This window comes from Monodelphis domestica, chromosome 5 (genome assembly GCF_027887165.1).
Source record: "Monodelphis domestica isolate mMonDom1 chromosome 5, mMonDom1.pri, whole genome shotgun sequence".
NCBI classification, from domain to species: domain Eukaryota; kingdom Metazoa; phylum Chordata; class Mammalia; order Didelphimorphia; family Didelphidae; genus Monodelphis; species Monodelphis domestica.
Window position 1 is genome coordinate 33,357,057 of NC_077231.1, and position 62,701 is coordinate 33,419,757.

Below are 62,701 nucleotides of genomic sequence, written 5' to 3' on the forward strand. Positions count from 1 at the left end.
ATGAAGATTGTTTCCCAATTTGTTGCTTTCCTTCTGATTTTAGTTACATTGGTTTTGTTTGTACAAAAGCTTTTTAATTTGATGTAGTCAAAATTATTGATTTTACATTTTGTGACTCTTTCTAAGTCTTGCTTGGTTTTAAAGTCTTTCCCTTCCCAAAGGTCTGACATGTATACTATTCTGTGTTTGCCTAATTTACTTATAGTTTCCTTCTTTATGTTCAAGTCATTCACCCATTTTGAATTTATCTTGGTGTAGGGTGTGAGGTGTTGATCCAAACCTAATCTCTCCCACACTTTCTTCCAATCCCAGCAGTTTTTATCAAATAGTGGATTTTTGTCCCAAAAGCTAGGGTCTTTGGGTTTGTCATAGAAGGTCTTGCTGAGGTCATTTACCCCAAGTCTATTCCACTGATCCTCCTTTCTGTTTCTTAGCCAATACCAAATTGTTTTGATGACCACTGCTTTGTAATATAGTTTGAGATCTGGGACTGCAAGGCCACCTTGCTTTGTATTTTTTTTTCATTATTTCCCTGGATGTCCTTGATCTTTTGTTCTTCCAAATGAACTTTGTTATGGTTTTCTCTAATTCAGTAAAAAAGTTTTTTGGAAGTTCAATGGGTATGGCACTAAATAGATAAGTTTGGGTAGGATGGTCATTTTTATTATGTTAGCTCGTCCCACCCATGAGCAATCAATGTTTTTCCAGTTGTTTAGATCTAGTTTTAACTGTGTGGAGAGTGTTTTGTAGTTGTGTTCATATAGTCCCTGTGTTTGTCTCAGCAGATAGATTCCTAAGTATTTTATATTGTCTCGGGTGACTTTAAATGGAATTTCTCTTTCTAATTCTTGCTGCTGAACTAGGTTGGAGATTTATAGAAATGCTGATGACTTATGCAGGTTTATTTTGTATTCTGCAACTTTGCAAAAGTTGTTGATTATTTCGACTAGCTTTTTGGTTGATTCTCTAGGATTCTTTAAGTAAATCATCATATCATCAGCAAAGAGTGACAGCTTGGTCTCCTCATTGCCAATTTTAATGCCTTCAATTTCTTTTTTTCTCTAATTGCTACTGCTAATGTTTCTAGTGCAATATTAAATAATAAAGGTGATAATGGGCATCCTTATTTTACTCCTGATCTTATTGGGAAGGCTTCGAGTTTATCCCCATTGCAGATGATGTATGCTGATGGTTTTAGATATATACTGTTTATTATTTTTAGGAAAGGCCCTTCTATTCCTATACTTTCTAGTGTTTTCAATAGGAATGGGTGTTGTATTTTATCAAAGGCCTTTTCTGCATCTATTGAGATAATCATGTGATTTTTGTCAGTTTGCTTGTTAATATGGTCAATTATGTGTTCCTAATATTGAACCATCCTTGCATTCCTGGTATGAATCCTACCTGATCATAGTGGATAACCCTTGTGATGACTTGCTGGAGTCTTTTTGCTAGTGTCCTATTTAAGATTTTTGCATCTATAGTCATTAGGGAGATTGGCCTATAGTTTTCTTTTTCTGTTTTTAATCTGCCTGGCTTTGGGATCAGTACCATGTTTGTGTAGTAAAAAGAATTTGGTAGAACCCTTTCTTGGCTTATTCTGTCAAATAGTTTGTATAACATTGGGATTAGTTGTTCTTTGAATGTTTGATAGAATTCATTTGTGAATCCATCTGGACCTGGGGATTTTTTCTTAGGGAGTTCTTTGATGGCTTGTTCAATTTCTTTTTCTAATATGGGGTTGTTTAGGTAAAGTATTTCTTCCTCTTTTAGTCTAGGCAATTTATATTTTTGTAAGTATTCATCCATATCACCTAGATTGCCATATTTGTTGCTTTATAATTGGGCATAGTAGTTTTTAATGATTGCCTTAATTTCCTCTTCATTAGAGGTGAGGTCTCCCTTTTCATCTTGGATACTGTCAATTTGGTTTTTTTCTTTACTTTTTTTAATTAGACTGATTAGTACTTTGTCTATTTTATTTGTTTTTTCAAAGTACCAGCTTCTTGTCTTATTTATTAAATCAATAGTTCTTTGACTTTCAATTTTATTGATTTTTCCTTTGATTTTTAGGATCTCTAATTTAGTCTTCATCTGAGGATTTTTAATTTGTTCATTTTCTAGTTTTTTAATTTGCATGCCCAATTCATTGACCTCTGCCCTTCTTAATTTGTTTATATATGAACTCAAGGATATAAATTTCCCCCTGAGTACTGCTTTGGCTGCATCCCATAGGTTTCGAAAGGATGTCTCACCATTGTCATTTTCTTCAATGAAGTTATTGATTGTTTCTACGATTTGTTTTTTAACTAGCCAGTTTTGGAGAATCATATTGTTTAATTTCCAATTAATTTTTGATTTAACTCTTCATGTACCCTTACTAATTATTATTTTTCATTGCATTGTGGTCCCATAAAGTTGCATTTATTATTTCTGCTCTTTTGCACTTGTTTGCAATGTTTTTGTGCCCTAATACATGGTCAATTTTTGTGAATGTACCATGTGCTGCTGAAAAGAAGGTATACTCCTTTTTGTCCCTATTTATTTTTCTCCACATGTCCACTAACTCTAATTTTTCTATGATTTCATTCGCTTCTCTCACCTCTTTCTTATTTATTTTTTGGTTTGATTTATCTAGTTTGGATAGAGGAAGGTTCAGATCTCCCACTAGTATAGTTTTTCTATCTATTTCATCCTTGAGCTCCCCTAGTTTCTCCTTTAGAAATATGGATGCTATGCCATTTGGTGCATACATATTGAGTACAGATGTTTCCTCATTGTCTATACTGCCTTTTATCAGGATGTAATTACCTTCCCTATCTACTTTAACTAGATTTATTTTTACTTTGGCTTTGTCAGATATCATGATTGAGACTCCTGCCTTCTTTTTATCAGTTGATGCCCAATAGATTTGGCTCCATCCTCTTACTTTCACCCTATGCATATCTACCTTCCTCATTTGTGTTTCTTGCAGTTAGCATATGGTAGGGTTTTAGATTCTAATACACTCTTATATTTGCTTGGGTTTTATGGGTGAATTCATTCCGTTCACATTCAGAGTTATGATTACTAGCTGTGTATTTCCCAGCATTTTGATTTCTACTCCTGGTCCTGCCTTTTCTTCTTTCACTATTTCCTTCTACACCAATGTTTGTTTATAATCAGTCCCCCTAGTTCCCACCCTTATTTTACTTCCCTTTCTACCCTGCTCCCTTTTTATTCCCCCCTTATTTTATCCCTGTAGTCTTTTTAAAATTGCCCCCCCACCCTCTCCCTCCCTTATATTGCTTCCTTCCCCACCAGTCCATTTTTTTTTACCCTTCTACTCCCCTATAGGACACAGATCTATTCTCTGCCCCAATGGATTGGATGGTTCTTCCCTCTTTGGGTCAGTTTCAAAGCACGTAAGGGTTGAGTGTATCCTATCTCCAACCTCTTTATCCTTCCAGTGTATCAATGTTCTCCCCCTTCCTGACATGAGCTTCTTTGTGACATATAAATTTACCCTTATTTGTTTCTTTTCCCATTTCTTTTAGTATTAACCTTTTTTTTTTTTAGCTCTGGTTGTATATATATATATATATATATACACACACACGTATATGTATTTATGCATGCATATATCAATATACCTATTTATGTTTTGTCCTTTCATCCTATACAGTTTTTCATTGTTCCCTCTAAGTGTAATTCTTCTAGCTGCCCAGGTGATAGCAACAGTTTTTAAGAGTTACCAATGACCTCTTTTCTTATAGGGATACATATCATTTTAACTTATTGAGTCTCTTAAAATTTTTTTTGTTGTTGTTTTGTTTTGTTTTTCTTTCCCCCCCCCCCCCTTTTTTAATTACCTTTTGGTGATTCTCTTGAGTTCTGTGCTTGGACATCAAATTTTCTGTTCAGGTCTGGTCTTTTCTTTACGAATGCTTGGAATTCTTCTATTGTGTTGAATGACCATACTTTCCCCTGTAAGAATATAGTCAGTTTTGCTGTGTAGTTGATTCTTGGTTGTAGACCTAGTTCCCTTACTTTCCGGAATATCATATTCCATGCCTTTCGGTCCTTCATTGTGGATGCAGCCAGGTCCTGCATTATCCTCACTGTGTTTCTGTGGTATCTGAATGGCTTCTTCTTGGCAGCTTGTAATATCTTTTCTTTGGTCTGATAGTTTTTGAATTTGGCTATAATATTCCTGGGTGTTGTCAGTTGGGGATTAAATACAGGAGGTGATTTGTGGATTCTTTCAATCTCCACTTTCCCCTCTTGTTCTAGGATATCGGGGCAGTTTTTCTGAATAATTTTCTGTAGTATTATGTCCAGGCTTTTTCTTTTGTCATGGTCTTCTGGTAGACCAATGATTCTTAAATTGTCTTTTCTCGAATGATTTTCTAAATCATCTGTTTTGTGAATGAGATGCTTCATATTTTTCTCAATTTTTTCATTCTTTTCATTTTGTTTTATAGTGTCCTGCTGCCTTGTGAGGTCACTTAATTCCAGTTGTCGTATTTTGGTTCTTAAAAACTTGATTTCATCCCTGGCTTTTTGGTCATCCTTTTCCTTCTGGTCTGATTTTCTTTGAAGGTCGTCTTTCATCCTCTTTACCTCGTCTTTCATCTCCTTTGCCTCATTTCCCAACTGGTTGATTTTGGCTTTCAAGATACTATTTTCTTGTTTTAGTTCAAGTGCCTCTGTTTCCAGATGACTTATCTTAATTTTTAAGTTCTTTTCCCAATTGTCTTCAGCCTCTCTTAATTGTGTTTTGAATTCTTCCACAGCCTGTATCCAATTTGCTGGGATTTCTGATTTATCGTTTGCTGATCTCAACCCCCTCTGTTCCGTTTACTGAGTAGAAGCTGTCTATTGTAGTTTCTTTTTCTTTTTCTGTTGTTTGCTCAAATACACCCCTTCTTTACTCCCCATATTTGGCTGTGCTCTTGCTCCTCTCATTTTTTTGGTTTTGAGGGCTTCTGTCAGTCTCCCCTCTTGGAGCTTTAAGAGGAGATCTCTCAGTGTAGTCTCTGGTTTAAGTTTGTTGGGGTTTGAGCTTCCCTGTCCTCTGGAGGCTTTTGATTGGATTAAAGTCCAGCAGTCAATGAGGATGGGTGTGGAGCCTGGGCTTCCCTAGGTTCTGGAGACTTTTGATGGGATTAAGTTCAGTTTAGTTGGGGCTGGGTGTGCTCTGAGTCCAAAACATCCTGGAAGGCTGGAGCAAATATGGAGGATCTTCAGGGCTCTGGCCAGGTTGCCAGGTCTGTGCTCCCTCTCTAGCTCCTTCCCCACCATCTGTGTTGGACACTCTGAACTTGGCACAGCCCTGCTCACAAGGTACACCCTCCAGACCAGCACCTTTGCCCACCCAGAAGTTCCTGCTGCCACTTGAGTCTCAGCACTCTGGGAGGGAGGGGGGATAGGTTAGGTCCTGGGACCTTTCTTCTGTCTTCCCCTTAAACCCGAGTTTTCTTGGATTCTGGCTTTTCAGGGGGGGGGGGGGCATACCTTTTGAATTAAGTCCAGCAGGAGGGTCCCTTGGCTCTGTCTTCTTGTTAAGTTTGTTTTTCAGTCCCCTAGGAGCATTCAGTTTATGATCGGTTAGGAAGGGTTTTCAGAGGTCTGAACTTCTGCTCCTTCTAGGCTTCCATCTTGACCACAGTCTCCCAATTTACTTATCTTTAAAGCTCCTGGTTGGACCTTGTCACATGAGAGTTCCTCCCCAAGGGAAAGTCCTATTTCACTGCCTCTCAGACTAACAATAGACAGTAGCAGAGGCTTCTGGAGACTAGAAGAGTCACTAAACATCTTAAAGTCTATGGTTAGAAATGACTTTTTTTTTTTAAGTTCAGAAAAAATCATCCCACTTTTGTCTCCTCATCATTGTGGAATAAAAAAAAAAACTTGCACACAGCATTTGCATACATGCAGCAGAACATGAGTATTATATAGATCATAAATCTCTTTCTTACTACTTGTTTTTGTTTAAGTATAAAATAACTTCCACTTTTGCCAACTGTGAAAAATTCATTCCTCAAATACAGAGAAGTCCTAGCTGAGTTTTTAACAAATTATTTATTAAGAGGGAAAATATTAGACCTGCATGCCAAAGGACATCCAGAATGGAGACCCCACAGCCCAAGACAGATAGGGATAATTTATATTGACACAGCACAAGAGGTGGTTTGGGGAGGAATTGAGGGTGGAGACTGGGCGCTCTCTTCTAGGGACAGAAAAACACAGAAGCAGGATGTTTCAGGATGTTTGCTGGCAACCGTTGATCACAAGGCTGGTTTAAGCCAGTTTAAGCAGCTTAGGCTACTTCAGTAGAGTTTGTGATGGACAGCTCAGCAAGGTCAGCCAGCAAACATCATGAAGGCATCTGGGAGAGAGCAAGACTTCTGACTCACTGCAGGCTCCTGATTGGCTCTTATTTTCAGCAGTATTTCGACATTTTTCAAAACTGTGCCTCTTTCTCTTTTATGCATTTTTTAAATGTAACAATGGCCCCTTTTGAGGAGTATCATCATTGCTAACCCTCCTCCTTGCCCCATGAGCTCATACTCAACACTGCAGGCTAAATTATTCCTGATGGTTACATTGTACATTTTGCCTTTTAGAATATTGTATTTCAAGATCTTCTCTTATTTAAAGGAAAAGATGCCAGGTCTTGTGTGATCATGAATGTGGTTCTAGTACATAAACTCCATTCTGGATGATTGTAATGTTTGGTTTTTTTCTTTGATGTGGAAGTCCTGGGCTTTGCCTGTGACATTCCTGAGACTTCTTATTTAAGGGACTGATTGACAAACTCTTTTTATCTTCACTTTGCCTTCTGGTTCTGATAGATCTGGGCAATTTCCACTTATGATTTCTTGAAATACAGTGTCTAGATCCTTTTTTAAAAAATCTAAATCCAATCATTCTTAAATTATGCCTTCTTGATCTTATTTTCTGGGACAACTTTTTTTTTTGAGTCATATTTTACATTTTCTATTTTTTTATTTTGTTCTAACATTTCTTGCTGTTTCTTTTTGAAATAATTGATTTCTGTTTAGTTTAATTTTTAGTCCTAGACTAGTTTTTAGAGAGTTTATTACTTAGGTAAAGTTGACTATTTTCTTTTCTAAACTGGTTATTATTCCAATTCCTTCCTCAATCATTTTATTTCATTTTTTTCAACTCAATACATTTCTTCTAGGTGTAGTCTCATGGAAAAATCCATTTTTTAAATCCTTACTGTTACTCTGTCCATATAAATACTCTGTCCTTATTTGGGGGGATTTGCAGATTCATAATTCATATTGATAGTGACCAATATCTTCTTTGATTTATTCACCTCTTCAATCTTCTTTCCCTTCTTTCTGCTGAGTTTTTAGGTGGGATAAGAAGTTATGAATCTAGTCCTATTTCTCTGTCTTTTGAGAAATGTTTATTCAATTGTGGCAAATGGAAGAAAATCTTATTATATTGTTTGAACCTAGACCTGGGTGTCTGAGAAGTTGGATCACCTCTCAAGGTTTAGAGATCCTTAAATAAGGGTCTAGGTTGTGTTGACCTGAAACCTAATCAAATCCCAAGATTGATACAAGGAGTTTTCTCACATCTCAAACATCTCATATGTCTTATCTAAAAACTGGCCTCATATATATCAATCATTTATTGTTTCTATGTTCCTTCAATTGAACTAGACATTTGGAATGAATGGGACACCTCTTTTCTGATTTCAGGGGATTGCACTCATTCATTCTCTTTCTCCCAACTTACAAATTCCTTAATCTTTCCTCCAATTAAAAATCAGATCACCTAATGTATTCTGGTTAATTGTTTCCTTTTAATTAATTGGCCTTATTAATTGTTTTTAATGTATAAAATATGTCTTCTCTTGAATTTGGGGTTCTAAGCTGCGGAAGATACCTGGTCCCAATTTGTCAGGCAATAGACAGGCAAATGCTTAATAATTCAAAATACTCAGAAGCTCAAACCTTGTTTCATCAGTCATTTCATCTTTAACTACCACACAGGACAGTGTTAGGAACCCATCAGATTCAGATAGGTACCTCATCTGAGTTGTTCCTATTAGTCACTTTAATATCAACGGTACCAGTGGATTTACAACTATCCTGGGGATTTCTCATGGGCCAAAGAGATCCAATACAGAGATCCACCTCCATGAAAAGTCCTAAAGGCTACATATGTAGCTGGTCCTTCTATGGACATGCTGGCAAACTATGGCCTTAGCTACCTGAACTGGACGTTCCTTGTTGTCTAGGAGTTCCTGGCTGACATTCTAGGAATGAAAGATGTCATTCTCTCATTGGATTCCTTGATCATCATTCATTTTGGTGAGAATTTCCGGTTTGGGCTGGAACAGGAGTGGTGAGCTGGCTAGAAGCCCATCTCTGTGGATTTAGTGAAACTGAACATGTCATAAGGCATTTAAGGTATTTTCTGCACTAGGGAAATTAACTATAAAAAAAGAGAAAAAGCATTTCCCAAGCTTGTTCTAAAAGTCATAAAATGGCCTTTGAAAAGTTTATTCAAACAAATTTTCCTTGATATGATTGAATTTTGAATAAAGGTCAGAGAAATTTCTTGGAACAGTCAATCTGTGAATTGAAATTTCACATCGCAGAAGGATTATAATAGTAATTCAAAATATCCACCTGGAACTAGTTTAAATCTTAGCAGTGCTCCAGATGAAGCCTGCTAACACCCTCCTCTTAAATAATAAGTTGCCGATTCATCTGCATAAACATCTTTTTCTGGTATCAGAATTAAATTATGAGCAATAGGTTAATAAAATGAGTACAGGTCACTTAATCACTCTAGCCACAATCTCTTACGGGTTAAGTGGTAGTTTTCTTATCCGTAAAAAAGGAAAGGGATAGATTCAAGAAATTCTAAGGTCTCTTTCATCTCTTACTCCAATTTTCTAAGGAAATAGATGGGATGGAGTCACTCATTTCCTGTAACAAGAAAGACTGTACAGTCCCCACTACATACAGATGAGGAAACTGAGGCCCACAGAGGGGAAATTTCCATATAATTGGCAACAATAAAATTTGAACACAGTTCTGCCATAAAAATCAATGTTTTTGTCACCATATCTTGGGTATAGTTGCTTCTGAGAGTAATACACAGCCTAGGCTACACGTAACATGAGATCTTTCATTTCTTGGAGCCCCAAACTGCAGAATTTCTGGGTTTCTTTATATCTTCCCCACCCCCAACGAAAAAAATTGCCTTTCCACAATTCTGAAAGGAAGGAAAGGCATCTGATAAGTGGAGTAGGGGACAATTTTGTTTTTGAATTTTATTTTTGTTGTCACACAAAACCCACTTCAACATTGTGTCTTCACAGATAATCATCAGCCAATATTGCTGTTACTGTGTACAATTTCTCCCAGTTCTGCTTCTTTTACTCTGCATCTGTTCCTGCAGATCTTTCCAGCTTTTTCCAAAATCATCTTGCTTATCATTTATTATAGCACAATAGAATTCCATCACCATCATGTACCACAATGTGTTTAGCCATTCTACAACTGATGGACATCCCCTCAATTTCCAATTCTCTGCCACCATCTTTGTACAAATAGAAAGGACAATATTTTTAAATGGACAATTTCAAACTAGCAAAGAAGGAGAGGTAGGTAGATGCAGCTTTGTAAGGTAGCATTAAGGAGAGCGGGAGAATCAGTTCCTGGCCCCTATTGTCCCTTATGTTTGGATCCCAGTAGAAGCACCAAGTTTTTAGAAGCCTCATTTTCCCAGGAAAGAAGAGAATGGTGATTCTTAATGCCAAGTCTCTCCTCAATTTGGTCTCACTTTTCCCCTCCAAAAGATTGAGTGTGCAGTGTTCCAGGATCATGGCAAGAATTTAGCAAATGTTAAATCGTGTTGAATAATAATTGAGGACTGGGGAACAGCTAGCTAGGTATCTCAGTGGATTGAGAGTCAGGACTAGAAATCGGAGACCCTGGGTTCAAATATAACCTCAGAGACTTCCTTGCTCTGTGACCCTGAGCAAGTCACTTAACTCCCATTATCTAGCCTTTACCACTCTTTTGCCTTGGAGCCAATACGCAGTATTGATTTTAAGGCAGGAAGTAAGAGTTTAAAAAATAATACTAACTGGGGACTATATTCCTAAGCAAGAAATCAGCATCAAATCCCTCCTAGATATGATAATCCAAAGGTCATAAAGTCATAGAATCTTTTCAAATTGTTAATTAAGAGTAATGATCAAGGTGCCATATTGGGAGATAGCCCAGAATGATATGATAACCTGGAATGCTGTGACTCAAGAAGGCTGGAGAGCTTTTCTCAGCAGGACCTCAGGTAGGTCACTTGTTCTCTCGGGGTCTCATTTTCCTTCTCTTTAAAGGCTTAGTTGGTCTCCTGAGAGCCCTTTCAGTTCTAGGGTTGTACAATCCTCTGACACCAGCCCGTCTCAGCAAGAGGATGGGCATATTGGAGAAGTGCTGAAAACTGGAGTTACCAGAGAGCTTTCTACTCTTCCTGAGTCACATCTGCCTGGTCCTGAGTCTCAGGGTAATAAATGCTCAGGACATGAGACAAACTCCTATTCAGACAAAAGCACTTAGCAAAGCTAGCCAGAAACAGTTAGGGGTAGTTGGGTGGATGATAGAGAACTGGACTCAGCAAATCCCCCCTTACTGAGTTCAAATCCCACCTCAGACACTTACTAGCTGTGTGACCCTGAGCAAGACACTTAACTCTGTTGGCTTCAGTTTCCTCGCCTGTCAAATGAGCTGGAGAAGAAAAGGCAAATTACTCCAGTATTTTGCCAAGAAAACCCCAAATGGTGTTATGAAGAGTCAGGCAAGACTGCAAAATGACTGAAACTGAACAGAACCAGATATCAGTGACATTATCCACGAGAGAGATCGGGTGTTGGGAGTCCTGGTTCTGAGACTTGATAGATGTGTAACTCTGGGCTTTCTGATCTGTAAAGTGGGGGTACTGATTTATGCACCCAACTGCCTCCCAGAATCGTTGTCAGGAAGGTGTCTTGTATGCCAGAAAGCACCCCAAAAGTGTGAGTTATTTTTCCTCTGATTGAAAGAAAGTCCTCACTCAATAGATAAGAAAGATAAATGTTCCATCTTGGTTGGAGAAGTTAAAATGGGGCATGTGATCAGTCTTTTTCTGGTGAGCATGAAGAGTATTTAGACACAACATGATTTTTTCCCATGAAGTTTATTGACATGATGGAGAGGAGGGGGAGGAAGAACATTCAAGGCTTTAAAACAGGACCCCAAAGCATAGGCAACAAGGTATTAGCTTCAAATAATGGTCTCGATGCTTCAAATGTAGGTCATACTTTTTGTAGAAAAGACGTGCATTCTGGACAAAAGTCATCCTGCCACTCGGGATGCTCCTGGACTTTATCTGTTCTCTCTTGTCTGAAATGTGCTCAGAGATAGAAAATCTCCCTGAGCAGGAAATCAAACCCTGCCATCAAACAACAAAAAAATGTCATCCAATCAACATGGTTTTTGGAGTCACCATTCCTGTGGCTTCTCCTTCCATTGTGGCAGATAATCAAGAGCTGACACTAATTGGCTTGCAATTGGGCCCCTTGTTTAGCACCAGGAAAGAAGGGAAAGAAGAAAGGGGAGAACAGACTTCTTTCAGCAGCCTGACAGAGAATGGACAATGGTAGAATGCCAAGGGATGGGAAAGGAATCATAAGAGGGACCAAGTAGGAAGGGAAGCAAACACTGAACAAAGAACACCATAAGAGGATCCTCCTCCTGCCTTCCTAGTTCCACTGAGAAGGGAGGATGGAGAAAGGAGATCTGCTTGAGATTCAGTATGCCAAAGGACGAATCAGAGGCCAGCATCAGGGAAATCACATCTCGACAAGCCAGAAGATACCAGAAATCTGAGCCAGGAGCTTAGAACTTCACTCGGCCATCCTGGCTGCCCTGCCCTGAGCTGTAGCCCTGAGTCTTCCTAGACCCAGATTCCTGGGCTCCATATCCAGAGCTGGTGCCTGCAGATCCAAAAGTAGCACGAGTAGAGCCAGATCTGGTGCCAGAGCTATAGTCAACTCCAGAGCTGGATCTGCTGCTTCCATCTCCAGAACTCTTGCCCCCAAGACCAAGGCTTGTTGATGATGCCCCACTGGATGAGATGCTGCTGGTTACCACAGCTATAGGGAGACAGAAAAGAAGATCAAGACTCTGAAGAACCCCATGGCAGGTGCCTAAGCCATCCTACACAACATGACTCTTTTTCCATGAATTTTGTTGATATGATGAGAAGAGGGAGGGAGGACACCCAAGGCACTAAAGCAGAGACATAGATAACCCCTTGTATCCTCTCTTCCATTGTGAGAGATAATCAAGAGCTGACACGAATAGGCTCATAATTGTGCCTCTTATTTAGCACCAGGAGCAGGTGGGAAAGGAAAAGGGAGAGAGCAGACTTCTTTCAGAAATCTGATAGGGAATAGTCAATGGAAAGGAATTCCAAGGAATATCTTAGTCTCTCTGTCTCTTTCTCCCTCCTAAAGCTACCAGGGCTCATGACCAAAACCCTTCTCATCTGAAACTTTAAGACACCTCTCATTCTTCTCCACCAACCACCTCCCATCTTGCCTGTGCCCTGGGCATCTTGTCCAAAGGGCAGACACTACATGTCCTCTTCCCCTGGATATTGCCCAGTACCATATGTTTGTATACAAGGGAGTCCCCATCCCAGACAAGAAAAAGAGTTAGTTCAACAGAATTCTTCCCCCAAACCCCCACCCCATCCCCAAATGACTTACAGTAGCTCACAGAACTGGAGACCTCTCCAGAGATCCTGGGAGAAAGAGAAAGAAGAAGCACAACTATCAATCGCCCTTCCAAGGGAGGCTTGGAAAAGAATTCCAGGTTTCAGTAATCCCTGCTCTGTCTGAGAATTCCACCATGGTTCTAAGCCAGGGTGATGAGTTCCATGGGCAGTCACTCTCAGCCTCGTCTCCTGGTTGTTGCTTCCCAGATAGTTTCTCCTGAGCCCCCACCATCACCCTGTTCTTCATGGCCACTTTGTCCTTCTTTGGGTCATAAGCTCTCCCCCAGTGAGTGACTGGCCCCAGGGCACCAACATTAGGCGGCATACAAGTTTAACAGGGAAACTCATTGAGCAGCACAGAATCACTTCTATCCTGGCTAGGAGCTAAGGACTTCACCAGCAAGAATAATTAGGTACAATTGAAAGCTACCAGACTATTAATGGCACCCACTATTAGCCATTAGAGATACTTCTCCTCCCACTCAGTTGAATTTGACTTAATTACTTTTAGATCATGTTGCACATAACAAATTAGAAAAGAAGGGCACCGCTTCAGCTCCTTGTCCCATTGCCTTCCAAACTGTTTCTGCCAAAGGGCCCAAACTACTCTTTGCAGCTCTACATCAGCCTGACCACTATTCCACTTCTGTCCTTGAGATCTCCCCCCCCCCCTTCTCTTTGTCCTTTCTTAATGCCAAGATACCAAAAGCTAAGCTCCAAGGAGAACCCAACTAAGACCAAAGGGGCAATGGCATGATTCTCACTCTCATCTTCCACAGAAAGGAAATCCTAACACAAAGTTGAGGGGGTTATTTGCTAAGGGAGAAAAAGCAGGAGATCTCTGTATTCAGAAATTCCCAACCAGAAGTCGTGATTATATTGGACATGGGCCCTAAACTAACTCAGCATTTTGGGATCAATCATTGTCGATGAGTCATAAAGTATTGGTAGGTCTTATACTCACAAGAGGCTAACGTTGGCTCCATGCTAGAATTAGAAAGAGAAGAAAACTAGATCCAAAGTCAGGAGGACCTGAGTTCAAATCTTGCCTCAGAGATGTCCCAACTGTGTGACCCTGAGCAAGTCACTTAACCCTGTTTCCCTTATCTGCAAAATGACTTGGAGGAGGGAATGGAAAACCACTCTAGTGTCTTTGCCAAGAAAAGTCTAAACGGGGTCAGGAAGAGTCAGGCATGACTACTCAGCCAAACAACAAGAATAATGTGAGCGGACTAAAATAGCAAGGAGTCACATTGGTTGTGAATTCCCCATCTGGATAGCCTTTTGTCAGAGAGGTTGTGGCAGAATGCTGGCCAAGGCTGGGATCAAACTAGGTAACATCTGAGGTCCTTCTTGGCTCTGAAACTCTCAGGTCTCATGGCCTGGTTCCACTCAAGAGGAGGAGCAGTCAGGATGGTCCCCATCTCCCTGCACTCACCTGCTCTCTTCTCCCTCCAGCAGCTTCCTGTAGGTAGCAATCTCCACATCCAGGGCCAACTTGACGGTCAACAGCTCCTGGTAGTCCCGAAGCAATCGGGTGAGATCTTCCCTGGCCTGGTGCAGGGCATCCTCCAGATGGACCAGTTTGTCCTGGGCATCTTTGACCGTTTTCTCACCCTTCTGTTCAGCCTCCAGGATGGACTCCTGCACAGCAGCACTCTGCAGAGGGTAGAATGAAGTGAGTCAATGAAGCCCATGTTGCATTGGCTACTTATCTAGAGAAGCTCTTCAGTGAACTAGGATCATGGGATTGAGAGCTGCTAAGAGTCTTGTCTATCTATTCCAGCCCCCTCCTTTGACAGATGAGGAAAATGAGCCCCCAACACATTAAGTGACTGACCCAATGTCAAAATGGCGGTCAGTAGCATAGCTGAGATTTGAACCCAGCCCTTTGGAGGTAAATAGGTGACACAGTGGATAGAGCATTGGACCAGTAGTTCAACTCCTACCTCCAGTGCTCTCTGTGCCACCTTGAGCAAGTTATTTAACCTTTCTCAGTCTCAGCTACCTGATCTGTAAAATGAGGATAATTAGAGCACCTATCTCCCAGGGTTGTTGGGAGAACTGAATAACAAAACATTTGTAAAGCCCTTAGTGTCTGATACATAGCAGCTACTTGATCAATATTTGTTTCCTTCCTTCCTCTTCCTTCCTTCCTTTTTTCCCTCCTTTTTTCTTTCTTCCTTCTTCCAGATTGAAAATTCTATTGGCCTCTTACTCCTTCTCTATTTCTTTTTCTTTTTAACACCACACTACCTTCTCATGGTAACTAATTCTTGTAACTTATTCATAGCTCCTTGGCTTGGCCCATATCCCCAATTTCCCAAAGGCCAAGACCAAGGGCTTCCTTATTCTGGAGCTCTCTCAGAACCCCATCCCCCTGCCCTCAGCCCTTCTCCCTCCCTTCATGGCCAGCACTAGTAGAGTTTTGTACGCGGGGACAGAAAGTTCATTCATTGACTTGGAAGCCCCAGATGGGCACAGAGACTTTGCCCACAGAGTCCCACCACAGCCCCTACCTGTTTCTTGACCCGGTCGATTTCTGCCCTTAGTCTCTGAATGACTCGGTTCAGCTCGCTGATCTCGGCCTTGAGAACCTTGACATCATCATCGTGTTTCCCTGCAGTAACCTGAAGCTCTTGGTACTAGAATTAGGGAGGAAGACCAGAGTCAAGAACAAAGTAGAGGGAGATTGTCTAGATGATGGCAGCCCTTCCCAGGTGGCCAGTCCATCTCAACAAGGTCTTCTTGAGCATTGGCCAAGCCTCCCAGATACTCATCTGCCCTAAAGCAGAGCCTGAAGCTGGCCAGGTCAGAATCACTGACCACAGAGAGGTAATACAGCCAATGGAAAATGGAGAGTCGTCTTGTGGCCTTTGAGGCTGGTAGAACCATCCATGTGTCCCTGAGAGTTCTCCTGGTGGCCTGCCTTCCAAATGAAATAACCTCCCCAAAGTAGACCAGGCCAAGCCCAAGGATGCTGGGGTCCACTGGACAAATTTCCCAGGAGTTCTGACGCGATATCCTTCTCCCTCTCACACGCCTTCCCAGAAATGGGTTTTTTCAAATGCTGGTTCCTCTGCAGACCAGATTGTGCCCGGGTTCCCTCACTCACCTTGGCCTGGTACAGGGAGTCAGCTTCCGACTTTGCATTCTGGATAATGTCATCATACTGACTTCTGATCTCCTCCAGGATGCCATCCAGGTTCAGGGTGCGATTGTTATCCATGGAAAGGATCACGTTGGTGTCACTGACAGTTTTCTGCACTTGGGCCAATTCCTGTAAGACCGACTTTGGATTGGTCTTTGGGGACTCCTGAGGGGGCTCCTTCTCTGACTCTTTTTACTCCTGAGGTTCCCAGAACCACCTCTTCCTCCCAGCTCCACTCACAAATTTAGAGACCACCCCAGAGATGCTTCTCTCCCTTGTCTCTGCTTCCCAAGGGTCCCCGGGTCTCCTGGATTGAGGGAAGCAGACACTAAACTTACCGTCTCATACAAGACTGTGAGGAAATCTATTTCTTGCTGCACGCTGTTGGTTCTGGTGCTTAGATCAACTTTACCCACATAGGCAGAATCCACATCCTGAAATAAAGCAGAGGGCAAGTGCAGAAAGATCAGGCTAGGGAGGATTAGCCCAAATGTCTCTGGATATGCTTTAAGTGCATGTATGCCTGTTGATCTGGGAATTCACCCCCAAGAGAAACAGCCAGAGTAGGAAGAATTGGCTCAGGATCCCAGAAGGCCTGAGTTCAAATCCCAGTTCTGCTATTATGTTATATGACAAGTTATGTGACTTTGGACAAGTCCTCCCAGGATTCTTCATGTGTAAAATGAGAGAGAGACAGAGAGAGAGACAGAGAGACAGAGAGAGAGAGAGACAGAGAGAGAGAGAGACAGAGAGAGAGAGAGAGACAGAGAGAGAGAGAGAGAGACAGAGAGAGAGAGAGAGACAGAGAGAGAGAGACAGAGAGAGAGAGAGACAGAGAGAGAGAGACTAGATGATCTCTGAAATCCCTTCCAGCGCTGGCACTGATTCTCTGAGAATTCAAAAGCCATCCAGATTCTGCCATTCTTTGACTTAACTTCTTTCTTTTCCCTGATCCATGCTGAGAGGGGGTGATCGTACCTCCCAGATTGCTGCTGAGCTGTTCTCTGTCTCAGCTTACTGTTAGCCTCAAACATAATCAGTCCCCTTCCTGACAGGGAGAGGTAATTAATAAGAAATCAAAGCACTAAACCACTGTTCAGTTCTTCAGTCATTTCAGTTGTGTTGGACTCTTCATGACCCCATATGGGTTCTTGGCAAAGATACTGGGGTGGTTTGCCATTTCCTTCTCAATTCCATTTTACAGATGAGGAAACAGAGGCAAGCAGGGTCAAATGCCTCGCCCGTGGTCACAAAGTCAGTAAGTGACTGATGCTCTGACACTCTAACCACTACGCCACCAAGCTGCCTTCTCAACAAAAAGGCACTAAACCACATGTTGGTTTAAAGGGTCTTCCCAACCCCCAACCCCTGTAAGTTGTACTGTCAATAGTTATCAAGAATGTCAGCAAATGAGGAAAGAGTAATTGATAATAGCCGACATTAAGGGATACTTGCCTCAAAACATTATGTCAACAAGAAGTTGGATTTGCAGGATTTACTGCCAAGAATTTTCAGTGCAGAAACCCAAGAATTAATTAATACCTAATTATCATTAACGTGATTACTGTAGGCTTAACTGAGCTTCACGTCACATAGACCTGAGCGTTAAACTGGGGACTATAATTATTCACAACTGGAGAAACTGAGACCCAGTAAGTGAGGAACTATAGCCGGCCAAGATCTCGGAAATGGTGCCTGCTTCCTTGGCTCCTGGAAGAAGAGTCAGCTCTACTCACCTTCTTGAGCACCACAAAGTCATTCTCAGCATTTGTACGGGCGTTGATTTCGGTTTCATACCTGGTAAAATTGAGGAGACGGATAAGTGACCACCACCTACCCTGATGATCAGTTCTGTAAGGCTACTTTCACCCGAAATGTCCCAATTACTAAACTCCCCTGCGCTTAAATGATCTTGGTCTCTACAGCAGACCTGGGGCTGAGGAACTTGGTAGTAAGAGACAGAGACAGAAAACAGAGAGATGGATGGATAGATGGAGGAATGGATGGATGGAAAAAGACAGAGATATAGATGATATAGGTAATTATTTAAATATCATTCATTTCCTTTAAAAGACTATGAATTTGAAAACATTTTTCTGAGACAAGACAAAGGCTTCTCCCAATATCCAAGGAGGTCCAAGATGCAAAAATGTTATAAACTCTTATTCTAAAATTTAAGGCAGCTCCAAGGTCTTCTAGTCCAACTTTCCTCCCTTAATAGATAAGGAAGCCAAGCCCCCCAAGGTTTAGTGGCATTCCCAGCTTCACAAGGTAATAAATGCCCAGATAGACAGGGCTTGAGCAGGAACTGACACCAGAGGCAAGGCTTCTTTCTCTTGCCACCCTGCCTGCCCTAGTGATGTGTGGCTATTATAGTTAGTACAGGAAAATGACTTTTCTTCTCTACATCAAGGCAGCTAGAACAGCCATCTGATGGTGGCAATCCATAGAAACAAACCATGGGCTTCCTTTACAGGGCCCTGGCACAGGTGACTATTTGGGGAAGACGAAGAAGAGGGTAAATAAGATAGCATTCCGCCCCCATGAGCCCTACTTACTTCTTCTTGAAGTCTTCCACTGAGTCCTGAGTGGTCTTCAGTTCCAACTCCTGTTGGTTCTTCTGGGACTTGAGACTGTCCACCTGTCCCCGCAAGAGGCTGATGTAGGTTTCAAAGACTGGGTCCAGATTGGTCGTTCGGGTGCTGACATTCAGCTGCTGAAGTAGGTCCCACTTGGTCTGCAGCACCTGGTTCTGCTGCTCCAGGAACCTCACCTGAAATCAGGGAAACAAATCCATCCTGGAGGCAACAAGGACCACCTCAGAGCAGGGGGCACTGGGACCTGCAGAGGGCTCTTCTCAGAATCCCAGCACCCCAAGTTGCCATAGCTGCAGAAGACATTCAACATCACCTAGTCCAACTCTTCTTATTTTACAGACGAGGAAACAAGAGACCCAGGGAAGTGAAGGTTGCTCCAAAGCACACAGCAAGCTTGTAAAAGTTCTCACTCTTAACACCTGCATGTGTCATTCCTTCTAAAGAGCATTGCCTTTGGGTCAGAGGACCAGAGGGTTCAGTCCCAGCTTTGCTCCTTACTACCCAGGCAGCAAGGTAGCCCAGTGGATAAAGTGATGGGTCTGGAGTCAAGAAAACCTGAATTCAAATCCAGCCTCAGGCATTCACTGGCGAGTTGACCCTGAGCAAGTCACTTAACCTCTGCCTCAGTTTCCTAAATTGTAAAATGGGAATATTACTAGCACCTATCCCACAGAATTGTTGTAAAAATCAAATGAGATAATATCTATAAGGAAATACACTCAATTACTTTGCCCCTTCTGCACCATCCTATTACATTGGACAATTTAGGTTTGTCTTCTCCTTTGAGGAAATAGACAGTTGGACTAAATGGTCACTAATGCATCTTCTAGCTCTGTATTCTATGATCTTTACAAGGAATCTCCTAACCCCCTCCATCTGTGACCCTCCTTTCAACCTTGGCTCAAAGGTCCTCTCATTCAGGAAGTCTTCATGATTAACACCATCAGCTATAGATAAACAGACTTCATTCCCCTCTGCCCTTAGCTACTCAGTTAGTACTATGCTCCTTCACATATATGTGCATGTTGATTTGTAAATGTTCTTGAATCACTGGCTAAATGCCAGTGTCCCTGCTTTTAGTTTCTTGAGCATGGGGTCTTTGTTCTCTCTCTCTCTCTCTCTCTCTCTCTCTCTCTCTCTCTCTCTCTCTCTCTCTCTCTCTCTCTCTCCCTCCCTCCCTCTCTCTCTCTCTCTCTCTCTCTCTCTCTCTTTCTCTCTCTCTCTCCCCTCCCTCCCTCTCTCTCTCTCTCTCTCTCTCTCTCTCTCTCTCTCTCTCTCTCTCTCTCTCTCTCTCTCTCTCTCTCCCTCTCTCTCCCTCCCTCCCTCTCTCTCTCTCTCTCTCTCTCTCTCTCTCTCTCTCTCTCACTCCTTCTCCCCTCTTTTCTTTCTTTTTTCTTCCTTTCCTTCTTTTCTTCTTCCTTTTCTTTTTGGTATCTCTATACTGTCCAAGAATCTGGCCACAATAGGCATTCAATAAAAGTTGCTGATCCTTCTATTGATATTCCCCACTCATTAACTCTCCTAAAGCAAAATTTTCTCTTCAGGCATTCCTTTGGTGCTAGAAAAAAAGGATTAATCATCTCATAATCAAAGGGAGCCTTTCTGAGCTTGCACAACTCACTGCTCCTTCCCCATTCAAGGGGCCCCTGGAGCAATACAGCCACAGGCTGTCCAAAGGGTTCCTCAGCATTCCTCACCCTTCCCACTGCTTCACAGAGGATTTCCCAGTTGAGCCCTCCCCTCCCCTTTTGAATTCCTCCTATAATATTTCCTCTTGGGCTCCAGCGAGAATCTAGGTTTCTTGAAGCCTGGATAGTGACTTGTGGGAGTCGGGGGTGAAAGACAATAAGACTTGGACTTTATGACCCCCAAGGTCCCTCCCAGTGCTGAGCGTGTGATTCAGTAATGCTACTCCAAAGGAACACAAGCTCTGGTCGGTCCATTCAGACTAGCAAGCTGGAAAGGCTCTGAGGCCAGCTTGCCTGTCTGTTGCCTGGGTAGCAGTCTAGTTAAGTTCTGCTAATCAGTAGAAAACAGATGGCCACCAACAGATGGATTCTTTTTAGCAAAGTCAATTCAGGAAGAACTCCGAGCTACAATGCTTGAACCTGCAATCCATGCAGGAAGTCTTGCTCAGCCCTTCCTTCCCTCTCTTCTCTCTTTCCCCTTTCCTTCCCTTGGCCTTGAACAAGAGATGTAGGCTCATGCCTATTCTTAGTTATGTGACCATAGACAAATGCTGTAAACCTTAAAGTGCTGTGCCACGAATGAGTAGGATTAGAGATTTGGGGATTTAATTTTAAAGATTTAAGCATCATTTAAAAATAGATTTCCCAGTCAAACAGAAAGTTCCACTTTCCCCTCTGAAGTCAGTTACTTTTGGACCCAGTGACAGTGGCCAGCCTGGTTAAAAGAATTTCAAGCCAACTGACCATGCCGCCTACAATGGCCCACCTTCCCCGATTCCCCTCCTTCTCTCTTGGCTGTCAACACTATTTCCTATTCCAATTCCTTGACTCCCATCTGTAAGGACCAGCATGCTGCCAACGTGCTCCTAATGCCTCTTATGGATTTAAGTCCACATGAAGCCCGTGGGAGCCAGAGCACATTCCCTGGCTTGATTCTAAGTAAGCCCACTGAGGAGCCTCAAAGATTCTGCTGTGAAAAATATCTTCTTCATCGCTGGGTGACGTCACTCAGAGAGAACTAAAAGGAGATGTTGCTACCCTCAAACTGAATCAAGAGGAAATCAAGGTTCAATACTGAGAAGGACTTGATTTCCGATCAAAGTCAGACCTCCCACCCCCCTTTCCCCAGGACAAGTTATGTTGGAAAGCCGTGACATCTCCTTCGTGTTGGAGAACGGTGTGGACAAAGTGGTCCTCTCTGAAAACCTTCTGACACTTTCCTCTTGAAAGACGGTGAAACAGACTGGATAGATAGCCTCTGAGAGTTCAGAAAATTCCTTCTCTAGGACTCTGAAATAGTTCTCTCCTGGCTCTCTGAATGGTAGATGCTGGGACTTACCTTGTCGATGAAGGTAGCGAATTGGTTGTTGAGGACCTTGAGCTGCTCCCGCTCCTGGGTCTTGACCTGTTGGACCTCAGGGTCTATCTTCACATTCAGAGGCTCCAGCAAGCTCTGGTTGGTGACCACTTCGTGGATCCCACCAGGGCAGGCATTGGGCCCAAAGGGCCCACCGCCCAGACCACCAAAGCCACCTGCTCCAAAACCGCCACCACCAAAACGTCCACTTCCAAAGCCTCCCACTGCGTAGCCTCCATATCCCAGGCTTCCCTGGCCTAGGCCTGCACCTGCCACACTGGAAAGGATGCTCTTGTGCCCCCCGAGGTTGATGAGGCTCTGACTGCTGGAGCCAGCCCCTCTGCCCCTAGAACAGCTTCCGAACCTCACAACAGAGGAGCTCCCAGCCACTCTCCGGCCCCTGCCAGGCAAAATGGCAGAACCACTGCTGTAGCTCCCACTTTGGGATCTCCGGATAGACAGCCTGCTCATGATGGCTAAAGGAGAGGGAGTGATGCTGAGATGAAGAGAAGAACAAGAGATGAGACCAGGAGTGCTCGTCTGGTGGGAGAGGGGAAGGCTCCCCTTTATATTCCCTGCTGGCTTTGGCAACTGGCCAAGGTAGTTGGAATACAAATGGGTGGGTTTGGTTCCCCTACAGCAATAAACTAAAAATGACAAGAAAATGAATCAGTGCCATCCATCTAGGGAACAGTGTGTCAAATAAGAAGCGCTTGGTTAGCAAGTTTTACTCAATTATCTATTGACTATCTGCTGGCCCAGCAATAGGAGGGGTGTGAGACGGCTCCCAAAAGCCTTCCGAGAGGTGGTTTTTCAATTGTTAGTATTTCACCACTTTTTCGTTTCCATCAGGGTGGGATCGAAACTGGGAGGTCAGAGACTTTGACCCACTCCAATCAGCTGCCTAGCAGGGGCACTGGATAAAGAAGCTCCCCTCCATGCAGTTTTCTCAGAATGAAAGAAAAGTTGCTTTCCCTGTTGCCCACTTCCCAAAAAAGAAGACTATTTCCCATAGGGACAGACTAGCCGAAAACTCTTGAAGATCAGTCATTCTTTAGACTCTTGAGGAAAGAGAAAAATGGTGGTTATTGGCATTATTCAGTCGTTTCTGTCTCTTTGTGACCCCATAGACACATCAGACCCTTCTATCCTGTATAAATGGAGATTTTGAACCCTAGACTTCATTCCCCAGAAGTCCTTGGTATTTCCCAGAATTCCCTATAATCTCTCCTGAGTCTCCATGTTGGGGAGATCACAATTGGTATTTAACTGGCAGTAATGCCTTCCACACGCTCTGCTCTTCCTTTCCTTTGCAATGATGTAGCAAGTATAGTGGTAAGCTAAGTGCCGGGATTTTGAATGGGCTAATCAGCCATGGGCACGTGGTTTTTGTTTTGTATCTTCTTTATTCCTTGAATTCTAAAAATCCTTAATAAACCTCATAAAATATAATATTTTTATTAGAAACATAATTTAAATTTTTACAATCCTCTACTATCTCCAAGTGTGTCCAAGCTCATGTTCATTGTTTCCATGACACCGTCTACCCAGCTCATCCTCCCTGTCTCCTCTCTTTGCCTTTAGTCTCTCCAACCTTAGGATCTTTTCCAATGGGTCTTGTCTTCTCATTATGTGGCTAAATTATTTAAGCTTCAGCATTTAACCAGCCATAGGTAACTCCCTGATCATTAGATCACAATAACCTAGAATGTAATGACTGTTTTTGTTTGACCTTCCTTTCTATCCCTAGGGCTTAATACAGTGCCCTGTAGATGGTAGGTGCTTAATAAATGCTTACTAATTGACTGACTAACTGATTAACTGACCAAGATTGGAAAGTCCTCTCAACCAGCCTAGGAAAATTCCCATGCTGCGGGGATACTGGTATTCCAATTTCCAGAAACTTCTCTTAGCACTTGTCTTTCAGAAAATGGTCAGAATTCCCTTGGTTCAAGCTTCATCACCTTTTAAGAGAATGTTGCACCTTCTCTCTAATGAAACCATATTGTCCTTTTCCCCAGACGTTGTAGCTCTCGATGAGGTCAGTGAAATTCTCAACAGCTAAAATAAATTGGAAAACATTGTCCTGTTAAGATGAAATAGGTGAAGACAGCGACGGGTCATTAGTACAAAAAGAAGAAAAAAATCATGTGAAAAGGAATCGTGGTTCCTCTTGATGTATAGGATGCCTGTATTATAGTTTTTTTCAAAATTGTGACCTTGTGTAATAGCATAATAGGAGATATTGTTGGATTTCTAACTGTTTATACATTTAAATTCCTATATGTAATGTTTGTTTTACTGATTACAACCTGAATTTCTAAGAAGCATGTTGACTTTTGCAATAAAGATACAATATGGAATGGTTCAAAATTGGAGGAAAAAAAGGCTAAAAAAAAAGTTGATAATTTTAAAAGAATTTGGAAAATTTAAGAACCATTCCAAAAATTACAATGAATCACAAAAAAAAAAAAAAGTCCAGTGGCTTATGGGAAAATGCCCTTGGAACAAACAATTCCCAGCCCAGCTTTGTCTTCTCTCCTATAGACAAAATGACATTTTATCCATTCCTCAGAATGGAAGGTACTAGACAAGTTCCTTTTTTCCTCTCCTTAGACAATTCTGCAATAGCTACACCTTTAGTCCCCCAAGTACGTCCCTACTACCAAGTCTCTACATAGCTAGTTCTAGAGGTCTCCAAGTCTCTGGTTCTCTTATTATTCAGATCTTAAGGGTTATCCAGGGCTCCAGGTTTCTTGTCTTAGAGACCTTCAGGTGTCCCGTTCTCCAGAGGAAGCTGGTGGTACAGTAGATAGTGCTGACACCGAAGTCAAGCAGTCTTGAGGTCAAATCCAGTTTCAGACACTAGCTATGTGATCCTGAGCAAGTCACTTAACTTCTGTCTAGCCTCAGTTTCCTCAACTGCAAAATGGGGATAATGTTAACACCTACCTCTAGAGTTGTAAAGATCAAATGAGATGATAAATTGTAAATTTATAAATAGAAGGCACACCTATAGAGGCGCTATGTAAATGTTTGTTCCCTCCTTCTACGCCTCCAAGACTCCAGACCTCTTGGGCCATCAGGTCTAAGGACTTCCTCCCTACTCCCCTGGCTCAGCATTCCCACAAACACTTTCGTCAGTGAAACTATCCAACCAAGTCTCTCTATATGTTCTTTTTTTCTAGTCATTGGATTGAAAGAACAAAAATAAATCCCCAAGGAAAAAAGAAAATCGTGTTGCTTTGACTTGCGTCCTTCTAAAGACCATGGCTTAAACACAAGTGGAAAAAAAAAAAGACTTGGCTTTGAGTTCCATATGCCTTTAAGCAACTTATTTCTCTGAGATGGCATTTTCTTCTCTGTAGAATGAGGGGATGGGACAAGATGACCTTTCAATTCCCTTCTAATTCAACTGCCTGATGACCCTAAGACAAGAGGTAGGTTTGAGACCAGTGCAGTGGGTGTTATTTTTATTGACAAACTTCAAAATAACTAATGATGATCTAGTATGTGGACAGCAATTCTCACCCAAACTTTGATGATATGAATAAGAGACACTTGTAGAGGTCTTTAATGAGCAAGAATGTGACAGAAAGGAAAATAACAAATGTTGAGGACACTATGAGAAAAATTGGGACACCATTGCACTGTTGGTGGAGTTGATCCAAACATTCTGCAGAGCAATTTGGAACCATGCTCAAAGGGCTTTAAACCATGCTGCTCTTGCTCCCCTGCCTCAACCCCATTGGCTCCACTTTCTTGGCCCCCACTTTTGGATAGAGTTCATTTTCCAACACCATGTTTAGTTTTCACGCTTTCATATGTCTTCATACACTCGTAAAAATAGACCGTGATATTACTATGTAATGTAATTAAAACCAATTTATAAATTAAAATATTACTATAGTCCTCAATAAAAAATTTTTTTAAACTTTGATCTAGCAATTCTACTACTGGGCTTGTATACCAGAGAGATTAAAAAATGAGAAAAGACCTATTTATACTAAAATATTTGTAGCAGTTTTGTTTTGTTTTATTTTGTTGCAGTAGCAAAGAAATGGAAATTGAGGGTTATCCATCATTTGAGGAATGACTGAACAAGTTGTGGTATACACTTGTAATGAAATATTATTGTGCTAGAAGAAATGATCAGCAAGATGATTTTAGAAAATCCCTGGAAAGACCTACATGAAGCAATGCAAAGTAAAGTGAGCAGAAACAGGAGAACATTGTACACAGGAACAGTAATACCATATAATGAACAATTGTGAATGACTTAATTATTCTTAGCAACATGGTGACCCAAGACAATCCCCAAGGACTTATGCTCAAAAATGCCATCTACCTTCAGAGAAAGAACTGATGAAATCTGAATACAGATTGAAATATACTATATTTAACTTTCTTTCTTCATTTGTTTTTGTTCAAGTTCTCTTCCACAAAATGATAAATATGAAAAAATACTTTCTATTATTGGACATGTAAAATCTATATCAGATTGCTTGCTATCTCTGGGAGGGGAGAGGTGAAGTAAGGGAGAGAATTTTGCTCAAAAAGATTTTTTTGGCCACTTTAAAAAATTATTTATTTTTTTTTTTAGTTTATAATATTTTTCCATGGTTACATGATTCATGTTCTTTCCCTCCCCTCCTCTCCCCTCCCCCCATAGCCAACACACAGTTCTACTGGGTTTTACATGTATCATTGATCAAGACCTATTTCCATATTATTACTATTTGCAATAGAGTGATCATTTAGAGTCTACATCCCCACTCATATCCCCATTGAACCACGTGATCAAGTAGTTGTTTTTGTTCTGTGTTTCTGCTCCCACAGTTCTTCCTCTGGTTGTGGATAGCATTCTTTCTCATAAGTCCCTCAGAACTGTCCTGGATCAGAGGGCAGCTGGGTGCCTCAGTGGATTGAGAGCCAGGCCTAGAGAGGTCCTAGGTTCAAATCTGGCCTCAGACCCTTCCCAGCTGTATGACCCTGGGCAAGTCACTTGACCCCCATTGCCTAGCCCTTACCACTCTTCTGCCTTGGAGCCAATACACAGCCAAGGAAGGTAAGGGTTTTAAAAAAAAGAAGTCAAGAAGTACATTACCTTCGATTGTACCTCAGTGTATCAGTCTCTGTGTACAATGTTCTCCTGGTTCTGCTCCTCTCACTCTGCATCACTTCCTGGAGGTTGTTCCAGTCTCCATGGAATTCCTCCAGTTCATTATTCCTTTGAGCACAATAGTATTCCATCACCAACAGATACCACAATTTGTTCAGCCATTCCCCAATTGAAGGGCATCCCCTCATTTTCCAATTTTTGGCCACCACAAAGAGTGCAGCTATGAATGTTCTTGTACAAGTCTTTTTCCTTATTATCTCTTTGGGGTACAAACCCAGCAGTGCTATGGCTGGGTCAAAGGGCAGACAGTCTTTTAGCACCCTTTGGGCATAGTTCCAAATTGCCTTCCAGAATGGTTGAAGCAAAAATTTTTTAAAAGGTTAAAAATTCTTTTTTTACATTTAACTGAGGAACAAATAAAACATGGTGGGGGGGGTTGCATGTTTTGCTGGAGAGAGCTGATCTTGAAGTCTAGAAGACCCAAGTTCAAATCTTACTTCTTATATCTTCTAATTGTGTAACACTAAGTGAGTTACTTCATCTTCTGGTGCTCAAGGCAACCCTGTAAGATATTCAGTTGCAAAGAAGTTGACAGGGGAGTTCCCTGTAACACAGGGATCACAGGTCTAGCCCCTATCTCTTCACAACTTATAAATCATCTTACAGATATTATCTGATCTAAGCCTCACAGTGACCCCATGAGGCAAGTACTATAGCTATTATTATCTTCATTTAATATATGAAGAAACTGAGACTCAGAGACTTTAAATGACTTGTCTATAGTCAGAGTGTCAGAGATGGTATGTGAACCCAGGTCCATCAGTCAGTCAGTAAACAGGAATTCATTCAAGTACTACTATGTGTAGACACTCTTGGGATACAAAGAAAGACCATCAAAAGTATTCCTGATTCTAAATCAACCACTCTAATTGTGTCACCCTCAACCAAGATCTCAGAACTAGTCTCCAATCATCAGATATTTACGAGTCACTCTGTGAATAGCCCAAGGCAAGGTGCTGAGAACATTTCACTAAAATCTCTCTCCCTCTCTCTCTCTCTCTGTCTCTGTCTCTGTCTCTGTCTCTGTCTCTGTCTCTGTCTCTCCCTCTCCCTCTCCCTCCCCCCCCCTCTCTCTCTCTCTCCCTCTCTCTCTCTCTCCCTCTCTCTCTGTCTCTGTCTCTGTCTCTGTCTCTCTTTCTCTCTCTGTCTCTCCCTCTCCCTCTCTCTCTCTCTCTCTCTCTCTCTCTCTCTCTCTCTCTCTCTCTCTCTCTGTCTCTCTGTCTCTGTCTCTGTCTCTGTCTCTCTCTGTCTCTCTCTCTCTCTGTCTCTGTCTCTCTCTCTCTCTCTCTCTCTGTCCCTCTCCCTCTCTCTCTCTCTCTCTCTCTCTCTCTCTCTCTCTCTCTCTCTCTCTCTCTCATCCAATCTGGGGGAAAGCCTTCCAAGATCATTTAATCTGATCAATGCGGTCAGACACAATGATGTCATTTTGGTCCTCTTCAAGTCCAAAGGACAACCAAAGAACTTCATTTAACATGGTGGCGTCATAGTGGGTAGAGTGCCAAGTCTGGAGTCAGGAAGACTCTTCTTCCTGAGGGTAAATCCAGCTTCAGACACTCACTCACTCACTAGCTGGTGACCCTAGGTGAGCCACTTTAACCCTGTCTGCCTCCATTTCCTCCTCTGTAAAATGAACTGGAGAAGGGAATGGAAAGCCATTTCATGGTCTCTGCCAATGAAATTCCAAACAGGGTCCCAAAGAATCAGGCACAACTGAACAATTTTTTTAAATCTTAATTTCATATAGCATACACACATGGATAAGCATCAAAAGGAATGAGACTTCCAGTGACATGATTCAGTTGGCTTCTCCCATCGTTTTCCACCTCCCAGCCCTTCTTCCCTTGGAAGTTGGAGAGAGAAATGGAAAGAAATGTGGTCAGACTGGAGCTTCCTCAGGCAGAACCCTAGGGAAGTGGGGAGGGGCTGACTCTGCTCTTATTATCTGCTGCCAAAGCTGTTTTCCAGGCCCCTTTTTGGCTGTTCTTGCTCGTCCCACTTGCTAGTCTGTGCTCAAGGCAATATTCAGTCCTTCGATGACAGGGGAGTTCCCTGTAACAGTGAAATCACATCCCTTGAAAAAACAATAAATCATCTTACTGATGTTATCCCCTGATTTGGGGACAGGATGAACCTTGCTGGGTTTGGGAGGAGCTACGTGGACAGGGGCACCACCCTGCTGGCTTCTTCTCGGACCCTCTCTATGGAGCAAGTTTCTCCCCAAGATCTGAAGAACCTTAAAATTTCTGAGCCCATCCACCGTACTGTCCCCCTCCATATACTCTAGAGTGGAGTCCTCTATTGATTGACACTCTTTCTGGGGAAAGGGGGACCCCAGGGTCTGAGTTTGGATTATAACCCAGGTCTTTCCTGACTCCACGACCAACCCAAACTTTGCATTGCAGCATACTACCTCTCAAAAACAGACGGCATTGTTACAGAGATAGAGACGAGAGAGCGAGAGCAAGAGAGAAAGATCTAGTGATCGAAATCGTGAAAGTGCTATCGACAGAGATAATGATAAAGATGACGATGAGCTGGAGATAAACATATTATAGACACACGTCCATATACATACATGGAAGGCGAAAGAAGAGGAAGAGACCAAACATTTATAACGCACCTACTATGTGCCAGGAACTATGTGCCAAGGACCTTTTTCAGTATTATTTTTACAAATATTATCTGTTCTGGCCCTCACAACAACGATCTTCAAGATTTCGAAAAATGCTTTTTTACATGTTGGCTCACTTTAATCCTCATCATCTGTGAGGTGGGCACTACAGGTGACTCGATTGTTCCAATATTACAGATAAAGAAACTGAGGCTTAGAGAATTTAGATGACGATAATAGCAATGGGAAAGGCTACTTTTAGAGATGGGATTTGAAATCAAATGTTTTCCTGATCCTAAATGCAACTAAATTCATCCTGAATATAGTTTGCTTTGTATGGTTTTTTGCATATGATCTCCTCCATTAGATTTGAGGGCAGGGGCTGACTTTTGCCTCTTTTTGTATGTTCAGCACAGTGTCTGGCACGTAGTAGGCACTTAAATATGTGTTGATTGATTGATCTATAAAAGCAGCTGAGTGGAGAAGTAGATCAAATGCACTTTACATGGAGTCAAGAAAACCTGAGTTCAAATCTAGCCTCAGGCACTTACTAGCTATGTTATCCTGAGCAAGTCATTGTTGTTCTTCCATTGCTTTTCATAAAGGACCAATCACTTCATAAGATGTCTTGCCTTGTGTGTGAATTAGATTCAGGTGAGCAGAGTTGCACAAAGTCATCAGCCTGACTTTCTCATTCAGAGTCATTGAAGTCTAGTGGCAAGTCAAGGTGTCTTCCAGGTCTTCCCAAGCTCTAAGGGCTCCACAGCACCTGCTTCAGCTATCTTCATGGCCATTGGAACAAATGGTTCTCATCTGCCTGTTGCACCAGAGGAAGTCTTCCTATACTCAGCGATGAGGTTGAGGATTCTTGGCTACCCTCAACCTGGGTTAGCCATCTATCAGATGGTTTTACTGGGGTGGAGCCACCGCCCAAGCTACAGATTCTTGGAGGATAAGCCAAATAGGAAATAACCAACAAAAGAAGGCATTAAATTTAAGAAGGATTGAAAAAGGCTTGCTGTAGGAGATGGGAAGCCAGGTAGCCAAGAGGCAGAGGGGAGATGGGAGAATGGGCTAGAACAGCCAGGAGGAATGTCCAGAGCCTGGGGACGGAATAGCCAGCAGACCAGTGTCCCTGGATTACAGAGTGTGTGTTAGGAAGGATTCTCAGCACAGTTTCAGATTCCCCTGCTACTAAGCTGCCATGTTGGCTCTGCCCCACAAGAGGATGTTAGGCAATGAGGTAGAAGAAGATTTCAGAATACTGGTGAGGGGATGGAGTTCAAACAGGCAACCGAGGGCATTGTTAAGTTATTGCTAGTTATCATTATTTATTCATTGCTATTTTTGAGTTATTGTTAATCAATATTTTCAAACTCACTCTAATCAACTCATCCCCCAACTTGCACTGGAGAAATGTTCTTCTTCCTGTGACTTAGTTTCCCTGCTCTTTATCACTCTCTTTCTTGGAAAAGTTCTAATTCTTTGGGAGTTTTCCTTATATCAAGCTCCAATTTAGCGCAGTGATCTTACAGCTCTACCGTCTGGGCTCAAACAATAAATCAAGTCCTTCTCCCACACGTCAGTCTTTCCAAACTCTGCCTCCTTCAGTCCTGCTATGCTTCCAACAGCCTCCCTTCTCCTTGCTTCCTTCGCCCTCGGAGCTCTTCACCCTCATTTCTTCATTCTTCTCTGCCTTGAACATTTCCCTTCTTCTTCTCCTCCCTGTGTTCTCACCTTCCAGAAGCTCTGGGCATCACCATCCACCATCTAGCATAGAGAAATGTGGTACAGCGTGAACATTTGGCTGGAAGGTAAAAGCCCTCCATCTGAGCCCCAGCTCTGCCACTAACTACATGACTGAGAAAACCACACATTCTCAGCCTCATTTTTCTGAGGTAGAAAATGAGGCTGATCTAACATTCTGGGATTTTGCACAGACCGGACTCTAGTCCAGTTTGGCAAAAATGCTCTAGTAGACTCGTGAAGAGAACGCTCTGAGCCCCGAGTTTAAATGCAGCCTCAGAACCTAACTGGTTGCGTGAGCCTGGGCAAGTCACTTCTGTTTGCCTCAGTTGCCCCAACTATAAAATAGGGATCATAAAAACACCTACCTCTCAGGGTCATTGAAAGGACTAAATGAGATAGTATTGGTAGTGTTCAGCCTGTTCTGGGCCCATAGCAAGAGATTAATAAATTCTCATTACCCTCCCTTCTCCTTATTGGTTAAATTGTTCTTATTGCCAATCCTTACTGGCAGAAAGAACCAAACGTCCTGGCTCAAACAAGAGTGGAGGGCTGAATTTTCTATTTAATTGTCTCTTCTTTGTTGCTTTAAAGTTTCAGACCATTAACTGAGATGATAATGCTAGAGAAACAGTGTGGCATAATGGAGAGAGTGCTGGGTTCAAGTCCTGCCTTTGACACCATGAGAGATGGGTCCAATGCCAGCACTCTCAAAGTTTACGTTTGCTCTAGAGATGAAATGAGGTTCTCATAACTCATTGAACCATTGCCCAAGAAAGACACTGGCTTTGTCCTAACGTGGCAAGGATGTGCAGAGTCAGCTTTAGCAGATGTGGGCTCCCTCTCCTCCTTATAGAAATTCACCTGAAAAGGAACATATAGCAACCCCTATGGTCTCAGGCACACATCAAGTCTGCGAGGTCTAGAGGCTATAAGGATCAGCTTTTAATGTCCTTAGATGACCAAACAAGGCCTAGGCACAGCTCTGTCTTCTTTTAGGGAAAACTAATGGCTGTTGGAGGATGGAAGGGAGGAGAGGGGTCTGGAGACAGCTCATGTTTGGAGCAGGGGAGAAATATGGTAGCCCATCACATACCACCCCAGGGTGGTGAGATCTAAAGTCCTTCTATGGGACTTTCCATGATCCAAATGCTTTTATGTTTTAACTCAGCAGTCCCATAGACTCAGATATTTCAGAGAAGGAAAGAGAAAACAAGAATTATGAAGTATGGAGACCAAAAGCCACATCTTCCCAACCCATTGCAGAAGGACCAAGTCTTAAGTCTCCCAATCAGATCCATGTAATGGGTGATGCTAAATCTTTAGAGTCCCCAGTGGAGCTCCTGATGCACTCAATGAACCAAAGCAAGCAGGAGGAACGCCAAAGTCTTAGCTCCTGTGACTGAATCTCTAGGACAAACTCACATTTCTTCTTCTCATATGAGGTGAGGACACAAGAAGCTCCAGGAAGGTCAAAGCCTCTGTATGGATACCTCAAACAGGGCCAACAACTCTGCATCATTATCCAGGTCATCTCTAGTAAAGTAATGAAGAGGTCATGAGCTTCTTGCACGCCACTTGTTCTAGGATCTAAGTTGATAAGGAGGTTTTCCCTGTATTGTAGCCACTCTGTGTTCTCTGGCCCACCCACCAAAATCTGTCCCTTCTTGAGAACCCCATCAGAGGGATGAAACCCAATCTTTGCCCTTTAACGGCTTCTGCTAAAGCTCTGCCCCCTCCTTCCACAGGGACTAGGGAAGGACTATCTCTCACCTTCATCCAGGGTCTTGAGATTGCCATCAAGTAGGTTAAGAGATCTCCTTATATGTCACATTCATCAACCATGCCATCAACTGTCTGAGATCTCCCTAGATGTAAAATGCATAGTCACTGAAGTTACACAGAGACAGCTTTACATCCCCCATATTTTTAAAAAGCAGGACAAAGCGGCAGCTGGGTGGCTCAGTGGATTGAGAGCCAGGTCTAGAGATGGGAGGTCCCGGGTTCAAATTTGACCTCAGACACTTCCTAGCTGAGTGACCCTGGGCAAGTCACTTCACCCCCATTGCCTAGCCCTTACCACTCTTCTGCCTTGGAGCCAATACACAGTATTGATTCTAAGATGGAAAATAAGGGTTTAAAAAAAAAAAAAGCAGGACACCTCCCAACAATCCTACTCCATGGTTCCCTAAGCCCTAAATTGGGCAAAAGTATCTCTCATCTTATGATAAGGGGAATCATATGGTGCCAAGCCCATTTCAACATGGAATTATGGCACCCATTCCCAAATGGTGATAGCCCTCCTCCTCAACCTCTGTTGTTCTTCTAAGGGCATCAACCAGCTTATTCCTTTCATCTGAGGGCATGCGATGTCTCTAATGGACTAACATATCCGACAAACAATTTTATACAGTGAAAGGCATCAGCAAATTCCTCCATTGGTCCTGAAGCCAAACAAGAAAGTGCTTGATTGTCTATTCCTTCCAGGCTCTAGACCATTCTGCCAGCCCGAGAGGAATCAGGATAGATAAGTCCTTTTCCCACCCAGCCCTCTGGGAGGAGGTGCCAAGACCTTTATCCCTAAGAGTACCCCAGGTTTACAGATGAATGTTGCTGAAGTCCAGTCTGATATTCCTCTCTCAAAGTAAGCAGAGTCATCAATCAACCAGACCAAACGGAGTCGGGGTCTCATAGATAGGAGTCCAGTGGCTAGCGCGGGAGTCCTCAAGTGTCTGTTAGAGCCATAACCTATCCGTGAAAGGCTGTGACATTGGCAATGCCCAAGAATGTACCGTTTCCACTTGACATTCAAGGTCTCCAGTTAGATAATCTTGTACCCCCAACTCAAAACAGGCACATCTCAACAGAGGGTGACAGTTTAGCCTGGGCTCATCCACTCAGTAGTAACTAGGGCCAGTAGCAGGAGAGTAATTACTCTTTGTTGAAGCCTTTACCTTTCAGCTTAGAATCAGTACTATGTAGTGGACAAAGCTCCAGGTGAGCTCTGAAGGACTTGAGACAAAGAATGCTCTCCACTTCCAGAGAAACCACTTTTAGAGTCAGAATGCAGATGAACACATAGGAATGTCCCATCTGTTATTTGGATTTATGTTTTGGAATTTGGTTTTATAAGATCATTTATATAATATATATATATAATATAATAATAATATATAATATAATATATATAATAATATAAGATCATTTACTTACAAAAATATGAAAAAAATTTAAATCTTTTTGTACTGATTCTAAGACAAAAGAGAGGTAAGGGCTAGGCAATGGAGGTTAAGTGACTTTCCCAGGGTCACACATCTAGGAAGTATCTGAGACCACTTCTGATGGGGGAAGCTCATCTTTTAGGTTCAGGGAAAAGATTTTAGAGGCCCCAGGGCACTGCAAGAAGAACTGAAAAAAAAAAGGCAGGAAATTTCCTCATCCAGCCAGTAGGGAGAAGCTACCAGGGGAGGAGCACAGGCTGCCAGACCTGAATTCAAATCCCATCATTGCCTGTTTGACTTTGACCATATCCCTTAGCCTTTCTGGGCCTCCGGCTTTTTCTATTGTGATTAAAGTAAGATTTGACTAGACTCATGTATTGTAAGGTCTCTTCCAGCTCTCAAAGAGCTTAGAAAGCTCTCTTAGGAGAGGCTGCTGTGAATTTGGAGACAAAAAGAGAGACAGTCCTTGCGTTCTGGGAGTTTCCAGTGGAGAGAGAAGAGTGGGTGCCTCCCATGGGTCTGAGTTAGGCAGGAAGTGGCAGGTGGATTGTCCCATGCAGGGAAGAGCAGTTGGGGCCAACTGACCTGTAGGAGTCTAAGAGGTGAGGGAGGAGGAAGAGTTGAGGATAGCATTATGAAGCTGGATGACTAGAAGGCTGGTGGTTGCCTGGACAGAAACAGATGCTAGAAAGAGAAATGTGGGTGAGGAAGCGAGGAGAGGATTTGGAGGCTAATTTTTGTTGGGCACCTCCAGGATCTCATTGGAGAGAGGCTGTCCAGTAGAGTTCTGTGATTCTGGCACTGCAGCTCAGGGGAGAGGGCTAGCTAGAAGCTCATCCCATGTGGGGATGGCTTCATCCTTCGTAAGTGTGTCCTCCTGCCAAGCACAGGCTTCATGAGATCCTCACCTGTGGACTCATGGGTGACTCACCTGTGGGTACTGATAAGATCACCCAGGCTATGTGGTGCACAGGTGGTAACACAGTAGGAGGAGGAACCAGGAGGGAGCAGTGCCAGAGTATCTAGGTGGAACCTCCCCAGAAAAGAGGTAAGCTTCAGCTATGGGTCTACCTAGGCACATAAATCACATAAACTTGGGCAGATCAGCTGGTGACATTTGGGACAGACATCAGGGCAAATACAGTCCAAGAATAGTGGAAGGAGGCTTATAGAGATGATAGGCTCATCCAAAAAGGAGCTTTGGGTATGGCCTCTGAATGATGGAATTTATAAGGAATTCCTTTCTCTAGAGCCTGTGAAGATGCCAGTGAAATTGTATAGGGAAGTCTGGAACAAGAGCCAGGAGGACCCAAGGTCCAGTCAATTCCCTACCTCAGGCTTAAGTCATCCCCAAAGTTTCCCATGCAGCATGGCCATTCTGAGAAATTAAAATATCTCTGTTCAGATTTGAGGAACTTTGAGGGAGGAAAGCTGAGTCTTCCTGTCCATTATATCTGTTTTGTGCTTCCCCAGAACTATCTGAACTCACCTTCATAATGTCAGTCTATTGGGCAGAGACCTGAAAGAAGTTTCTCTACCTACTGGCATTGGGATATATCATTACATTGATAACATGATGTTGAATAGGCCAAATGAGGCCACAGGGGCTGAAACCTTGGGTCAAATAGTGATCTGTAGGAAGGACAAGGAGTAGGAAATTCAGGGTCTAGCCTACTCAGTAATGTTGTTGTTAATGTGGTGAATGGGAAGAACCCAAATGATTCTAAATGCAGTTTGAAATAAGCTTCTGACACTGGATTTCCTACAATACAGATAAGAAGCCCAGAGACTTATTAGACTCTTTGGGTTCTGAAGCACTCACATTCTTTACTTGGGTTTTAAGGGTGAAGAAAAGAGAGAATTTCACAGATCGTCTCTCAGCCCCAGTGGTTATGTCTCCTTTTACATCATCAGCCCTCCTTATTCCTTCTGTCTCTTCACCTCCTCCGTTCCCTGTTACATACAACCCTTCCATATCCCCCTTTACATCTTAGAGAAAGCTAATCCATGCAAAAAGAGGAAGGGCTCCGAGACCTAACTCATATTGAGACTGAAGGAAAATTATGACAAACTATCACAGACACAATGTTTGAGATCCTAGAGGAATCCCAGCCTTAGCTCCTTGCAAAATGTCCTGTGTTCAAGAATCTGCAAGGGTAGAAGGAATTCCCACATGGAGAAAGTCACAAATGAAGAGTCCGGAGAAAGAGGAAAGTGTCCCTATATATAAACAACATTCATAGAAGCTCTTTTTGTAATGGCAAAGAATGGGAAACTAAGGGAGTTTCCATCAATAGAGTAATGACTGAACAAACGATGACATATGAATGAATGGAATGGAATAGTCTTTTGCCATAAGAAATATATGAATTGATGCAGAGTGTGAAGGGAAAAACCAGGAAAAATAATTTATACAATATAGAGATATGATATAGTATAATAAAATAAATAATATAAAGACCAACAACCTTGAGAAAACTTAAAGAATTCTTTTCAATGCAATGCCCAACCACAGTTCCAAAGGATTCATTCTGCATGGGCTACACTACCCACGTATTCTTAAACCTTTACCTTCTGTCTTAGAGTCAATGCCAGCATTAGTTCCAAGGCAGAAGAGCAGTAAGGGCATGCAACTGGAGTCAAGTGTCTTGCCCAGGGACACACAGCTAAGAAATCAGATTTGATGTCAGATTTGAACCCTAGTCCTTTAGACTCCAGGCCTGACTGGAGCCACCTAACTGCCCCTAAAATTACTCTCCATTTACACTTTCTACATCTTGTATTACAGGCTTACGTTCTTCCCCAAAATTTGAGTTCCTTGAGGGCAGAGCGCATGTTTTTCATTTTCTTTATAACCTCAGAGAACAGCACAGTGTATGCCTTTTAATAAAGCTAATTTAATAAATGCTTGTTGATTTGACTGGCTATTGTATACTATAGTTAGACAATTGAGAAAGAAGTAAGACATATTCCTTGCCCTCAGTCTGTTATATTGGATTGACTTGTACACAAGGAACTGTTTAAACACACACACACACACCCATTCATTGCTTGGGGGCAGCTGGGCAGCTCAGATATAAAGCCAGACCTGAAACTGGGAGGTCTTGGGTTCAATGTTGGCCTCAAATACCTCTTAGCTGGGTGACCCTGGGCAAATCACATAATCCCAAATGCCTAACCTTTACGGCTCTTCTGTCATGGAGCTGATACTAAGACAGAAGGTAAGGGTTTAAAATTTGAAACCGCAGTGCTTGGCACTCCTAGAAGATGGAGATCTTTGCCCCAACAGCCCCAGGAGCCCCCAAAGAAAGACACATGGGTCAAAGTGGGGCTCGCGCAGCACCTTTGATTTCTTCTCACTTGAGGCGAGGACTTAGGGTGACGTTTGATATAGTAGAGAGAATACTGGTTAGACATTGGGATACTTGAGCTCTCCTCCAGACCTTGTCACTGACCCCTTAAATCCCTTGGGTCAGTCACCTCCCTCTCTAGGTGTCAGTTTTTTCCTCTACTGGACTAAATGGTCTCAACCACTCTGCCAAGAAAACCCCAAATGGGGTCACGGAGACTCCAATACAGCTGCCCAACAACAGAAGGTCTCTTCTGGCACTGGCATTCTATCGAGAAATTATGGAAGAATCCACCAGATGGCATCTCGGAGCCATTTTCAAATGAAATCAAAATTAGAGTGCCGAGATCTCTACCTTTATGGATGACAACAGTGGAGTCCCTCCTCTGACAAGGGCCATTCCTCCGGAGTCCCAGGAAACTAAGATCTTGAAAGCAGGCAAGGAAGAGTTCTCTGCATCACCTAATCACAGGGCCAGCTTGCATGACCTCATGCCTTAAGCAAAGTGCCTCTCTGGTCCCTCCACCACTTGCCTTGTACCCTAATCAAGCTGGGGCTTACTGACTTGACCGGACCTCTTTAGGCAGGACAATAGCTGACAGACAGGGACTCAGTTCTCTCATTCAATGAATATTTATTAATCAGGCAGCAAAAGAGCTAAGTGGTTAGAGGGTTAAGCCTGGAGTCGGTAGAGACTGGGTTCAAATCTGGCCTCAGATGCTTCCCTATCTGTGTGACAGTCACAACCTCCGTTGCCCAGCCCTTACTACTCTTGTGTCTTAGAATTGATACAAAGACAGAAAGTAGGGTGTGTGGGTGTGTGTGTGTGTGTGTGTGTGTGTGTGTGTGTGTGTGTGTGTACTAGGCATCCAGAAAGAGAGCCCCTGCCATGTGGAATTGTGCTGGGAACTATATAAAGTTTCCAGATGACACTGTCTCTGCCAATAGAGTTGGAAACCTGTTCACTTAACCAAAAATCACAAGATTTACAGCATGGGGCACTGGGTAAATTGGTGGTATCGGGGGCAGCTGGGTAGCTCAGTGGATTGAGAGCCAGGCCTAGAGATGGGAGGTCCTAGGTTCAAATCTGGCCTCAGACACTTCCCAGCTGTGTGACCCTGGGCAAGTCACTTGACTCCCATTGCCTAGCCCTTACCACTCTTCTGCCTTGGAGCCAATACACAGTATTGACTCCAAGACGGAAGGTAAGGGTTTAAAAAAAATATATTGGTGGTATCATTGGCAAAAACAGTGAAGATCCACCCTGGTATGGTGGAAAGTGTTAGACCTAGAGTTGAAAGGGACATGAGTTCAAATCTCGTCTTCTGTCATAAGCTGTATAATTATGGATTAAATCATTTAACCCCTCTGTGCCTCTGTTTTCCCCTCTGCAAAATGAGGGATATGGCTGTTATCAGGATCAAATGAAATCATGCATGCAAAGTTTGCGCAACAACTAAATTTTGGTAATAATTATTAAGACTTCTGGAAATGAAGGGTTGGAGCTGAGGGCAGAACTTTGGCTTGAGGAAACAGGACAGATCCACTAGCAGTCACCAAGCAAGGCTGTGCTACTGCCCTGAGCTGCCCAGCAGTGTAGAGAAGCCCAGAAGGTCCCTGCCTCTTGCCTCCATCAGCACAGGAAAGGTGCTGCTGGACAGCTCTCAGCTCCACAGTCAAAATCTGGCTGCTGCTATGGGAAGGTGTTGGGCGCTGTCCAGAGGAAAGAAACGGTCATTTGTTCCGGTGGTCATATGTGTGCCTGTGCTTCCTTTTGTCCAGTGGGTCTGGACCATTCTAAAGAGAGTAAGACAGGCAGCTTAGAGGTATCAGTCCTCTAACTCACAGTCTACTTTAAATTGAGCTGACATTACATACTCTTGCCCTTCTGCTAGGAGGCATCCAGGTGGCAAAGTGTATAGAATCCTGAGCCAAGAGCCAGGAAGATCTGAGTTCAAATCCAGCCTCTGACACTTACTAGATATGTGACGCTGGGCAAGCTGAAATCTACCTCAATCTTCCTGGATTTAAAATGGGGTCAATAATAGCAATAACTGCCTTACTAGGGAGATATCTGTAAGGCATGTATGTCTGGCCCGTAGGAAATACTTTAAAAGCACTGCCCTTTTGGGGAAGGATGCTTGCAAGACATGGGGAAAATCCAAAAGAGGGGCTTGGCCATTGCCTAGAGAATATTTAGACCAGACTAAAAGGAAAAGATTCTTTGGCTTTATATTTTAGTCATCCAAGCTTCAGCCCTTTTGAAAAATTTTCAATTGAATCCAATTCAACAACCATAGATTGAGAACCGATAGATTGAGGCAGGCTGTTGAAAGACACACAGTATTTAGATGAGGTATAGTCCCTGCCTTTACATATTTGAGCTCATAAGGAACCAAGGAATACGCTATCATAGATACAACTATAACATGTTCAATTGAATAGTAGATGAAGCTAGGTGATCCAGTGTGACCGGCAGTCAGGGAGACCCTGAGTTCAAATCCAGCTTCAGACACTCACTAACTAGGTGACCCTGGACAAGACACTTGACCTCTGTTTGCCTCAGTTTCCCTAGCTGTCAAATGGAGATAAAGATGTAGGAATCATAAGAGATAGCATATGTAAAGTATTTTGCATACCCCAAAAGGATATGAGATGGAATAGATAGCCACTGAGACAGGAAATCAGGGAAGCCTTCCTAGAGGAGTTACACCTTAACTATATGGTAACTAACTGGCTGTTATTGCTCTTAATTCATACTGTAACCATCCATTTCTGAATCACTTTAAAATAGTGCTTTCTTCATGGTAATCATCCTATGATCCATCCAAACTGGTCTTTTTACTATTCCTCACAATATTAAATCTCCCATCGCTATGCTTTGGCACACACAGTTGCTCCTTCTACTTGGCCCCCTGTTTGGAATGCTCTCCATCCTCATCCCCATTTCTTAAAATCCCAAGTTTCCTCTAAAGCTCAGTTCAAGCCCTAGCTCCTAAGAAGGCCTTTCTTCCTCCCCCTCCCAGGCCCTGGTGGCTGCCCAAAAATTACCTTGTGTTTGTATTCCATTAACTTATTTCGAACAGAATTTGTATGTGTGGATGTGTATATATGTCATAAGAGGCGTTTGAAATGCTGATGGGTTAGTAGGACAGCTCAGTCACATAATAGGTGTTTTAAAATACTGATTTGGGAGTGTGGTGGCTCAGTGGATAGAGTCAAGCCTAGAGATGAGAAGTCTTGGATTCAAATTGGGCCTCAGACACTGCCTAGCTGTGTGACCCTGGGCAAGTCACCTAACCCCCATTACCTAGCCCTCTTCATTCTTATGACTTAGAACCAATACCTTGTATTGATTCTAAGATGGAATGTAAAGGTTGTTTAGGTTTTATTTTTTTTTTAATGCTGATTGATTTGTTCGTTGATAGAATTGGGACTGGACCTGTGATTTCATCAGTATGTGGTTCCTTGGTTTCAGCCATGTCCAGCTCTTCGTGACCCTGTTTGGGGTTCTCTTGGCAAAGATAAAGGAGTGGCTTGCCATTTCTTTCTCCAGGTCATTTTACAGATGAACAATTGAGGCAAACTTGCCCAAGTTCACCCTGCCAGTTAGTGTCTGAAACTGGATTTGAACCCAGGAATATGAGTCTTCTGAACCCAGACCCAGAACCCCATCCGCCACATCACGTGGCTGCCCTTCCTTCCCAGTTCCCTAGGCCAACGCAGTTCAGAATCTCCATTAATTTGCAGTCTGAGCGTAGTCTTCATTGGTAAACTGCATTTTCCTTCATGGGACTCTCCTAAGTTTAAAGGAAGACGGGAATGGATTCCTTTCCCCCTGGGAGGGGAAAGTGGCAGAAAGAGCCCGGGAGGGGGCTGGGGGCGGTGTCCCGGGGCAGTCAGAGATTACCCCCAAAGGAGTCCTCAAGGGCAGCAGACTGGGGCTCGGCTTAATGGCCCTGCTTCATCCAGGTTCCTCCTAGTGTGTGGAGAGCCAGCCTGGGGATTTCCGCAGCGTTGGGCAGGGCAGATGCTTGGCAGGGAGCCCCTTGCTATTGGAATCCCCAAGGCTAGCGCCCTTCGAAAAGGTCAGCCTCCGAGGTCCGGAGAGAATGGGAGACATCCTCAGCCCGGGCAAGGAATCACAAGATTTCGAGCTGAAGGGAACCTTAGAGACCCGCTCGTTCAGCGCAGCAGGACCCCGCGCCAGGCCTGCCAGTGCCGGATCTAGGGGTCCTTCTATGAACTTGTTTCCCCAGATTTAATCCCTTCTTTTTTCCTCACCAAGATCGAAGGCCCCCAGACCTGGCAGCAAACACCCCCTTTTCCCTTGGCCGCCCTTATTGCATCCCTCCATCGAGGTTGTCTCTCCCCCCCAACACCCCCCATTTTTTAAATTCTACCTTGTAGTGAGAGGCCTTTTTGAGCCCTTTCCCTCACCTGCGCAAACTGGCTCAGCACGAAATAAGTCCCCGCCACTCCAATGCGTACATTGATCGGGAGATCAAGGTGGAAAAGTAGATTTCATCGCACACGCACACACACTCCTTCTGACGCTCCATGGGTGGCCCTTGCCTAGTCCGTCCCCACCAGTGCACCCCCCCTCCCATCGGGCTATCCTCACCCCTGTTCACGAGCTCACCACAGTAATCTAGGCGGACCGCCGGCTCCCTATTACACTTTCCAGGTTGATGGATTTCCCCATCTCCAGGAGGCATTGGGGCAAGCGCTGCTGTTACCACAAACAGCCACATGGGGGCAGCAAAAACGATCGTTCTGGAGCCAGCTCCACCCACGCTCACCATGGAAAGAAATCTTTGATGGGAGCCAGTGGGAGCAGAGACCAAGGAACTGTGGGAGGATTCTGGGGAGGAAGGCAGGGGCTGGAAGATTTTTGCGATTCTGTGAATATTCCCTCACTCCGTCAGACAAATCCAAACTGCAGAAAAGCATCCACGCTCTTCTGGGTTCTGCTGTCGGCCAGGAGAGGAAGGGTCTCCCATTCAAGAGATCTAGGTTCTGGTCCTAGATCCAGGTCCCCCTTCAAGAGATTTGGGTTCTGGTCCTGGATCCATGTCCCCCTTTAGGAGATCTGACTTGTGTTGGATCCAGGTCCCCCTTCAAGAGATCTGGGCTCTGGTCCTGGATTCAGATCCCCCTTCAGATCTGAATTCTCATCTTGGATTCAGGTCCCCCTTTGAGAGATCTGGGTTCTTGTCTTGGGTCCAACTGCTTCCTGGGTGTTCCTAGGCAAATCCCTTCCCTTTTCTCAACCTCATTTTCCATATCTGCCAAATGGATCTATTCCAGTACCTCCTCATGGGGTTGTTGTGACCGAGTCTACCTCTGCTTCCAGGCAAACCTGACCAAGGGGGATTTTTCTGCTCTTATCTCAGATTTTCTGACCTGTTGTACTTTCCAAACATCTCATCCCCATTGTGACTATCTAAAAGTCCCCCAAACGTCTGACCTCCTGCTGGGCTGTTGCCCAGCCCTTCCCTCCATTGGTGGCTTCTTCTGTGGGAGAGTGGACTTCTCCCACCCACACTACCTATCCACACTGTCTATTTCCAGCTCAATTCAGACAGGCTGGAGGGCTGGGATGGAATGAGAGTCAAGGTTTCCAGATTTTCCTAATTCCTCCCCTCCCCATCCTACGTCTGTAGCCATGACCACCCAGCACAGGTTGCCAGAGCAACTGCCTCCTTATCTTTCTTGGACTAGCCACCCCCAACTTCCCAGCCAATTCTGGGCTCCTTCAATCTGTACATCCAGGCTCGGAGCAGCCAGATCAGGCTGGATGGAGAACTCATTTGGGGTCATCCTCCCTGCCTCAGTTCTGCTTAGCTCACCTCTTTACCTCCCTCCACCCCTTAGATGGGGGACAGCAGGCCAGATGACTGGGGGCTGCAGGTGAGGGGGCTCTGTGGGGTCCTCCCTCCCTTCCCTTCCTTCTACTTGGCGGGTCCTCGATGACGCCACAGTCTGAGCTGAGTGACTCGGAGCTCTGTTCTGACCTCCAGAACTGTGTGTTTCAGGGAGGTTTTTAGGTCTATGCTCATTTCTAGCCGGCCCTGTTCTTAACAAGACTCCACATCTACTCTCCCCTGCATTAGCATGGGGAAAGTGGAGACCTCTGGGGAAACCCACTAGTGTATCAGGGAAAACTTTCCCATGAGCACCAGGTAAAGACCATTGCATGAAAAGTGGGAGGATGTACAAAAACAGTGTATTAATGAAGCGTGTAATATATTAGGCACACATATAAATTTATATAATCCTAGGGGCAGCTAGGTGGCTCAGTGGGTACTCAGGAGGCCCTGGGTTCAAATGTGACCTCAGACACTTCCCAGCTGAGGGACCCTGAGCAAGTCACTTAACCCCCATTGCCTAGCCTGTACCACTCTCCTGCCTTGGAACCAATACTCGCCAGAAGTTAAGGTTTTTGCTTTGTTTTGTTTTTAAAGTTGATCTTCATTTCTGGTGTTTATTCCCGTTAGATTGCAGACTTTGGGGGAGTGGAGAAGAGCTTCATCTGACTGGGGTGCTCCCCACCCCTGCCCCAGAGAATGCAGAGGAGACCCGGAGAAGGGAATGGTCTCCCTAGTCCCTGGGGTGAGAGAAAGCTTGGGGGGGGTTAGCCGGAGCTGCCCCCAAGCCCCCACATTAGCCTAATGCCTTCTGGGAAGGGCACCTCTAGCTCCCCAAATCTCCTGGGAGACCTCCACACACATCCACATGCACACACTCACTCACATCCACACACACATATGCACACACACATTTACACACTCACATACATCCTCATGCATGCACACTCAGATTGACACGCTTACACTCACATCTCACACTCATGCACACACACACATTCCCATTCACACGTTCTCAGACACCTTCATTCATAGACACTCACTCACACACACTTTCCTACACTCACACATTCAAACACTTACACCCTCACTCACACGCACACATTCTTGCACCCTTACACACTCAGTACTGGTCTTCCTCTCCCTTGCCTCCCTGCAGGGCCCCCACCTCGACTCCGGTTCAGGACTGGATTGGGTCTGAGATGGCAGAGCAAGCCTCCATTCTCAGGCCTGGGCAGGCAAGCCCAGAGGCTGGAATCTAAGCGAATGGCCGGCCTAAGCAAAGCCTGGGAGGCAGCGAAAGGCCTCGCCATCACCCTCTCCCAAACTGAGAGGGGATGAAAGGCCGAGGCTGCTGGCTGCCCAGGAGGCCCAGAAGCGCCCACGGGCTCTCTGGGGCTTTCGTGTCCCACACCTCCTGCCAGCTGGGAACGGTCACTTCGGAGCTCAAGAGGCGAAGGAGGCAGAGAAGAATGGAGAAGCCCCGCAGCTGGCCGCTCTCGGCTCTCAGCTCCTCAGCAGATCTCGCTCCGCCTCCCCAACCCCAGAGCCCCCCATCCCCCGGATTCCGAGCTGTGGCGCCGCCTCAGCGTTTATTCAGGCCCTAGGCTTCCCAGAGCCCAACCCCTTTTATCGGCGCAGTCTGAGGGGGGTAGAGGTCATCTAATCCCGCTCCATTTTAGAGCTGGGTAAATCGAGGCCCCGAGGGTGCTCCTGGGCTCGGGCCTCCGGAGGGAATCCAAGAGTCCTGTCCGCATTCCGGGTCCGAAGGCAGACTTAGCTTTCCGGGAGAACCTGGAGAATGGAAAGGAGGAGGAGGAGGCTCTTGGAGGGCAGGGCCAGGGCCTTGCTTACCCGCCAGTGGGGGCAGGCAGGCAGGGAGGGAGCGGGTCCTCGTTTGACTGTAAGGTGATGGGAGCTGGGGGAGAGGGGTGCCGCTGTCCCCAGAGCACCACGTGGCAAATTTACTTTGGATGCCGAGCGAGAAGGGGGGGGGGGGCGGCCGGGAGAAGCGTTCTTCCCCTGAGGGCCCCCCGAAAGCGGGAGTAGCTAGGACCACAGAGCATGGGGGGTGGCGAGGAGGGGAATCTCCGTCCTAGACTCCTTCCCAGCGGTACAGACCCGACACAGGCTCTCGGACCCAGAACTAGCGGGAAAGGGGGGAAACCACTAGTTGTCCCCGCTGACCTGAGCCTTTGGGGGGCAGGGGTCTGTTTCATGCCCTCCCCTCCCTTCCACCCCAGGGCTGGTCCACCTCGGCCCTAGACCCCGGCTCCAGCGCCTTCTCTCGCTGGGCTCTCACCTCTGCTGGGCACTGTCCCTCCGACCCCAGTGGGCTGGGAGGGCCGGTGCCCACGTCGGGGTTGGAGATCCTCGGGTCTCGGCGGAGGCTCTCCAGCTCTAACTGGCTCCTGTCCAAATGGCCAAGAGTCAGAGCTGGGGGGAGGACGGAGAGGAGGTCTCTGCGGACCCCAGAGCGGCGGGGTCCGGGACCCCCCACAGTCGCGACGGTGGGCAGCTTGGCCGGAGCTCCCTGGGTCAGACAGCGGCCGCCGGCGCTCTAGGAGTCGTGAGCGCTGCCGTCGCACTCCCAGTCGTCTTCCCGGGACGGGCGCCGCTCCCGGGCCAAGAGGCCGGCCAGGCCCTCTGCCCGGAGGAGGAGGCTCCCGCCCAGGAAGAGAACCCCACACAGAACGAGCAGGGAGAGGACTCCCAGCACGGCAGCCTGCAACACCCGCGCTCCGGGGAGTCCTCCAGCCCCGGGCTCCAGCCCCGATACATTACAGCAGGCGCCAAGGGCAGCCTCCCCCGGATCCGAACCATTCATCGTCCGCGGCCAGCAGATGTGCAAAGCTAGCCAGAAGTGTGCGTGAACTGCCCACCACGGCCGGGGAGGGGCGAGAGGAGGAGGGCGGAACTACTCGGCTCCCCCGGCCCGGCTCCCAGCCCTCTGCAGTCCACTCCAAACACTTCCATTCCGGGACGGAAAGAAATCGTTCCTCTGCGGTCCCGTCCGGCCCCGGGAGTCCGGGAGCCCCGTGCGAATCCAGCAACTAGTCCCAAAGCCCCGCCTCCCCTGGGCCGCAACGCGATCCCCACAACAGTCAACTCCTTGGAAGAGCCCCCAAGCCAACGGAGCTGGGGCCACTCCGAGCCTTCCCAGCACACCTCACTTTCCAAATTGTCTACCGCAGCTTGGCGGGGCGGGGCGGGGCGGGGCGGGGCGGAGTGCGCCGGGAGACCGATGCTGGTGCGGGGAGCTGGGAGCCGCTTCCTCCCGGGGACACAGGAGAAGCGACAGAGAAGTGGCAAGACTTCAGGTGGAGGCCGAAAAGGAAAAGGTTCAGAGGGAGGAGACGGCCCATCGCCCTCCACTGGGAACACCTGGGAGCCGCTGTTAGTGGTGTGGCCTCCGCCACCAGAGACACCGGGCAAAAGGGCGGGAAGTCAACGTGAGCCTTTCGGGGAACGCCTGTTCGGCTGCCATCGGGGTAAGGGCCCCCAGGCCTCTAGGTCTGCTTTGTCAGGAAGGACTGGTGTGGACTGGCACTGTGCCCTCGCTGCCTGTCTCCCTCTCCGTGTCTGGCTATATCTGTCTCTCCCTGTCTGTCTTGTCTCTCCTTACTCTGTTCCGTCTTCCTGTCTCTCTCTGTCTCTTTCTCCATCTCTCCCTGTCTCTGTCTCTTCTCTCTCCCTCTCTGCCTTTCTCCATCTCTCCCTGTCTCTCTCTTCTTTCTCCCTGTCTCTGTCTTTCTGTCCCTTTCTCCATCTCTCCCTGTCTCTGTCTCTTCTTTCTATCTCTTTCTTGTCTCTCTCCTTCTTTTACTGTCTTTTCTTTCTCCCTCTCTGTCTATCTCTTTCTGTCTGTCTTGTCTCTCTCCTTTTACTCTTTCTGTCCCTTTCTGTCTCTCCCTGTCTGTCTCTCTCTTCTTTCTCCCTCTGCCTGTCTTGTCTCTCTCCTTCTACTCTGTCTTTCTGTCCCTGTCTGTCTCTTCTTTTTCCCTCTCTATCTCTTTGTCTTATCTCTCTCCTTCTTTTACTCTTTCTGTCCCTTTCTCTCTCTCCCTGCCTGTCTCTGTCTCTTCTTTCTCCCTCTGCCTGTCTTGTCTCTCTCCTTTTACTCTCTTTCTGTCCCTTTCTCTGTCTCTCCCTGTCTCTTCTTTCTCCCTCTCTGTCTATCTCTTTCTGTCTTGTCTTTCTCCTTTTACTCTGTCTTTCTGTCCCTTTCTGTCTCTCCCTGTCTGTCTGTCTCTTCTTTCTCCCTCTGCCTGTCTTGTCTCTCTCCTTTTACTTTCTGTCCCTGTCTCTTCTTTCTCCCTCTCTATCTCTTTCTCTGTCTTGTCTCTCTCCTTCTTTTACTCTATCTTTCTGTCCCTTTCTCTGTCTCTCCCTGTCTGTCTCTGTCTATCTCTTTCTCTGTCTTGTCTCTCTCCTTTTACTCTTTCTGTCCCTTTCTGTCTCTCCCTGTCTATCTCTTTCTCTGTCTTGTCTCTCTCCTTCTTTTACTCTGTCTTTCTGTCCCTTTCTGTCTCTCCCTGTCTCTTCTTTCTCCCTCTCTCTCTATCTCTTTCTCTGTCTTGTCTCTCTCCTTTTACTCTTTCTGTCCCTTTCTCTGTCTCTTCCTGTCTGTCTCTTCTTTCTCCCTCTGCCTGTCTGTCTTGTCTCTCTCCTTCTTTTACTCTGTCTTTCTGTCCCTTTCTCTGTCTCTCCCTGTCTGTCTCTGTCTCTTCTTTCTCCCTCTGCCTGTCTGTCTTGTCTCTCTCCTTCTTTTACTCTCTTTCTGTCCCTTTCTCTGTCTCTCCCTGTCTGTCTCTGTCTCTGTCTCTCTCTTTCTCTGTCTTGTCTCTCTCCTTCTTTTACTGTCTTTCTGTCCCTTTCTCTGTCTCTCCCTGTCTGTCTCTGTCTCTCTCTTTCTCTGTCTTGTCTCTCTCCTTCTTTTACTCTGTCTTTCTGTCCCTTTCTCCGTCTCTGTCTCTGCAGGGACAATGCCATCATCATCCCTGGTGGATTCCTGGGTCATCTTGTCCTGGTTAACAGGTGCACACCGCAGGGAGCCAGGGAGGAGCAGGCAGCATCAAGGCGGTCCAGAGTGCTGGAGAGTGGGCAGCAGACCCTGACGGCTCAAACTGGGGAAAACAGAGGCCCGCTTTCTCCGCTCCCATCAGGCTGCTCCGGTGGCAGGGCCCAGGCAGACATCAGAAAATCAGGAGAAGGCAGCTCTTCTGAGCCTGAGGCACACACTCTCCCACTTCCCGGAGCAGAGGCCAGGCCAGACCTGGGACAGAATAGGGACAGGCCTAGAAAGCTCCGGGGCAGGAGCTCCCCCGGCTTGGCCAAAGTCTCTACTGGGTGCAAAACGCCTAAGCCGCACGTCTCAGGAGGGAAGTGAATCACCCCAAGACTCGAATTTCCAACTTTTATTCCCTACTTAGTGTGTTTTCTGTACAGATGAGGCAGGGGGAGGGGACACTGAGGGGAAGTAACAGTGTCCTAAGAAAGGGCCTGAGGAGGACCCCATCTTCGACGGTTTGGGAGGGAGCCTTGGCTGTCAGCACAATATGGGAGAGGAAGGGGAGATCCAGTTCCGGAGACCTGCCGAAGAAGGAGGCAGGGCCGAGGATGGCGGGTTCCTCCAGGAGCCCCCTACATGCACGTTGCCCAGTAAGTCCCCAAGCAGAGGAGGAGCCGGCTGCCCCCGGCCCCGCAGGCGGCTCTCCCTGCGCCTGGCGCCGGCTAGAGGGCCAGCGTGTCCTTGATGAGCCTGCGCATGGTGGTGGTGACCGAGGTGCCCAGGGCGTCCGTGATCTGGAAGGAGATCTTGTAGAGGTAGGGCTGCACGTCCCGAAGGCCCGTGTCGAAGACGTTGTCCACCTCGGACTGCGTGGGCATCTTGGGCAGGTACTCGTGCCGGTTCATCACCTCCACGATGTTGATCACCTTCTCGCACAGCTTCTCCCCCACCTTCTCTCGGCAGATCTGGCGCTCCTGCTCCGTGGCCAAGGCCACCACGTGGACCTTCACTGTCCACACCTCCCAGGGGATGCACTCGTCGGAGAAGGGCCACCGGGACTTCTTCTTCTGGTAGAACTCCAAGGACATCTGCCCGAGGCCGTCGCCACCAGAGTTCCGAAGGGCATCCTGGGGGCACAGGGGAGAGGTGAAAGCCCCAGGGAGAAGGGCCAAGCGGACGCCGTGCGCCTCATCGAGCCCCCCAGGCTCTCTCGGAGCCCCAGAACATCGGAAGAGATTTCCAAAAGCTGTCGAGTCCCACCCTCTCATTTTAGCGAGGAGGAAACGGAGACCGAACTGGGAATTATGCCGGACTGAATGCTAACCTCAGTCCACCCTCCCTTTCTCCAGTCTGTCCTCTCCTCAATTCTTTCATAAAAGTATTCTTTGGAAGGCAGAAGAGCTAGGAAGTGCCTGAGGCCATATTTGAACCCAGGACCTCCCGTCTCTAGGGCTGGCTCTCCATCCACAGAACCATCTAGCTGTCCCCTTCTCAATTCTTCAGCCGCCCCCGCTCCCCAGGCTGACTTGAAAGTCCTCCAGGTCCTTCGCATCTCCTTCCCTCCAAAAGCACCAGGGGCAGCTGGGTGACCCTGGGCAAGTCCCTTGACCCCCATGGCCTAGCCCCACTACTCTGCTGCCTGGGAGCCAATCCACAGTATGGACTCCAAGACGGAAGGTGAGGGTTTTATTTTTTTTGTTTTGTTTTGTTTTGTTTTAAGCCCTCACCTTCCGTCTTGGAGTCCATACTGTGTATTGGCTCCAAGGCAGAAGAGCGGTAAGGGCGAGGCCATGGGGGTCAAGGGACTTGCCCAGGGTCACCCAGCTGGGAAGGGTCTGAGACCAGATTTGAGCCCAGGACCTCCCGTCTCTGGGCCTGACTCTCATCCACGGAGCCCCCCAGCTACCCCCCAGGGTTTCATTTTTTAAAAAGCACCTCTACTTCGTCACTCCTAGATTCTAAGCTCTTAGCCTAGCCCAGGTGGCTGGGACAGTCACTGGAGTCACTTCATGTGGGTTCATAGGAGATAAGAGAGTGAGCAGAGCCCCAAGCCAGCACTCCAAAAAGGTCCCTGCGGCCCCAGTGAAGGAAGGAGCACTGGCCAGGGCTCCACCCCCGGCCCCGCCTCCTTGTCTCCCCCCGGAAGGGAGGCCATCTGGGCCCATCTGCTCCAGGAATTTCTCTGCCGGCGGCCACATTCCTGAGTGAGTCACTTACTGACCAAGGAGGGCCCAAACCCTGAGCCCGACTTCAGGGAAGAGATTTAGATGGGGCCACAGCGGGCTTCCATCATGAATGCACCAGGCCGCCCATGCGTTTAGAGGAGCGCTGGGCTGGGCTGGGCTGGGCTGGCGCGCCCTCTCTTTATAGGGAAACTTCCAGATTTCTGGTCATTTGTGCCGCGGTCTGCTGGGCCCACAGACGTCGGTGGCCCTCCCTAGCGGTGGGGCCCTGAGCGAGTCACTGGGCCCCTCGCCTGACAGACGTGCCCGGGGGGCAATAGACGGAGAAGCGAGACCCATCCTGGATAATGAAGTAATGACCGCGCGGAAGAGGAAGTGGCCTGCCTTTCGGGGGGAGCAGAGAGCGGCGGCCCTGGCCGCGGGAGCTCCAGGCAGGGGCCGCTGGGAATAAATCAGACACAGAGCCCCTCGGCCTCTCAGGACTAGTGCAGGGCAGCCACGCAGACGCGACCCCAAGAAGGGGACCGTCTCAGGAACCGCCCTGGGGGCCTCGCTTCCTAACGGAATTGCTCTCAAACTGCCGCCCTTTCCCAAGTGGAGGCCCAGCTGGAATAGGCTCCCGGAGGTGCCCTTCCTCTTCTCCTAAGAGGAAGAGGCAGTGGCTTCTTAGTGACACTGCTGTAGCAGAGCTGGGGTATAGTGTGGACGATTCTGGATTTGCAGTGAAAGGACTTTGTTTTAAATTCCAATTTGGAGAGGCAGCTAGGTAGCACAGTGGATAGAGCGCCAAGACCGCAGGCAGGAGGACCTGGGTTCAAATCTAGTGCCTAGGCCTTGCCACTCTTCTGTCTTACAAATGCTGCTTTAAAAAAAGGTAAGGGTTAAAAAAAATCCCACCCTGGCCATTTATTTGCTCTCTGACCTTGAGACTCAGTTTTCTCACCAGCTGGCTGATTAAATGATCTTCAAAGTCCCTGCTAGCTCGGAATCCTATTGTGGGGGGAGGGGGGAGGAAGAAGAGAGTGCCACTTGGGACAGCTGGGTGGCTCAGGGGATTGAGAGCCAGGCCTAGAGACGGGAGGTCCTGGGCTCAAATGTGGCCTCAGACACTTCCCAGCTGTGTGACCCTGGGCAAGTCACTTGACCCCCATGGCCTAGCCCTTACCACTCTTCTGCCTGGGAGCCAATACACAGTATTGGTAGGTAAGCGTTTCATGAAATAAAATAAATCCTATCGCAGGACCCTATGATGATAAATCCTGAAATGCCCAAATGGGCAAATCTCAAATCTGGAGGCTTTGGGGTGAAGATGTCTGAGGTCAGGGGGAAGAGCCCTGGCCAAGGGAATCCCTGAAGCTAGGGAAGGCCAAGGCCTGGCAGCAGAGCCCAATGGGGAGGACTGAAGAGTCAGACCACATGGCTTCTGGCCCTGGCCCTCTGACCATAGGCGAGCCACTTCCCATGCCTGAACTTGGGCTTCCTCCTCTGGAAAAGGAAGATGAGAGTCCCTGGACGGGGCTGTTTTGGGGAAAGCACCCCACAAACCGCTGCTCTCTGAATCTGCGGGTGTCGGTGGGAGAGCTCCCCCAGCACCCAGCATTCCTCTAAACGGCCTTTCAGGAACTTGCAGCCCCATCCTTGGGATGCCTGCAAACTGTTTTTTCCCTTTTCAACTCACTCTCCTGACATGGAAGGTAACAGGAGAAAAGGGGGAGTGAGTGCTCACCATGTCACCAGAGAAGGAGGAAGATGAGGAGGGTCAGAGCCTCAAGGACCTGGAAGATTGGTGGGCAAGAAGTCACAGGGCCATGCAAACGGCCCTCAGGAGCAATGCAGAAAAGCTGAGGTCCAGGACTTAAGTAAGCAGCTCGGTCAATGGCCTCAGGCCCTTTCTCACTGTGGCTCCAACCCCAACACACTGTGCGTGCAGCAGCCATATAACCCCTCTGGGCCACAATTTCCCACCCTAAAAATGAAGAGCTTCAACCTGGGCCCTCCCTTCCTAGACATGAGTTTTAGAGGACAGAGACTGGGAAAGAAATGAAAGAGAGAGACAGAGAGAGAGAGAGAGAGAGAGAGAGAGAGAGAGAGAGAGAGAGGGAGGGGGGGAAGAGAGAGAGGGAGAGGAAGAAGGAGGGAGGGAGAGAGAGGGAGAGGGAGGGGGAGAGAGGGAGAGAGGGAGTGAGGGAGAGAGAGAGTGAGGGAGAGAGGGAGGGAGGGAGAGAGAGAGAGGGAGAGAGAGGGAGGGGGGAAGAGAGAGAGGGAGAGGGAGGGAGAGAGAGAGAGAGGAGAGAGACAGAGAGAGAGAGAGGGAGAGAGGGAGGGAGGGAGAGAGAGACAGAGAGAGAGAGGAGAGAGACAGAGAGGGAGAGGGAGGGAGAGAGAGAGACAAGAGAGACAGAGAGAGGGAGAGAGGGAGGGAGGGAGAGAGAGACAGAGAGAGAGAGGAGAGAGAGAGGGAGAGAGAGGGAGGGGGGAAGAGAGAGAGGGAGAGGAAGAAGGAGGGAGGGAGAGAGAGGGGGGAGAGAGAGAGACGAGAGAGACAGAGAGAGGGAGAGGGAGGGGGAGAGAGAGAGAGGGAGAGGAGAGAGACAGAGAGAGAGAGGGAGAGAGAGACAGAGAGAGAGAGGAGAGAGACAGAGAGAGAGAGGGAGAGAGAGAGGGAGAGAGAGGGAGAGAGAGAGAGACGAGAGAGACAGAGAGAGAGAGGGAGAGAGGGAGAGAGGGAGGGAGGGAGAGAGAGACAGAGAGAGAGGAGAGAGACAGAGAGAGAGAGGGAGAGAGGGAAAGAGGAAGGGAGGGAGAGAGACAGAGAGAGGAGAGAGACAGAGAGAGAGAGGGAGAGAGAGGGAGGGGGGGAGAGAGAGAGGGAGAGAGGGAGAGGGAGAAGGAGGGAGGGAGGGAGAGAGAGAGAGGGAGAGAGAAAGAGAGAGTAGGATCTGGTACAAGGAACCTGTAAGGTCCTATGACTTTAAGGAATGTCAAAGGATAGAGGGACGTCTCTGCTGTACAAAAAGGGCAGTACCCGGCCCGGACATCAGAACCCAAAGGGACAAGTGAGCCACAGAATAACAGCCAATATTTTAAGGTTTCCAGGGTGCCTTCTTAGCTCCTTTAGGAAAGAAGTGTAAGTGCTACTGTCCCCATTTGACAAGGCGTGGAGGCCAAGCATCCTGACTGGCCACTCAATGCCCCTGGCATCACATCACGCTGGATCCTAGTAGGAATGGGGAAGAGAGGCGAAAAGCTCATCCAGAGGGCTGGCTGCCAGCCTACCTTGAACTCCCCAACGACCTTGCGCAGGGCCCGGTCCAGCTCCTCTGAGGAGACCCGCACGTAGGTGAAGTCGATGAAGTCACAGTCGATGTCCTGGGTGCCCACAGTGCCAATGGAGTAGGTGCCCTCCTTCTTGTAGTGGAACTTGCCGGTGCTTCGGTGCAGGAGCACTGTATGCAGCACAGCCAGCAGGGCCTCTTCCACCTGCCGCCCCTCCACGGACACCTCCAGGACCTCGGCCCGGCAGTTCATTCCCCGGCCTCTGGCTGCTCCCACCAACCTGGCAGGGGGCTGGCTGGCTCTGGGGGGAAAGCACAGTCAGACACCATGAGGATTCCGGCTGCTACAAACCCCTCTGGTGCTGTCCATGGGCCCAGAAGCCTTCCCTGACAGCCCCCCCAACTCGTGGAGCCTTCACTGGTCTCCTTGGATGACAGGCCGTGACCCGCATATACCTCCTGCACACACACCCATAAACGGTCCAAACCCATCCAACATGCATTTAACAAGCCCCGCTGCGGGTGAGGCGGGGCATTGTGCAGGGACCTGGGGGCCTGGAGATACAGGAAGAAGCCTTTGCTCTCTAAGGGGGATCAGCACAACAGAGGAGGAGCTACCTAATGTGAGCTGGGGAAGCACCTCATCCACCCGGGCATCCCCCAACCACCACAGAGCAAAGCCAAACTCTCCTCCTGGATGCGGCTCATCCCTGTCTGTCGGCCCAAAAAGCCTCCTGAGGAGTGCGCTCCGGCCACCAAGGCCCTGGGGGGCCCTTATTTTATCTTGTGTTCTTGCCACAAGACCGACTCCTTTGACAGTGGTTTGCTCTTCTCACCCAGCAGGTAACACATCTTTCCACCTCCCTCTGGGTCACCTGCAACACTGACATTTCTTTACTGACTGATGTATGATCCTTCAAGAGGAAAAGAGGGGAGAAAGGAGAGGCACTGGGCCCCCAATACCTTCTGCACTGACTTCTTCTCCATCTGCATCTTTGTATGAATTCAGTCACCCCTCATGGCTTCCAGCTGCTGCTTCACGAGTCTCTAATATCTGGGCCTGCCCACGTCTGGATCCTTGTACCTCAACCCACTGGCCTAAGATGAAGAAAGGCTGTCCTCTCCTAGATCCTCAACTCCCGTAAGAAACAAACCTTCCCAATCCAGGCATTATTTCAAGGGAAAACAACGACTGTTTAGTCAGAAGACGAGAACTCAAATCCAATATACCTGCGTGACTTTGGATAAATCACCTATCATCCCTGAGGAGACCCAAGATTCTCCAAAAATAAAGTGATGGGACTGGATTGCATTGTCCAGGACTTCCCAGCTCTAACTCCTAGGAATCTATAATCCTTGTGGGCAGGAGTCATGTCTCATATATCTTCCTCCAAGTCTCTGCAAAAAACTAGAACTTAATATGTTTGTTGAATGAATGGTAGTGACTATTTGCAAATGGCAATGGCTCCCCCAGGGTTCCACAGACCTTCAAGATTTTTCTGGGGGCCTTCTTGCCTCCCAAAGCCACTTCATCCTTGGCTCTTCTCCACCATCAGCTTCCCATGTAACGGAAGAAATCACACACCATCCTAACTGGGTTTGCTAAAAATTGATGGGCCTCATACCAGACCCTCATTGCTGCCCAGCAATCTCATTTTTCCCTGACCGATTCTATAGTAGTAACTGCTCCAAGGAATTCTCCAAACCAGCTCTTCTTTCAGGCTTCTTCCTCCAAACTCCTGTCCTGGACTCTCAGCAGAGGACATGGACGCAAGATTTTACTGAGAAAATATAAGTCAAGGGAAGTTGGGTGACTCAATGGATAGCGAGCCAGGCCTAAAGACAGGAGGTCTTGGGTTCAAATCTGGCCTCAGACACTTCCCAGCTGTGTGACCCTGGGCTAGTCACTTCACTCCCATTGCCTAGCCCTTACCACTCTTCTGCCTTGGAGCCAATACAGAGTACTGATTCTAAGATGGAAGGTGAGGGTTTTTAAAAGGAAAAAATAGAAGCCATTTATGCTGACCTACCTCCCCCCCAATACTCCAAAGAAAATGCCTTCAGTATTACCCCCAGTGCAGACATTGTCAATTGTGCTCCTGGTCCCTTCTCCTGTGGAAGCCTCTACTTCAACCCACCCCACCCCCCCATCTTCCATCTCTCCCTAACGACTTAAAACACCTTCACTGGACCCTACCATGCCCTGAGTTACTGTCCTTCACCCCTGGACTCCCTTTGACAAACACATGCCTAGAAAAAGCTGCCTGCACCCTGTCCTTTCTATCACCGACTCTTCTCAGGCCATCCCAATCCCACTGCCTGACCTCCAGACTTAACTCAAATTGCTCACTCTGTACCTTCTAACTACTTCTCAATTTCTTAACCCTCATCTTCTTCAGTCTCTTGATCTCTGCTGACACCCCAAAGGGCTCTGTCCTGGCCACTTTGCTCTTGGGAAACTCTCTCAATCGGTGACCCAAGGTCCTCCTGGCCCATGTCACCCACGAGTGTTACTCATCCCTTTTCTGAGCCTCTCTATTCAGACCAAGGACACTTCCAGCCTTCCAGACAGCCAGCTGGGAAACCTGGGTATCACCCTGAGCTCCTCCCTCTCCCTCACCTCCTACATCACCTCCTACATGTCAAACCTCCACAGCCTGTTTCCTTTTCTCTACTCACCAGGTGGCTCCCCACAGCCCAGCCTTGAGCCCTCCTTTTCCCTCCTCTCAGGTAACAGACCCCCTCAGAAGGAGCTTCTGTCTCTAGCCCTCTCCTAAACCGAAGGACCAAAATCTTGGGTCTGCATTGCTCGTCATCTCAGACTTGCTCTGTACACAATATGAGTCCAAATTGGCTGCCTTTTCCTCTCTTCCCTGCCCACATCTAACATCTCTGTTTCTCCACCAGCCTTCCAGGCATCCATATTCTGTTATCCTCAACTCTTCCTGGCAACAGCCTAACTGGTCTCTGCCTGAGTCTCTTCTCCTCTTCCCAGCCAGGGTCTGACCATGTAAGCTACCACCACTACCACTCAACCCACTCCAGTGGCTCCCTATCACCTCCCAAGGATGGAAGAGAAACTCTTCTGCTCTGTATTTAAGTCTCTTCATAGCCTGGCCCCACTCTACCTTTCCAGGCTCATGAATTCTATAGTGCGGTCAGACTGGCCTTCTTACTGACCTGTCTCCCAATCAACACTCGGCTCACATGCCCCCCTGGTTCACCTCCTACCCCACTCCCAACTAACTTTATTTTGCATATCCATGTGGTCTCCTCTGAAAGAATAGGAACTCTGTGAGGGCGGGTTTGTCTAGGTATCCCCAGCAAGAGCATGGAGCCGGAAAGAGAGGCACTGAGGAAGGCTGACTCTGCCCGGGATACTCTGGCACTGCTCCCTCCTGGTTCCACCTGTGCACCACATAGCCTGAGTGATCTTATCAGTACCCACAGGTGAGTCACCCACGAGGATCCCATGAAGCCTGTGCTTGGCAGGAGGACACACTTACAAAGGATGAAGCCATCCCCACATGGGATGAGCTTCTAGCTAGCCCTCTCCCCTGAGCTGCAGTGCCAGAATCACAGAACTCTACTGGACAGCCTCTCTCCAGTGAGATCCTGGAGGTGCCCAACAAAAATGAGCCTCCAAATCCTCTCCTCTCTTCCTCACCCACATTTCTCTTTCTAGCATCTGTTTCTGTCCAGGCAACCACCAGCCTTCTAGTCATCCAGCTTCATAATGCTATCCTCAACTCTTCCTCCGCCCTCACCTCTCAGACTCCTACAGGTCAGTTGGCCCCAACTGCTCTTCCCTGCATGGGACAATCCACCTGCCACTTCCTGCCTAACTCAGACCCATGGGAGGCACCCACTCTTCTCTCTCCACTGGAAACTCCCAGAACGCAAGGACTGTCTCTCTTTTTGTCTCCAAATTCACAGCAGCCTCTCCTAAGAGAGCTTTCTAAGCTCTTTGAGAGCTGGAAGAGACCTTACAATACATGAATCAAATCTTACTTTAGTCACAATAGAAAAAGCCGGAGGCCCAGAAAGGCTAAGGGATATGGTCAAAGTCAAACAGGCAATGATGGGATTTGAATTCAGGTCTGGCAGCCTGTGCTCCTCCCCTGGTAGCTTCTCCCTACTGGCTGGATGAGGAAATTTCCTGCCTTTTTTTTTTTTCAGTTCTTCTTGCAGTGCCCTGGGGCCTCTAAAATCTTTTCCCTGAACCTAAAAGATGAGCTTCCCCCATCAGAAGTGGTCTCAGATACTTCCTAGATGTGTGACCCTGGGAAAGTCATTTAACTCCAACTGCCTCTCACTCATCTTCTGCCTTAGAACTAATAGATTCTCTTTCAGTAAACTTTTATTTTCCATCTTAAAATCAATACTGTGTAGTAAGGAGTAAGCAATGGGGGTTAAGTGACTTGCTCAGGGTCACACAGATAGGAAGCATCTGAGGACATATTTGAACCCAGGCTTTCCATCCACTGAGCCACCCAATTGCCCCAGAACTGAGCAATGCTAAGACAGAAAGGTAAGTATTGTTTTGTTTTTTTAATTTTAAAAAATGTGCTCATCTCTAAATCCTATCTCCCCACTCCATTTAGGAACTCCTAAGGTCCCTTCTTAGACTTCCTGAGCATCAGTCTGGGTTAGCCCCAAGATCTGGCCAGGCCAATATCTGGCATCTGGTGAAAATCCCAGGGAAGCTGGCCAGAGCAGAGGAAATAGATTGCCTCAAAGGTCAGTGGTGTTCTCTACGTCTTCCTCCTCTCCCTCAGTGACCCAATTCTATATCACTCATCTGTAAACTGGTCTAAACTCTGAACCTTTCCAGGATCTCTATACATTTTCAAATGGATCTGGATCAAATTGGTAGTTTCCTTGGACCAAATGTTATCCAAATTCCCCTGGCTCAATGGAACAATTCACAGTGTTCCACAACAATCTAAGACACAACATAAGTTTTCGTTAACACCCTGAGGCTCCCCAGTTCCAGCTGTGGCCCTGGGTCCAATCCTCACCACCTACCATAAGAAAGACAATAAAAAGACCTTCCCTTACATATCAGAGAACCTGCCAAACTCATCTTTCTCAATCATTACATTCTCTTCTTTCTCTGATCAGCAACTCAATTGATACATTTGATTTCAAGGGTCAAATCCAGATCCTTGAGCATAATCTTCAAGCTTCTCACCCCACCCACCCCCCTCTGTTTTAACTTCCAGCATCTTTATTTATTCTCAGTATTATACTCTGGAGGGAAAAATCGACTCCTTTCTCTTCACCCACCTCCTTCACATAGGCTTTTAGTCCCAACCCAAGAATATCACTCCACTCTTCAATTGGCCAGATTCAGATCCTCCTTCTAAACAAAGATCTGAACCCTACATCATGGAGAAAACCTCTAACCACATCCTTTTAAGCCTAAATTTACTCCTTTGTCTCCACTGCAAAATTAGGAACTCCTAGATCCTTCCTGTGTGTCCCCCACCCTGCTCCTCAGCATCACCCCACCCCCCCAAAAAGCCAGCTCATTCTAAATAGAAAATTATCTGGCCTCAAACACTTCCCAGCTATGTGACTGCACAAGTCACTTCACCACCACTGTCTAGCCTTTCCTGCTCTTGGACAAAGTATCCATTCTAAGACAGAAGGGAGGGATGATGTTTGTTACTGTAATTCAATTCCATAAACGCTTATTGAGCACCCACTATGCGCTAAGCCATAAAAGGTGCTACTGTTATTGTCATTCAATTCCATAAGCACTTATAAGGTACCTGCTGTGCGCCAGGCCCTGCTTAGCCATAAACGGTGCTACCCTCCATCTATTACGGTAACTCCATCCCACCAACACTTATTAGGAGCCTGCTCTGCCAGCCCCGGCTAAGCCGTAAAGACTAGCATTTCGGCGCTGGTTTCGGAGACAAACTATTTGGTGGTCTCAGAGGCCAGGCCGGGAGGGGTTTGATCCCACCGGACCCACTCTCCCTCCCATCCTACGGAGGGAGAAGCTGCGGGTCCGGGTCAGAGGAGCACGGCAGGCCCCTTGCATCCGCGGAGGAGCGCTGCGATCAGGGGGGCCTCCCTACCTTTCGCGGACGCCGAGGGCAGGAGCGGTTAGGGCGGCGGGAGGCCCCTCAGCGCCGCCGCCGTCGGTGCATCTTCGCCCGCCCCGAGACACTCCGGGGTCCCGCCTAGCCCAGCCCTGCCCGGGGGTCCCACCGCATGGGACCCTTGTACCTGGGGGAGCGACGCAAGCGCACAGAACCTGGGGCCTGGGGCCAAGGGCCGCAGAACCCCGGCCAGCCTAGGCCGAAGTACCCCACTCACCGCTTCGGACGAAACCATCCACTGACCTGGAGGGAGGAGCCTGAGGACTCTACCATCAGCCCCTCGAGTCAGAGGACTCGGGTCGGCCTGTTCCATTGTCCGCTCCACGGGGAGGGGTGAAGGAGAGAGGAGCATATCTGTTCCGTCGAAGCAACAGAAAAGGCTCTTTTCATAATTTTTCATCGTCATGAGATACATTTTCCTTTCCATTGAGGGGAAAATTCTTCTTTCCTTGCCATTCGTTCCTTTCTGAGATTGGACTTCGCGAAGTTCACCCCTTTTTTGCCCGTTTCCATTTCTTCACCAACCATCGAGATGCTGTTGTGCTTTGGACAGAGCAGCCCAATTTCCGGCAACGAGAGACGTGGAGCGGGCGGACAGAAGGGCAAAGGAAGCTCTCTTTCGCCCCCTGGACCGGAGGACTCGCCGGAGGCCCTACTACAACTCCAAGGCGTGGCCGTAAAGCCCAGCAGAAATTCTTGCTCAGATCGGAGAAAGCACCAAGAGTTACTTTGACTCGGGATGGAGGGAGAATGGGGGTAACACTACGAACAAACTGCATTTCCCGGTAGGGAAATGTCCCGAAATAGGAGCCTTTGAGTGATTGTTGAGAGAGTGCGTTGCTCCCCAAGCGCCGCCCTGTAGAGTGCTGTGTGAGAATGGTTTAGTCTCTAAACGCCTCTGAGCCTCCACCCCAAGATGATGGAGACCAAGTAGTTGCTGGAACGGAGGATGTAAAGATACAAGTCACAGCTCAGCTCTGTGACTTTGAGCAATCCCTTCGTTGTTTTCAAATCTCAGTTTCCTCGTCTGTAAAACTACACAGGGTTGTTGTAAGGTTCGTTATCAAGAAACGGTAAAAGGATATTGAGCTGGAAGATCCCTGAATGCCTAATCAATTTCTACTGATTGATCGATTGCTTCTGGATTAATGCTTCATTTTGCTCTCTTAGATCCCAGTGAATCTTTGTTGGTCCCAGACGGGAAACTCCTTCAGAGTGTGGGGTTCATCAACTTTCTTCTTTGCCTTCCCAGTTCCCAGCACATGGATAAATTGTTTTAGTTCTTACCTTCTTAGTATCAATTCTAAGACAGAAGAGTGGGGGCTAGGCAGTTGGGATTAAGTGGCATACCCAGGACCACACAGCTAGGGAGTGTCTGAGGCCACATTTGAACCCCGGTCCTCCCATCTCCAGTCCGGACTCTGTCCACTGAGGCACTCAACTGCCCAGATAATTAATGAGATGTTAAAGGGATAATTCTTGATATATATTCTACGGCTGGAACACTTTCCTTGTCATCCGTTTTTGGTTTTGTTTTGTTTTGTTTTTTCTGGTTCCCTGCTCCCTCAGGAAGCTTTCTCAGATTACCACCACCCAGGATCCATCCCTCCTCTTTTATCTGACTGACTGTCTGTGGCTCTGTCTGTGCCCTCTGAGGTAGAGTGAGGGGAGTATAGATAGCAGAGCCAAGGATCTGACTACCTGTCTGACAGGTATGGTGTCTTCTGGCAACCGAGAGACAAAAAGAAACAAAGGAGGAAGGAAATCCTAGGAGAGGAAGGTTCAGGGAAAAGAGCCAGGTTAAGGGTGTCTGGAACCGGCCTGACCAGCCCCTGGGCAAGGGGAGGTGCCCGGGACAACTCCAGGAGGTCTAGTTGTGAGCAAGCCAAGTTCTACCCCAACACACACACACACACACACCTTCCTGCCACCAACCCTATCTCTCCTTTCCTTCCGTGTACTTGAGCCCCCTTCTCCAGGCAGCCTTTTCTGAATTCCAGGGAAGAAAAGAATCCCTTCCCCAAAAACGTGGGAGTTCTCATCTACCCAGCCTGATTCAATCTGGAATTTCAGACATCCGTGAGCTTAACCTCTGCCTCCCTTGTCTCCACAAAGAATAGACTCACAGCCCCTCACACACACACACACACACACACACACACACACACACACACACACACACACACACACACACACACATCTACTGTGTAGCTCTGCCTATCCCAGCCCCAGGATGGAAATACAAGACATCTCCAGGCCAGTAAAGGAGGGATCTTCCTTGGGTCTCTGGGGTGGGGATGGGGGAGGACGATTATCCCTCCTCCCTGACAGCCCCTAGCATCGCCTCCCTGGCCTGAGCTGCTCGGCTCGGTGCCCCAAAGCCCCTGCCAAGGTGCCCTGTCCTAGGTACTAAACTTGTAGGACCATGCATCCAGAGGGAAGGAGACAATGGTCTCCCTCAAGGAGCTCCCATCCCAGCAAATCTCATTCAGTCCGCAGGCTTTGAGTTAAAAAGACAGAAAAAGAACCGATGGATGGAGCTTTGAGTTGGG

General features: G+C 46.6%; 2 protein-coding genes across 4 annotated transcripts; both read right to left on the reverse strand.

Moving 5' to 3' along the window:
• Positions 1 to 11,192: 11,192 nt before the first annotated feature.
• LOC100032402 (keratin, type II cytoskeletal 4) lies at positions 11,193 to 22,257 on the reverse strand (the record flags this gene model as incomplete). The annotated part of the gene is made up of 9 exons (XM_001381385.4): positions 11,193 to 12,169; positions 12,788 to 12,822; positions 14,234 to 14,454; positions 15,315 to 15,440; positions 15,911 to 16,075; positions 16,285 to 16,380; positions 17,683 to 17,743; positions 18,505 to 18,719; positions 21,571 to 22,257. Coding segments are annotated over 9 exons (1,863 nt in total), but the record flags the coding sequence as incomplete, so codon positions are not given.
• A 26,712-nt stretch (positions 22,258 to 48,969) lies between these two features.
• Positions 48,970 to 60,467, reverse strand: ATG101 (autophagy related 101). Of its 3 annotated transcripts, none has more exons than XM_056798182.1 (3): positions 60,367 to 60,467; positions 54,038 to 54,338; positions 48,970 to 49,705 (listed from the first exon to the last, which is right to left on the reverse strand). In XM_056798182.1, exons 1-3 carry the CDS (start codon positions 60,420 to 60,422, stop codon positions 49,301 to 49,303), a joined length of 762 nt encoding a protein of 253 aa, XP_056654160.1. In that variant the 5' UTR covers positions 60,423 to 60,467; the 3' UTR covers positions 48,970 to 49,300. The 3 variants fall into 3 exon arrangements, with proteins under 3 accessions (XP_056654160.1, XP_056654162.1, XP_056654161.1); XM_056798184.1 differs by lacking the exon at positions 60,367 to 60,467 and adding an exon at positions 60,277 to 60,363; XM_056798183.1 differs by lacking the exon at positions 60,367 to 60,467 and adding an exon at positions 60,126 to 60,360.
• Positions 60,468 to 62,701: the final 2,234 nt, after the last annotated feature.

Coding starts and splice junctions, on each gene's coding strand:
- ATG101 (XM_056798182.1), bottom strand. CDS start 60,422: ATGGTAGAGTCCTCAGGCTCCTCCCTCCAGGTCAGTGGATGGTTTCGT. Junction 54,339..60,366: donor GGATGGTTTCGTCCGAAGCG/GTGAGTGGGGTA, acceptor CTTTCCCCCCAG/AGCCAGCCAGCCCCCTGCCA. Junction 49,706..54,037: donor AGGTCGTTGGGGAGTTCAAG/GTAGGCTGGCAG, acceptor CTGTGCCCCCAG/GATGCCCTTCGGAACTCTGG.